Source organism: Spinacia oleracea, chromosome 6, assembly GCF_020520425.1.
Source record: "Spinacia oleracea cultivar Varoflay chromosome 6, BTI_SOV_V1, whole genome shotgun sequence".
In the NCBI taxonomy this organism is placed as follows: domain Eukaryota; kingdom Viridiplantae; phylum Streptophyta; class Magnoliopsida; order Caryophyllales; family Amaranthaceae; genus Spinacia; species Spinacia oleracea.
The window spans coordinates 10,648,363-10,711,089 of record NC_079492.1 but is presented as its reverse complement, the minus strand read 5'-3'; the positions used below and the strand labels follow the sequence as shown (position 1 = coordinate 10,711,089).

Here is a 62,727-nt window from a genome sequence, read left to right as displayed (position 1 = left end):
AATTTCTCTACGGCCAAATTCTCGACGCTGGAAGGTGGCGTCGAGAATTTTTTCCTCAACGCTTAAAAGCGTCGATAATTGGCAAAAAAAGCGGCGAGAAATGACGCGTTTTGTAGTAGTGTTTTAGAATCTTAAATAGTTGCTGGAAATTTAGTAAACATGATTAATAATTAAGTTTCTCCTTTGTGTTTATAGGAGTTGATTTCTAGTGAGTCGTGATTCACACAGTGGCCCCCGTACTTAGGTGTTACGTGCAAGATTAGGGTGACCACCCATCCATTGAGGACTTTGTGAAGTGTATTGAATGCGAATCATGTGAACTTATATGTTATTATGAATTCATATTTGATGATTGGGAATGAATATGTTGTTATGAATTCATGTTTGATATTGAGAACGAGCGTGTTATTATTATTATATCTATGTGAACGAGCATGTTATTAATTGAATTATGCTTTGTAGATTCTATTGAACTATCATGTTATGGACTTTTATAATCATTGAGTTATGTCAAGCATGTTGTTCAAATTGGTTTGCATGTATGAGTAGTGCGCATGCAAGTTAATTATTATTATTATGCTATAGTACAGGATGTCTAGCATAATTATTGAGCCAGTCGAATATTGCCAGTGAGCAATATATATTTTACCAAAGGGTAGAATATGTTAGAGAGTCTATGTGAATTGAATTAAGGACAATTCGTAGTAAGGGCACACCCCGCTTGTTAATAGGCAATGTCGGGTTATCTCAAACAGTGTTTTTGAGAAGGAACAATGGGAGTAATTTCACTTGAGTCTATGTTTGATCACAAGTCCTAAAGAAGTAAAATAATGAAGAGTCATTGTTGAATTGTTGAATTGTTTAATTGTTTGTATGTTGTGTCTTGTGTAGAGTCTTGAGTCGCCTTGAACATAACATACTAATTAACGTAAAGTGTAACCCAAAAGAGCTTCAAAACTCTTGGAACGTATATACCTTGAGTATGAACAATGGGGGGAGTCTTGCCGGAAAACTTGTACTCCTAGAATGATACAAGACGTTGTTTCATTCTTCTTTTATGCCGTTGTGCATTGGAATTCCTGTCGGTATGGCCCGACTGTCGGTAGTAGCCCGACTTATTTTGGTGTATGGTTGGCTCCCATCACCATTTTCTTTCCTTTTGAGGATACTTTACTTTACCCGTTCGAAGCTACTTTTTATTAATCTGTGAGTCAAGAGTCGTGTCAAGTGTCGAGTCTTGTCTCCATGTTTGTTTGTTTATTACATGGCTTTTGCATGTGGAGTATTTAATTTATCGAGTGAAGCACCTTAGGATAGAATGTTATTCTAGCTTGTTCTTACTCAGCTTTTGCTGACTTCGTGCTTCATGTCTTCTGGTCATGGCCTTTGCCTTAATGACCCTATGATGATCCATCAATTGCATTTGCGTTGTTGGGGAGTAGATTTTTAATAAGGCAGGTTTGTAGAGATAACTTGCGGGAGAAGTTATCATGGGATTCAAGTTGAGAGTTTTATTCTTCCGTATTTTATAAACTCTATTTTAATTACAGTCATGACTAATACTATCTACAGTTGATGGATTTTTAAATGACTTAATACTTTGGATTTGGGCCTCTACGGTTCCAACTTGTTTTAATGACTATTAATTATCTATTTAATATGTTTTGAAAGTTAGTTAATTCCGCTGCGTAATTCTGGTAAATAGCCTTAGCCGTTATCACGGCGATGGTAATATCTTGGTAATTCCTGTGTTTTAAGTCGGAAAATGTTTTATAAAAAGCAAGGAATTATTAGGGTGTTACACTAACTCTCACTAGTAGAAAAAACCTCAAGTGCTTGGGGTAAAATGTCAGTAAGTGATGGTGATTATGCCCCCATCACTTGAGGGTGAAGCACTTGGTAATATTTCAAGTGCTTGGGGTTGACCCCAAGCACTTAACATGTTAAGTGCTTCGGGTTCCAGAAACCCCAAGCACTTGACATGTTAAGTGCTTGGGGTTTACGAAAAACCCCAAGACTTAACTTGGGATTTATGGAAAACCCCAAACACTTGACATGTTAAGTGCTTGGGGTTTAAGGAAAGCCCCAAACACTTGACTTCTGAAGTGCTTGGGGTTTTCCAAAACACCTAAGCACTTGATATTAACAATATTTTTAAATAAAATTTGCTACTATCAAGTGCTTGGGGTATTAAAAAAATAATACCCAAGCACATAATATTCATTCTTTTTTTTTTCTTTTTTTGTAAATTTTTTCAAGCCCATACCACTTTAGCACAATATGTTGTAACTATAAAACATGTACCTACACCAAACAACCTCATTCAACCACAATGTATATATTGTACACCAATAAACAAGCCCTTAGCTCATCCATACACCATTCAATAACACTAGTGAAAAAAGAATCAAAATAAATATCAAAGAACGGGTTAAAACATATTGTATCTAAATTATTAATGGAAAAAGGTAGCTAACTAAAGTATTAGATTCATTATAATGCTAAAAACTCGAACAATCAAAGACATTCATTACTAATAAATCGTGCCAACTTGTCTCGAACACGTTTTATTTCATCAGTCGTGAAGGAACGCTCCCTTGGTTTGTTCATCAATTCCTATAATAAAATCCAACAAAAAAACACGTAACAAATTAGTAAGAGAAATGAATATTGTAAAATATAATATAAACATTATTTTAAAACAATAATTGAGTTATATGAACAATTTTGACTTAAATGGCCGTTTTCGGTTCCAACTCTTAACTAATGAATCTAAATATGTATTCTAAAACATTTACACGTTTAATATACTTAATATTAGGATGATAAGATCCATTCTCATCTACTTTGGTCTACTTATGCGCATTTAAGACTCGTTTGACAGTTATAGGACATATTTTGACTATAATTGTTCTTTTCGCTCCCAACTCTCAACTAATGAAGCTAAATACATATTCTAAGCCCTTTAAATATTAAATATACTTAATATTAGGGTGATTAGACTCATTCTCATCTACTTTGGTCAAGTTATGCAATTTAAGACTCGTTTGATCGTTATATTTCATATTTTGACTATAATTGTTATTTTCGCTCCCAACTCTCAACTAATGAAGCTAAATAGGTATTATAAGACATTTACATGTTCAAAATACTTAATATTAGGATTATAAGACTCATTCACAGCTATGTTGGTCAAGTTATGAAATTTATGGCTCGTTTGATCGTTATATGTCATATTTTGACTACAATGCTTGTTTTCGCTCCCAACTCTCAACTAATGAAGCTAAATAGGTATTCTAAGCCCTTTACATGTTCAATATACTTAATTTTAGGATTATAAGACTCGTTCTCATCTACTTTGGTCAAGTTATGCCCATTTATGGCTTGTTTGATCGTTATATGACATAATTTGACTATAATGGTTGTTTTCGCTCCCAACTCTCAACTAATGAAGCTAAATAGATGTTCTAAGCTCTTTACATGTTCAATATACTTAGTATTAGGTTTCTAAGACTCATTTACATCTACTTTGGTAAACGTATGCAAATTTTAGGCTCGTTTGACCGTTATAGGACATATTTTGACTATAATGGTCGCTTTCGGTCCCAACTTTTAACTAATGAACCTAAATAAGTATTTTGAACCTTTTACACGTTTAATGTACTTAGTACTAGGTTTCTAAGACTCATTCTCATCTACTTTGGTTAAGTTATGCACATTTAAGGTCCGTTTGACCGTTATAGGACATAATTTGCCTATTATGGTCATTTTCGGTCCAAACTCTAAACTAATGAAGTTAAATAGGTATTATAAGCCTTTTACATGTTTAATATACTTAGTATTAGGTTTCTAAGACTCATTAACATCTACTTTGGTCAATTTATGCAAATTTTAGGCTCGTTTGACCGTTATAGGACATATTTTTTACTATAATGGTCGTTTTCAGTCCCAACTCTTAACTAATGAACCTAAATAAATATTTTGAACCTTTTACATGTTTAATATACTTATTATTAGGTTGATAAGAATCATTATCATCTACTTTGGTCAAGTTATGCACATTTAAGGCACGCTTAACCGTTATAGGACATATTTTGATTATAATGATCGTTTTCGGTCCAAACTCTAAACTAATGAAATGAAATAGGTATTCTAAGCCCTTTACATGTTTAATATACTTAGTATTAGGTTTCTGAGACTCATTAACATCTACTTTGGTCAACTTATGCAAATTTTAGGCTCGTTTGACCGTTGTGGGACATATTTGACTATAATGGTCGTTTTCGGTCCCAACTTTTAACTAATGAACCTAAATAAGTATTTTGAACCTTTTTCACATTTAATATACTTATTATTAGGTTGCTAATATTTATTCTCGTATATTTTGATCAAGTTATGCACATTTAAGGCCCACCGTTATAGGACATATTTTGACTATAATGGTCGTTTTCGGTCCAAACTCTAAACTAATGAAGTTAAATAGGTATTCTAAGATCCTTACATGTTTGATATAGTTAGTATTAGGTTTCTAAGACTCATTAACATCTACTTTTGTCAACTTATGCAAATTTTAGGCTCGTTTGACCGTTATAGGACATATTTTAACTATAATGGTCGTTTTCGGTCCCAACTCTTAACTAATGAACCTAAATAAGTATTTTTAACCTTTTACACTTTTAATGTACTTAATAGTAGGATGATGAGACTCATTTTCAGCTACTTTGGTCAAGTTCTGCAATTCAATACTCGTTTGATAGTTATATGTCATATTTTGACTAAAATGGTCGTTTTCGGTTCCAACTCTAAACTAATGAACCTAAATAAGTATTATAAACATTTTACAAGTTTAATATACTTAGTTTTAGGTTGATAATACTCATTCTCATCTAGTGTGGTCAACTAATGCATATTCAAGGCTCGTTTGATCGTTATAGGACATATTTTGACTATAGTATATGGTTGTTTTCGCTCCCAACTCTCAACTAATGAAGCTAAATAGGTACTCTAAGACCTTTGCATGTTTAATATACTAAATATTATGATGATATAACTCATTCTCAGCGACTTTTGTGAAGTTATGCAATTTAAGGCTCGTTTGATCGTTATATGTCATATTTTAATTTGACTAAAATTGTCGTTTACGGTTCCAATTCTTAACTAATGAACTTAAATAAGTATTTTAAACCATTGAAACGTTTAATATACTTAGTATTAAGTTTCTAAGACTCATTCCTATCTACGTTGGTCAAGTTATGCACATTTCAGGCTCGTTTGACCGTTATAGGACATATTCTGACTATAATGGTTGTTTTCGCTCCCAACTCTCAACTAATGAAGCTAAATAGTTGTTCTAAACTCTTTACATGTTTAATATACTTATTATTAGGATTATAAGACTCATTCTCAACTACTTTGGTCAACTTATGCACATTAAAATACTCGTTTGATCGTTATGTGACATATTTTGACTATAATGGTCGTTTTCGCTCTCAACTCTTAACTAATGAACCTAAATAAGTATTTTAAATCCTTTATACGATTAACATACTTAGTACTAGGTTGATGAGACTCATTATCATCTACTTTGGTCAACTTATGCACATTTAAGGCTCGTTTGACCGTTATAGGACATATTCTGACTATAATGGTTGTTTTCGCTCCCAAATCTCAATTAATCAAGCTAAATAGGTATTCTAAACCCTTTGCATGTTTTACTTAATATTAGGATGATAAGACTCATTCTCAGCTACTTTAGTCAAGTTATGCAATTTAAGGCTCGTTTGATCATTATATGACATATTTTGACTATAATGGTCGTTTTCTCTCCCAACTCTTAACTAATGAACCTAAATACTCATTTTAAACCCTTTACACGTTTCATATACTTAATATTATGATGATAAGATTCGTTCTCAGTTACTTTGGTCAAGTGATATTATATGCAATTTAAGGTTTAACACAAGTGAAATAAATTAACACTAGTGAAAAAAAATTATTCATACACTATCAATAACACAAGTGAAAAAAAAAATCTAAACAAATATCGAACAACGGTTTGAAACATATTGTATCTAAATATTAATGGAAAAATGTAGCTAATATCAGTATTAGATTCATTACAATGCTAAGCACGCGATCAATGAATTTTGAATAACATGAATGAAGTTTACTAGAAATTGGAAAACGGGAGGAAAACCAAATTTATCACAAATGATGATGAAAAATAAAGGGACGGCATAGTTTGAGATTGGCAACAACTTTGGCCTGGACCGCCCGTTATTATCCATATAGAGAAACCATAGCGTAGTATTTTACTAGTTCCAAGGAGAATTTTTTTTAGATCATCGGCCATATTAGAGATGTGAGATGCAGCTACGTACATCCGTGACCAAGGGTTTGTATCATGGGGGTTTGGAATTAGATTTTGTGAGGGTGACTTCAGAATGAGATCAAGGGGTAAGGGAAAGAATTTGATACTCCCCGGTATCAGATTCTGGTGTCAGAAAAATTTAACCAAAAAAAAAAGATTGGAATGGAATGGAACCAATTATAAGTAACCCAACAAAACACCACCTAAAGGCATGCATCTAATCTTATTATGAATAATAGTATTTTCTAGAAAAATTCAGTCCTTTGCCGATCAAATGTGCAATCATTGCCTTTTTGGGTTTGGAGAAGGTGGGTTTGTTGAATCTTTCTTTGAGCTGATCCTTTCCTTTTCCTTTTTCATATTCCCACTGAAGGCACTCCCGGATTTGATGGTCTGGATCACCGCACTTGAAGCATCCTTGGTCGGATATGGAACCAATTGTTCTTCTTCCGGAGTTGCTTTCTTTTTTATTTCCCGGTCTGAGGTTTCTGTATAATCTTTTCATCCTTCTGACCAAAGTAGCAGCCTCTTCTTCATCCGGTTCTGAATCTTCCAGTTCCTCAGCCTTAAGAGCAAGACCTCGGTTCTTGGAATTCTCAGGAACAACTGATCCTAGATGTAGTTCATGTGTCATTAAGGATCCGGCCAGTTGCTCAATGTTGAATTTGGTGAAATCTTTGGTTTCAAACAATGTAGTGACCTTGGTTCTCCATCGATCATCTTGAGGCATGCTCCTTAGAATTTTCCTAACCTGTTCATCAGAGGGAATAATTCTTCCAAGGGAAACAAGTTCATTAGTAATGTTAGTGAAACGAGTAAACATTTCCTGAATTGTTTCTTGTGGATGCATTTCAAAACGTTCATATTTAGACATCAGTAAATCAATTTTAGAACGTTTGACCTCATTTGTTCCTTCATGTGTTACTTGAAGGAGATCCCAAATTTGCTTTGCGCTCTTGCACCCCATAACTCTATTGTGTTCATGAGGTCCAAGGCCGCAATGCAAAATCTTAACAGCCATAACATTGATTTCATATTTTTCAAAATCTTCTTTCACAAATTTAGAAATAGGTTTAGGAACTACCTTATTTTCAGCATTGGTTTTTGTTACCTCGAAGTTACCGACTTCTATGACTCGCCAAACTTGATAGTTCTCTGCCTTGATAAAGATCTCCATTCTGTTCTTCCAATAGGTATAGAATTTTCCGTTGAACATTGGAGGTCTTTGAGTTGAATAACCTTCTTCGAGTTTCTCGTGAGTGTTCATACTTTCCAGAAACTTTTTCTCAACAGGGTTTCCTGTATTTTTGTGAGATCCTGCTCTGATACCAATTGATATTCCAGTAGGAACACTGACAAGAGGGGGGGGGGTGAATTGTTTCGTTGAACTTAGGGTGTTCCTTTGCGGAATTTAGAAATTAAAGGAACAGCTAACAAATTAAGACGAAGAATGTGAAAACTGAGGAAACTTCTTGATCCTTATCAAGAAGCGAAAACCTCAAACTCTTTTATATATTGTAATCGCTCGAATACAACACACTCAATAACTCGAGTTCCACTTGAACACGAGTTCCTCACAGCAATCCCCGTTGATTACTGTGCTTGCTCCTTTCACACTCTCTCGCTGACTTGACTCTAAGTCACTTTAAGGATCACTCAACCCTTACACTCAAAACTCAAGGATCACTTGATCCTTAACCCCACAATTACAACTCGAATTATGAAAACTCTAGTATTTAATAAAGCTTATGTACAATAAAGGAACTTTAGGAACACGCTCTTTTGCAAACTGACTTTTATAAAAACTCTTAAGTTCTTTAGAAATATTGCACGTTGTCAGTTGTGATTTGAGAAATGAAAAACCTTTTCCTTTTATAGAAGAACTTTCTTGGTCAGTTTCCCATGTTCCCCTCAACGGCCACTAACAGTTACTGGGAGCAGTAACGTGCACGTTGATTGAGAGAAACAGGGAGACTTCTTCAAACCACTTTTAACACGTTCAATTTTAGAGAAAATAGTGGGAGTAGTTTTAGGAACAAGTAAAAACCTTTTCTTGGAAAACAAGGAATTCTAAATCAGAATCCAATGTTGATTTTCTCAAAATCGTTTTATTTATTTTCCAAAAGATTTTCCTTTATAAAACTTTATTTTATTTACAAAAACTATTTTCTCAAACATATTAAAACACACGTGTTCCTTTTGTTCCACACTATGCATAAACGTTATTAAAATACTTACATAAAATCTAAACATAAACTCATATGTTGTAGCTTCTATGTTGGCACCTTTTGAAGCTTCGCTTGAACGCTTCATGCATTGTTCCTTCTCCGGAACATTGATGATCCTTATAATATATGAGGAACACCTTAATAACTTGCTTAGGATCAGCCGTTGAGGATCAGCCTCCTTTAGGAACAGCCGTCTTTGGGAACAGCTGTCTTGGGAACAGCCATCTCGGGAACAGCCATCTCGGGAACAGCTGTCTTGGGAACAGCCATCTTGGGAACAGCAGTCTTGGGAACAGCCGTCTTGGGAACAGCCGTCTTGGGAACAGCCTTCATTGGGAACAACCTTCTTTGGGAACAACCTTCATTTGCAGACTTGATCGATTCGTTAGGAATTCCCTGCATTGCTTAGTGTTTGTTCCACATGCTTAGTTTGTCCTACTCAGGCACTCCCTAACTTAGCAATACAAAAACACACTTAACCAACGATTAGGAAGTTTGCGTTGTCATCATCAAAACTCATAATCAACAAACAGGATAATCCTTCTGTTTTGGAGAGTTTGGCTGGTGGGTGTTGTGATATTGTGGTAACCATCTAATGTAGCATAAAAATCCCAAACTTATAGAGGTAAGTAGGAAAAGTGCACTCTACATTACCATACAATAGTACAAATCTTCCTCACAATGGACCATACACAACACATTAAGAAAACATCTAAATAATACCAACAGACATACTTATAATAAAAAATTATCATATGAGTTCAACAGTAGCTCAATGGAAGTGTGGGGTCAAGCTCACTTTGGAAAATATGCAAGTAAAGACTTAAAACAAAGTTAAATTATCACAACCAATTAAGAGATCAACATGCTAGCAAACATCTACTCCGCCAGACCCTGTAAAAAAGTGTCTGAAAATATTATTGCAGTTAAGCTCTTCCGCAAATACATGATAGCAACATCTACTAATCTTTTTCTCTCACTCTCTCTATGAAATAACAAATCCCCAACTAAATACGCAATACCTAAAAGATAATTTGATATTGACTAGGCATGAAGATTCAAGATAATACGTAGTTTCATTCCGTAACTGAGCAAGAAGAACAACAGCTGGAACATCAAGGTATATTATAGACCTAACTTATCCAAATAACAATAAAACGTCTCTGCGTCAATTCATCAGCAATTCAGCATTGTGGGTTTATGTCAATTAGAATATATGTACTTGGGTTGTAAACTATTTAAGTATTCAATCAATACAATATTATAATCTGTCCCCCCTATAATTATATGATTCCTAATCCTCCCAAAGAAAAATGTTGGTATGTTCCAAGTCTGACATCCGATTGTCTGATGAGAAATCAGGTATTTACTGTTGCGATTTAATACGGTAAAAGAATAATGTTGCGACAATAATTTGATTGGAATATGATTAGAATAAACTTATCTCAATATCGTGATGAACGAGGTGACCGAATTAGAACGATTGTCGCGCCGTGGCCGAACCACTGCTCTAAAAGACAATTCCGCGCTACCTCCGATGCAGTAGAACACTTGCGGTTGCCCTCCAGGGTTAACACGACACCAAGGTTTGTGTGCACTCACAAGCCTCGGTTGGAGATCAGAATATTTGCCCAGAAAAACGAGAACAGTGTTTAGAATTTGAGAGAGAATTGTAGAGAATGCTTTCTGTAACTGTGTGTTAATGGAAAACAGAAGTGATGTATTTATAGGGAAGCTGCAACAGCCATAAACGGCTAGTAGTGGGGTAGTGGGAGGTTACCACATTTACTGGGTAATTAATGGGCAGTTAAAACGGCTATTAAGTGGAGTTAATGAGGCAGTTACGGGATTAGTGGGTTTGATTAATTCTTTCTGCCCGTTAGAATTAATTAAGCCCACCACTGACCAAAAGGAAAGACCCGGACCACAAACCCACCCCACGCCTGCGAACCACATTCGCCAGGTACCAAGGCCCATGGCCCACGGCCCGGCCCCCGCGCGCGTGTGTTGTGTGTCCACCCATGCCACTCACATGCTTTCATAAACAAATGATTCCCTCAAGCCCCCAAATATAAACATTTAGAAGTAGTTGGTGTTTTTCCCATGTGGGACTTTTCACATTCCCTTTTCCCCACTCATTTTTCTTTTGTATTCTCACTAGGATTTCCAACAATCCCCCACAGGTCCGAAGATGAGAAGAGAAAGAAAAAGATTTAAAGAATTGAATTTCTGGGCAAAACAAACAATTGAATAGGTGTCAATGTCTTGCGACTTGAATTAACACTTAGTGACATTCAAGCTAGAATCTCTTTCCTACCAAGTGACTTTCGTATTGAACTTAATAGGAGGTTAGAAACTCATTACTCAAAGCACACAATTGAACATGTATGATATTCTGAATCTTCGCCAATAAAAGTGACGCATTATACTGGTCATACGTCCATATCCTGGATGCTCATAGGTGCTCTAGAGAATAGCCCATGCAATTCTCATAGGAAGCGGCCTCACTTCCACACCTAAGTAGGTGAATCCCATCAAGTGTGAGCTACATCACACCACCAAAAATATGGATATGGGTTCATTAAGAGTCATGTGCTCAGCCTCGTTCCAATAGTAGCAAGCACATAACAAACATCTAGGGATGGGCACAAAAAAAAATTGTGCTTCCGAATTGTCATATAATGTCCCCCTTTGAACTCTATGAGTAGGAGTTCATTACTTTACAATTCATCCAATGGGCCTCAAGCCCAACCCTTCCGATGTTTCCAAAACTAGTTTTTAATAGGCCTTTTGTTAACGGATCCGCACAACTCATTTTAGATTTTACACAGTCTAAAGTTATAACTCCAATAGACAACATACCTTTGACGGCTTTATGCCTCAAACGAATGTGTCTTTCTTCCCATTGTAGGCAAGGTTGTTTGCAACAACGATTGCAACTGAAGGAGCTGGCTTCCCCCACATTGGAATATTTGCAAGCACATTCCTCAACCATAACCTGCCAACTTAATAACAATAAATTCATATTATATATTATTCATAGCAGTTAGTACAAGATTGCTTGCAAGATTTCCAATATACAGCTCCACCCGCTAGGGTGAAGACATAGCCACTGTTGGAGTCAACTTTATAATTCATAGATACCAAGTAAGCATCACATAATCCCTCCAACACTCCTGGAAATTAGGAGTAGTGCAAACTCCAATCCATGGTATCCATATAGTACCGAAGCAATCATTTTATAGCATCCACATTCTCATTATTTGGGCTATGGTTGTACCTGCTCAATCCACTCACAGATTAATCAATGTCAAGTGCAGTGTAGTTCATACGAAACATAACACTACCAACAATCTTAGCATATTCAAATTGACAAAGTAGATCACTTTTATCTTTAAGTGGATATTTGGATCAAAAGGAATCCTAACTTGATCGACATTAAATGAGAAAAACGTTTTAAGAAAAAATTTCAGCTTTGTGAGACAGACTAAGACAAATTTCATTTGGAGTCCTTATAAATTTTACTACCAAAGTCACATTTGCCTCATCCATGTGGTTTATCATTTTAAAATTCTAAATTTAGAACTTTCTTTGTGTCATCTATTCGATCCAAGTTAGTACCAAAAATAGCATGTCATCCACAAGAAGATAACCAAACAACAATGAGACTCTTGCTTAGAATAAACACAGAATAACCATTACCATTCATCGTCTTGTAATGCCATTATTTAGGAGCTTGCTTAAGTCCTTTAACGACTTAACCAATTTACATACCTTGTTTTCTTGACATATGAGATTCAATTAATACTACGAACTCAATTTCATAATGCATAGTGCAACATACTTCTGCTTTGTATTTTCTCAAAACATTAAACTACCACATAGAAAAAATTAAACTCACTAGTGATTTATGATTGTACCAACAAACGTTGTTTACTGCAAAACAACATAAATTCAAGATTAAATTATCGCCATATTAGACTTACAAGCACATTAGCATACTAATTTGAGAGTACTTTCTCATGAACTATCAACAATAATATACTAGAACCATAACAAGTCTATATTAGGTAATTGACGATTACAAAACATTTCTCTATATGATGTGAGAATAAGATTAAACGTACCTGTACAAATTCATTAGCCTTACCAGGCCACCAAGTATCATATTAATTAATCTCATTAACGGCGTACCTTCATCTTGGCTTAAGAGATTAGAACCTTGGTCTCACCTTAAAATTAAAGCTTGTGTGAACCGACAACGTATGATTGCCACATGCAAGACATGTTAGAACACTCAAAGCTAATCGTGTTAAACTACACACGTGCAATAAATTCTAAAAATTGTAAGCAAAGAAAAGGATAGTTTTAAGAAAAGTCTTATGCCACTACTTTGTTGCATGCAATGATCCTTTAATGACTTTATATGAGAAGCATAATGTGAAAAGGCCCAAATGTACCGTGTAACATTTAGAGGAGTCTTCCTACACAATACACTTAGTTATTTACCAAGGCAAGTCAACCTAACTTATTAATTAGTCAGTCTCACTCACCCCCCACATTGCATAACAACTCATCAAAATTAAATTATGCATAAAATAGGGCACATAATAAATGTGTTATGCAGTATTAGAGATTAAACAACAACAATTATATATAATATAATTGAGAAAGAATTTCCCTTTAGTAGAGCTTTATTGATCACCCCTTAAGTGTAGACGCATGGTCTACCCTCACTATTTACGTGAAGTTGCAAGCTAATTCAAATTCAATGTTGCTGCCCTTGAAAATCAATAGCGACCCACTACTACTTACTACTTAGAAACATAATATAGTATATAAGGTATATATTGGACAAGTTCAAGGTAGATAATATATTTTTTCCAGAGAAGTTAGCCCGACTAAGCCACACCATGATCAATCATAATACGCATACATCATACTATAACACGTGGTGGTCGTATTTTATACGAACCCACCAAAGATTTACGGAGTAGCAAATTATAGTCACATAGTTCAGTTACTGAAAATTTAGCTTGATAAAAAAAAACATACTTAAACTCCAAATTCATGAATCTAAAGAGTATAGTTACTATAAGACTTATGGACAACGTATAGGGGATCAACACAAAAACTTTAACTATATTACACATATCCATGGCCTCATATGTGCACTTCAATCTGACTTGCTGCAGATCGAGATTATTGCCAAAACAATTTCCACTTTTTGATGATAATAATTGGAATCCCAAAAGGAAATTGATCAAAGATCCAACAAAGAAGAGAAAAAAAAAACCCAATAACTAATTAAATTAGAATCATACCAACATATAGGAAACAGTATAAGTAGTTAACCGTCATCCCTTTTGCAAGGTTCCCATCATAATCTCAATTTCTATTGAGCCAAATTCCAGGTCCAAATTATTAATGTCCGTCAAAAATCAAAGAGAAATTCCTCTTTCTACTTGGCCTTAATAGATAGCAAACCGAAGAGAATTAAAAAATTGGCCTTAACGCACAAAGTTTTCTATTATGGCCAATTCAAACAAACTGAAATCTCTCTATTTTGGGATTGGCGAGAGAAATAAACAACCAGTAAAGATACAATAATCACTCACTATAAGTAAATCCATTACTATGTCAAAAAAAAAAAAAAAAAAACAAATCCATTAAACCACAACCTATTGATAAACAACAACTAAAACAATAATCCAAGCAATACATAGATTAACTATTTGTCCTATAATCTGAACATAGTACTTATATTTCACCAATTTCAGGAAATAAAACTGGTCGCTAGAGACTAAATAATAAAGGTGGAACTTGGTTACCTTAATTCCAGCGGCACAATAGAAAATAATTCCAATAGCTAACCTTGTTCTAAAATGTTATTAGTTCTTGACCCAGCCAAAACAGCCTCTGACCCGCAAATTTTGACGTTAATTTGATAGACGTTGTTTTACATTTTTCCACTTCATATTGGTTCCGCCGAAAATCGAACTGCTTCAGAATACGTAGGCTGCAAATTCTAACAAACTATCTAGGCCGTAAACTAAAATTGAGGAATTCGAATGAAATTCATGAAATCGGAACCAATTATGATGCAAGCAGGGAAACGGCAAAATATCTCCTAAGCCAATGGATATGCATGGAAGGAATTATTAGAATTGGAATAAGAATACTTTCCTGTACATGAAGTTAATAAAGGTATCCGATCAAATCCACATTAGCCGTTACGATTTCATTGCACTGACTCTTCACCCAATTTCTCAAATCCTTCATCCAATAAAATAATTAGTCAACCTAGATAACAAACCCCCAAAACTCAAGATATTAACGTGTGTAGCAACATAAAAAAAAAAAAAAAAAATTCCGCAACATTAAATCAATTTGTCTTTTAGATTGTTGCGATTTAATACGGTAAAAGAATAATGTTGCCACAATAATTTGATTGGAATATGATTAGAATAAACTTATCTCAATATCGTGATGAACGAGGTGACCGAATTAGAACGATTGTCGCGCCGTGGCCGAACCACTGCTCTAAAAGACAATTCCGCGCTACCTCCGATGCAGTAGAACACTTGCGGTTGCCCTCCAGGGTTAACACGACACCAAGGTTTGTGTGCACTCACAAGCCTCGGTTGGAGATCAGAATATTTGCCCAGAAAAACGAGAACAGTGTTTAGAATTTGAGAGAGAATTGTAGAGAATGCTTTCTGTAACTGTGTGTTAATGGAAAACAGAAGTGATGTATTTATAGGGAAGCTGCAACAGCCATAAACGGCTAGTAGTGGGGTAGTGGGAGGTTACCACATTTACTGGGTAATTAATGGGCAGTTAAAACGGCTATTAAGTGGAGTTAATGAGGCAGTTACGGGATTAGTGGGTTTGATTAATTCTTTCTGCCCGTTAGAATTAATTAAGCCCACCACTGACCAAAAGGAAAGACCCGGACCACAAACCCACCCCACGCCTGCGAACCACATTCGCCAGGTACCAAGGCCCATGGCCCACGGCCCGGCCCCCGCGCGCGTGTTGTGTGTCCACCCATGCCACTCACATGCTTTCATAAACAAATGATTCCCTCAAGGCCCCAAATATAAACATTTAGAAGTAGTTGGTGTTTTTCCCATGTGGGACTTTTCACATTCCCTTTTCCCCACTCATTTTTCTTTTGTATTCTCACTAGGATTTCCAACATTTACTATAATCCTCCTCAAATCTCAACATATGATTGTTGAGCCCCATATTGAGCAAATGAAAAAAGAACAGAGTTCCCATTCCGAACCGTAAACAACACAGATGAATCAGGTAGTGCCAACTAAAAATAAACACTAATGGTCTAAAATTTACACCAGAAAATTCAATTGTATTTAGCAAGGAATCTTTTTAAAATTCAGTTACAATCAAATTACTTGTACACCTAAAAATAAGGCTGGCACAAATCTGCAAATTTTGATATAATTAGTAAGGCAGATATCAACTGAATGCTACAACAAGAAGCCAAATTTCCAACTCACATGAACATCAACATCCATACCCTCAAAGATCTACATAATGTAAATATGATGTTACTTACATCTGAAAAACCAACTTTACAGAGCACACCCGCTTAGATCTTCTTAGATTTTCCAGCAGTTTCAAATTAACAAAATTAGTGATAAAATGTTAGGGTTTTAATTCGAAATAATTTGACAAATTAACAATTTGCACAAAAATATTCTCCAATTCGAGAAGAGAACGCGCATACCTAACCTCTTAGTGGTGTCCAGGCGGGAGGCGAGCTGGTGGCGGTGCACGCGAATCTTTTCCCAATAGAGGAGAGGAGGCGGATGCTGTGTGGCGGCTTTTAGCAGTAGTGAGTCGACAGTGAGAAGCGGGGGGGGGGAGAAGCGCAAGAGGAGGGTGGATATGGCAGCTACGAACGGTGGTGTTTTTAAGGTGGGTGGTATTGGGGAAGAAGAAGAAGTGAGAACCAGCAAGCGAGTCCACTGGTACACCAACTGTTCATCCTGTATTCCTATTACTTCTTTTCCATTATTTTGAAAGAAAAGTTTTACTCCTTCCGCGTAGAAATGATTGGTGTAATTCTCTTAATCAACCGTATTTTAATGATTGGTGTACTTTCTCTTTATGAAAATTTTCGCCCTTATTTTATTATATCTTTCTTATACCAAATATCTAATATTAATATTTTATCATTTATTTATTGTCTTTTATTTAAATACTTTAATACCCCCAATCTTTTATTACAATTGTTTATTCTGTATTTAGGCCCTGTTCTGTTCAACTTATTTCCACTTATTTCAGGAAAAATAAGTTCAGATAAGTTCAGGAAAAATAAGGGTTGACAAAGTACAATTTATAACTAAAATAAGTTTTGATAAATTCAGATAAGTTCAGATAAGTTCAGTTAAGTTCAGATAAGATAAATTCAGAAAAAATAAGTGAAAATCAGGTGAATAGAACGCAACCTTAACATAATTACATACTTCATCCATTCCATAAATATCGCATCACCTTGTTTTTTAAACTCTACACTAGACTTTTGTGCAAATTTTTTGTAATTTCTACCTAAGAAAAATTGTAGTCACGTGAGATTTTTTTGATTCGTATCGATATTTATTTTCTAAATATAAATTTTAATATAAATTTTACTTATACATAGTTCGAGATATTAAGAGTCAATTAAAATACATGTTGGAAAACGTAAAATTAAACATTGTGCAATATTTAAGAAATAGATAAAGTATTATTTTTATAAAATCAATTCACTTTCGTTAAACTCCGTATCGATCAAAATACAACAATCATTTCTATACAGTCGATCAAATTACACCAATCACTTTTATACGGAGGGAGTATATATATCTACGTACTTCCGTCATTTGATTCGAGTAACATATCCATCTTCCGTGATTAGGGATATTTGTTTTGTTCTTTTAAATATGTACTTGATTATATGCTTTTGGTGCACGATAATAATCACGTACATGTGTCCATAATCAAGCGTTGAATGTTCTTAAAACCATTCAATTTCTATGGCAGAAGAAAAGACAAGCATAACAGTAATCAACAACTGCGACTACACAGTGTGGCCTGCGATTTCAATCGGTCAGGCTAATCAAAATCTGAATGTGGTTTGCTCTCCTACAAGGGGAGACCAACATCATAAACATCCAATCCAAATGGGCGGGTATTATATGGGGAAGAACTCTTTGCTCATTTGATAAGAATAACAATTTCACTTGCCAAACTGGCGATTGCGATACCGGTACGGTCGAGTGCAAAGGTGCATCTATAACACATTGTTGACCCTAAAGTTTTGATGATGACAAAGCAAACTCCTGACAATTGGTTAAGTTATGTTGCATAACAGGTTCCGAGATCCTTAGAGGGATAATGCTAAGTTAAGGAGATCCTGAGTTGGATAAACTAAGCAACGTGGAATATAAGCAAGTAATTGATCCATGTCAGACACTACATTGAAGAAATAATCATTAAGCAAGGCGAGATCCTTAGGCGAGTTCCTAAGGCGAGATCCTCATATATTATGTGGATCCTCGACGTTCCAGAGAAGGAACAAATTGGGAAGTCTTCGAGTGAAGCTTCTAAAGGTGCAACATGAAGACTACAACATATGAGTTTATGTTTAGGATTTATGTAAGTATTTAATATTGTTTATACGTAATTTGGAACGAAAGGAACCTAAGTATTTTGGTACGTTTTAAATTGAAATATATTAACTGTAATTATAAAAGAGTTTTAAGTTGGAAAATCTTTGTTAATAAATAAAATGAATTTAATTAATAAATGTAAACATAGGATTCTGTTTTCATTCTCCTTGTTTCTCAAGCAAAAGATTTTCCATGATCCTTAAAACTCTCCCACGCATTTCTGTTTAAACGTGCAAGTAGTGTTTTGATTTGGTCTCCCTGTTTCTCTCCAACTATGCCCATGTTACTAAGCAGTAACAGTTAGTGGATAGTTGAGGAGAACATGGGTATCCAACCTTAGGTAAAACTCTTCTATAAAAGGAGAAGAGTTTTGGCTTTTCAAAATACAACTGATTTCTACAAAATCTATCTTAAAGAGCTTAAACGTTTTAAAAGAATCAGTTGGCAAAATAGAGTGTTCCTTGAGTTCCTTATTACTATAAGCTTTATTACGTACTAGAGTTTTATATCAAATTGTATTTTGGGTTTAAGGGTTGAGTGATCCTTAATTGACTTAGAGTTAAATCAAAGAGAAACAGAGCGACTTAGAGTTAAGTCAAAGAGAAAAGGAGCGACTTAGAGTTAAGTCTGAGAGAGAAAGAGGAGCACAGTAATCAAAGGGGATTGCTGTGGGGAACTCGTGTTCGAGAGGAACTCGAGTTAAAAAGTGTATTTGTAATAGAGTTATTGCATTAATACAAAAGAGTAGTGAGGTTCTTCTTGATTAGGGTCAAGAAGGTTCCTCCATTTTATATCTCTCTTCGCTCATTATTCTCAGTCTCTTTATTGTTTAAATTCCGCAAGAAACTTACCCAAGTTCCCAAGAAACAATTCACCCCCCCTCTTGTCAAGTGTTCCTACTGAACTATCAGTTGATATCAGAGCAGGATCTCACAAAAATACAGGAAACCCTGTTGAGAAAAAGTTCCTGGAAAGTATGAACGCTTACGAGAAACTCGAGGAAGGTTATTCCACTCAAAGACCTCCAATGTTCAACGGAAAATTCTACACCTACTGGAAGAACAGGATGGAGATCTACATCAAGGCAGAGAACTATCAAGTATGGCGAGTCATAGAAGTCGGTGATTTAGAGGTAACAATGACCAATGCTCAAAATGAGGTAGTTCCTAAACCCATGTCTGAATTTACTAAGGAAGATTTTGAGAAATTTGAAATCAACGCAATGGCTGTGAAAATCTTGCATTGCGGCCTTGGACCTCATGAACATAACAGAGTTATGGGGTGCAAGAGCGCAAAGCAAATCTGGGATCTCCTTCAAATAACTCATGAAGGAACTAATGAGGTCAAACGTTCAAAAATTGATTTATTAATGTCTAAGTATGAACGTTTTGAAATGCAACCAAGAGAAACAATACAGGAAATGTTTACTCGTTTCACTAATATCACTAATGAACTAGTTTCTCTTGGAAGAAATATTCCCTCTGATGAACAGGTTAGGAAGATCCTAAGGAGCATGCCACAGGATGATACATGGAGAACCAAGGTCACGGCATTGTTCGAAACAAAGGATTTCACCAAATTCAACATTGAACAATTGGCGGGATCCTTGATGACGCACGAATTACATCTAGGAGCAGCTGTTCCTGAGAATCCCAAGAACCGAGGCCTTGCTCTTAAGGCTGAGGAACAGGAGGACTCAGATCCTGATGAAGAAGAAGCTGCCATGTTGGTCAGAAGAATGAAAAGATTTTACAGGAACTCAAAACCTGGAAATCTTAGAGGAAGGAACTCAATGAGAAAACCAAGCGGTTCCAAGCCTGACCAAGGGTGTTTCAAGTGCGGAGAATCAGACCATCTAATCAAAGACTGCCCTCAGTGGGAAAATGAAAAAGGGAAATGCAAGGGAAAGGATCTGTCCAAGGAAAGATTCAACAAATCAACCTTTGCCAAACCCAACTTCAAGAAGGCTATGATCGCAGCTTGGGGAGATTCTACTGACTCAGAAGAAGATGAGGATCAACCAGATGAAGAAACAGCAAACCTCTGTCTTATGGCAAAGATTGATGGAACAACCCAAGATCCATCAAGAGAAGTAAGTTCCTCAACTCTTCAATCTCTGTCTAAAAATAAGTTAGTGGAATTATTGATAGAAACTCTAGACATTTTTAAAAAGCTTATCGTAATAAAGGCTCAAAGTGACAAGGCAATGGAACTTAGCAAAGAACACACAACCTACCTCGATAATGTTAAATCTGATGTACATGGTAGGTTCTTTCAGTTGCCTGACAGGAACACCTCTCTTAAAGACTCTTTTAAAAGAGTTGAAAATGTACATATTATGCTTGATGAAACTAATGAAGTTCAGGAACAGAAGGATTTCGAAAATGGTTTGATTCACTTCACAGATAACAATGAGGAAACTTCTCCAGCTAGACAACATAAAGAGACAGTTGAATCAGGAGTTCAAGAAATCAAAGTGAATCAGGGAGTTCCTACTCAAGAGGAACAAGATCTTAGAGTTCATGATCCAGAAGTTCCTGTTCCTGAGGATCACCCTATTATTCAACAGGAACAAGGAACTCGAGGATCTAAAGGAACTCAAGAAACAGAAGTAACTGAGGAAAGTTTGAATATTCTTGTGGCTCAATCTCAACCTAAGCCATGGAAACATCAGAGTTCCTCTCCAATGGATCTGATCGTCAGCGACATTGAAAGAGGAATTGTAACAAGATCTGAACTTAGGAACTTCTGTACTTTCCATGCGTTCCTCTCCATAATCAAGCCAAATAACCAGAAGGGGATAGAACTCAAATGGATGTACAGGATCAAGCTTGATAAATGTGGAACAATGGTCAGGAACAGAGCAAGGTTAGTTGTTAAAGGCTACAATCAACAGGAAGGTACTAATTTCGAAGAAACTTTTGTTCCTGTTGTTAGATTAGAAACTATAAAAACTTTAATTGTTTTAACAGCCTTTACAGAAATTAAGTTGTACCACATGGACGTCAAACGTGTCTCCATAAATGAATTTTTTAAAAAGGACGTCTGTGTGGAACAACCTCCCCATTATAAAAATCATGAATTTTCAAATCACATCTATAAGCCTGACAAAGCTCTCCATGGGTTAAAGCAAGTTACAAGATCGTGGTGCGAAATATTATCTAAAATCCTTCTGAAAAATGATTTTAAACGAAGCAGATATGACAAAACTTTATTCTTAAAATCAAAAGGAACCGACTCACTAGTTGTACAATTTTACGTTGATAATATACTGTTTGGTACAACTAATGAAAATTTGTGCAAGGAACATGCAAAGTAAACAAGCAGAAAGAAGCACGAGAAAATGAGATTGGACCTCGGGATGATCAAGCTGAGATAAGTAAGCAGGAAAGTTCCTCACAAGGTATTACTTTTATAGATTTATGCATAACTATTATATACCATTATAAATACATGTGCGTAAAGCATAACTGAAGTTTACCATTGTTAAGGAACAACTAAAAATTTAAAATTAAAATATGTATTTAATTAGTCAAGCAATATGAGATACGTAATTAAAACAGTTCCACTAAAATAGGAGGATCATGGATATATTCTTTTTGTTACAATTTTCTTCCATCTTTTATTTTTCCACAAATTATTTTTATTATTTTTATTTCTTTTTATATATCCATATTTTTATTTATTTTTTTCCATTAAATTTTATTTTTTCCAAAATTAAAAGCTAATGGATCACACCTATGGATCTCTCATACCCAAATCCACCACAAATTCAAAACTCATCAATTTCAAACACAAGAAACCCTAAAAATAAAAAATCCCCAAATTCAAACCCTAACAATGAAAAATCCCCAAATTTGAAACCAACACCACCACCGCCGGCGGCCAGACCCAGCAGGCCACGACCACCGGCCAAGTCGCACTCAGCCCAGCGACCGGACTCGACCCGACCAACCGACCGAGCCCAGCCGCGGAGCCCACCGTCGCGTCACCAGCAAAACTGACCAATCCCTCAAGGAAACGCGAGCCACCAGCGTCGGTGACCCACGTCCCTTCGCTGGTGGTGGCTGCTGATCCAGAATCGTCGCCCGCCCAAACTAACCCAGCGGTTCTCTGCCCCGAACCGTCACCAACCCGCGACTCATCTTCCCTCTTTACCTAGTTCGACGAAGCCGCAGAGAAGAAACACCACCTACCCGCGAAGAGAGCGGCGGTCGTGTAGTGGGATGCTTCCAAAAACCCGAAAAAAAAGGGCAATGCTCGTTCTCAGGGGGAACGTACAAAAAACCGGGTTTATTTGGTAAGGGATGCAAGTTTGGCTAAGGAGGTTTTCATTCTTATTAAGGATTTTATGGGTGATTGAGTTATATTAAAGGGATGACGTTGTTTTTTTTTTTTTTTTAAAAAAAAAAAAAAAAAAAAAAAAAAAGAGTAAATATGAAAGGGTTAACAACGTGGTTCCTAAGGTGAACAGTCCTCTGTTGTTTGTTGATATATCTTGTGATGATTAGGATAATGATGAGAAAGTGGAGGAATGAATGGACGCAGTAGAAATTGAGAAAGGATGTGGATTGATATGCAGTTGAAAAAGAAACAACTTACACTTGCTACATACCTAAGCCATCTTTCCTGATCCTATCCATTTGTGTTACATTATGCTTTTGATTTTTTTTTTTGTAACCTTTTACTTTAATTTTTATATTCTTTTTGGTATATCACCCTCTGTTGGGAAACATGCGATTTTTATTCTTTTATTTCTGTGGAACTCCTAAAAGATCGTATCTCTAAAAACTTGGCTTGTTAATTATTATGTTTTATATTCGAATTTAGTACGTTGGAACTTAACTTTGAGGCTAACTTAGTTTGCCAACCGTTGATCGGGGGGCGCTATAATCGGTATATATTAGTATTGTGTATTTCTACTTTTTGTTAATGCCAACAGGGGGAAATGAATGCAAACTTAACTTAAATTGATCACTTGAATCCGTCTCACTACTCTCTTCTCGATGTAAGTTTATAAAATTTTATTTCTCGTTTTTAATTTTATTTTCGTTTATTAAAATTAATTTTAATTTTCCTTAATTTCATTTAGGAAGGTTAGATTAATTTTTATAAAAATACTTTATTTAATTTATTGCTTTATAGTTACGCTAATTAATTATTGTTGCATTTAGTGAAAGTTTGCTTTTGTTGTCATCACCAAAAAGGGGGAATATTGTTGACCCTAAAGTTTTGATGATGACAAAGCAAACTCCTGACAATTGGTTAAGTTATGTTGCATAACAGGTTCCGAGATCCTTAGAGGGATAATTCTAAGTTAAGGAGATCCTGAGTTGGATAAACTAAGCAACGTGGAATATAAGCAAGTAATTGATCCATGTCAGACACTACATTGAAGAAATAATCATTAAGCAAGGCGAGATCCTTAGGCGAGTTCCTAAGGCGAGATCCTCATATATTATGTGGATCCTCGACGTTCCAGAGAAGGAACAAATTGGGAAGTCTTCGAGTGAAGCTTCTAAAGGTGCAACATGAAGACTACAACATATGAGTTTATGTTTAGGATTTATGTAAGTATTTAATTTGTTTATACGTAATTTGGAACGAAAGGAACCTAAGTATTTTGGTACGTTTTAAATTGAAATATATTAACTGTAATTATAAAAGAGTTTTAAGTTGGAAAATCTTTGTTAATAAATAAAATGAATTTAATTAATAAATGTAAACATAGGATTCTGTTTTCATTCTCCTTGTTTCTCAAGCAAAAGATTTTCCATGATCCTTAAAACTCTCCCACGCATTTCTGTTTAAACGTGCAAGTAGTGTTTTGATTTGGTCTCCCTGTTTCTCTCCAACTATGCCCATGTTACTGAGCAGTAACAGTTAGTGGGTAGTTGAGGAGAACATGGGTATCCAACCTTAGGTAAAACTCTTCTATAAAAGGAGAAGAGTTTTGGCTTTTCAAAATACAACTGATTTCTACAAAATCTATCTTAAAGAGCTTAAACGTTTTAAAAGAATCAGTTGGCAAAATAGAGTGTTCCTTGAGTTCCTTATTACTATAAGCTTTATTACGTACTAGAGTTTTATATCAAATTGTATTTTGGGTTTAAGGGTTGAGTGATCCTTAATTGACTTAGAGTTAAGTCAAAGAGAAACAGAGCGACTTAGAGTTAAGTCAAAGAGAAAAGGAGCGACTTAGAGTTAAGTCTGAGAGAGAAAGAGGAGCACAATAATCAAAGGGGATTGCTGTGGGGAACTCGTGTTCGAGAGGAACTCGAGTTAAAGAGTGTATTTGTAATAGAGTTATTGCATTAATACAAAAGAGTAGTGAGGTTCTTCTTGATTAGGGTCAAGAAGGTTCCTCCATTTTATATCTCTCTTCGCTCATTATTCTCAGTCTCTTTATTGTTTAAATTCCGCAAGAAACTTACCCAAGTTCCCAAGAAACAATTCACCCCCCCTCTTGTCAAGTGTTCCTATTAAACTATCACACATCCAGTGACAACAGCCGATTTCCGTATCGGTCAAATTGGGAACCAAGACATGTTCGATGTCAACATTAATTCCGGTTACAATCTTCCTATGATGGTGGGCCCACAAACGTTGACCGGAGAACCTCGTTGTGGTTACACTGGTTGTGTGTTCAACCTTAACAATGCAACATGCCCCTCAGATTTCAGTGTGATTAATAGGACTATGAGTATGATAATCGGGTGTAGAAACCCGTGTTATGTGTCTCAAGAATGTTGTAAAACTGAGATATTATGTCAGAATAGTGATTTCTCAAAATCAGCGAGGGTGTTTGAGAAGTCATGCCCGCGGGCGCATATCAATCCATTCGATGCGACAACCACGACGTTTAGTTGTCAGAGTTTTTCGACGTCTTATGATGTTACATTTTGCCCTTCACCTAACATGACCAGGTAAGTACATTTGGTTTTTGTTTTCTGGAAAAAAAAATACTCCATCCGTATTTATTTAAGATATACATTTGGTCGGACACGGGTATTAAGAAAAAGAATTGAATGAAATAAAGTTATAAAAACAAGTGGGGTTGGATAGATATTTTAAGAAGTAAACACGTGGAGACCATGTCATTTTAGGGATGGTGTGGGGATGGGGTGTAAATAGATTATTTAATTAGATGGTGGAGTTGATAAGTTACTAAAAATGGCAAGTGTATCTGATAGTTCAGTAGGAACACTTGACAAGAGGGGGGGTGAATTGTTTCTTGGGAACTTGGGTAAGTTTCTTGCGGAATTTAAACAATAAAGAAACTGAGAATAATGAGCGAAGAGAGATATAAAATGGAGGAACCTTCTTGACCCTAATCAAGAAGAACCTCACTACACTTTTGTATTAATGCAATAACTCTATTACAAATACACTCTCTAACTCGAGTTACTCTCGAACACGAGTTCCCCACAGCAATCCCCCTTGATTACTGTGCTCCTCTTTCTCTCTCTGACTTAACTCTAAGTCGCTCCTTTTCTCTTTGACTTAACTCTAAGTCGCTCTGTTTCTCTTTGACTTAACTCTAAGTCAATTAAGGATCACTCAATCCTTAAACCCAAAATACAATTTGATATAAAACTCTAGTACGTAATAAAGCTCAAAGTAATAAGGAACTCAAGGGACACTCTTTTGAAAACTGATTCTCTTTAAAACGTTTAAGCTCTTAAGATATATTTTGCAAAGATCAGTTGTATTTTGAAAAGCTAAAACTCTTCTCCTTTTATAGGAGAGTTTTACTTAGGGTTGGGTACCCATGTTCTCCTCAACTACCCACTAACAGTTACTGCTCAGTAACATGGGTATAGTTGGAGAGAAACAAGGGAGACCAAATCAAAACACTAAATGTACGTTGAACAGAAATACGTGGGGAGAGTTTTAAGGAACGTGGAAAACTTTTACTTGAGAAACAAGGAGAATAAATCAGAATCCTATGTTTCATTTATTAATTAAATACATTTTATTTATTAAAAAGATTTTCCAAGTTAAAACTCTTTTATAATTACAGTTAACATATTTCATTTAAAACGTACCAAAATACTATGTCCCTTTCATACCAAATTACTTATAAACTTTATTAAATACTTACATAAATCCTAAAACATAAACTCATATGTTGTAGTCTTCATGTTGCACCTTTAGAAACTTCACTCGAAGACTTCCCAATTTGTTCCTTCTCTGGAACGCCGAGGATCCACATAATATATGAGGATCTCGCCTTAGGAACTCGCCTAAGGATCTCGCCTTGCTTAATGATTATTTCTTCAATGTAGTGTCTGACATGGATCAATTACTTGCTTATATTCCACGTTGCTTAGTTTATCCAACTCAGGATCTCCTTAACTTAGCATTATCCCTCTAAGGATCTCGGAACCTATTATGCAACATAACTTAACCAATTGTCAGGAGTTTGCTTTGTCATCATCAAAACTTTAGGGTCAACAGTATCTCTTAAATAAATACAAAGGGAATATAAAAGTTGGTATTATAAAAATACATATCGAAACCAATCTATCTTACATGATAACGTTTTGATGTACATAATAGTGAAACTTACAATCATATTATTTATACTATGGACACATATTTCAAAGCGTAAAGAACTCCCAGGAACGGAGGTAATATATAACAAGAAAATTGGGGGAATTTTTTGTTTAGAAACATTTGTGATGCTTTAAATTAAAGATTTATATTCTTAAATACGATAAACCAGTTACATGTTGATTTAGTGGTGATTGAGGCTGAATTTGGTAGGGCAGACTGCGTATTTGATCCCCCCGCAATAACAATTGGGAGGGGATTGAAACCTATCCACGCAAAACTTGGGTTGAATCCGGATGAGCCCTAAGGCCGAACCGAGTGGTAACAACAAAAAAGCTTTTTGTTTCAGTTTGTTCCCTCCTCTAAGATCATTTGTTCGTCTGGTTCAGTTTGTTCTCAAGACCATTACAACCAACTCAACAGTCGTCAATGCCACCATTGACATCAGCATCACCATTTGCTCCATTGTCCGGTAAGTATTTTAGTACTTCTGTTTCCTAATAATAACAAATTTTTCAAATGACTAAAATTTCTTGCCTTTACAGGACAGAACAAAACATCTCTGATAAAAGTAGTAGTGGCAATCGTTGTGCCAGTATTTGCCTTGGTGTTGCTAATTGCAATGGGCACTTTTTACTTTCGCAGGAAAGCAAAGAAGTCATTCTCTCTAGACATTAGAAATGGTAAACATCGATCGATCCATATCTTTTTTAGTCCTCAACTAACATTGCTTGCTCTGTCTTGTTTTATAGGTTAGTAATTAATTATTGCATTCGTTTTAAAATGATCTTTACAGTTATTATTTGTACAAATTTAAAGAAAAAAAGATGAAAAGTATGTAAAAAAGTGGGTAAATACAATAAAATATGGATGATGTGTAAAAACGTGGGAGGGTGTAAGAAAAAAATGAACAAAACAAGAGAAATTGAGTGTGAAGGTGTATTGTGGATAAGAATGGTAAAATAGTAACTTTTCATGTCCAAAAGTAGTACTTCTTGTCTATTTTTTAGAACGAAAAGTGTAAACATCATTTAGAACAAAAGGTCTTGCGCGCACAAGGTGTACAATAAATTTATTGTACACCAAGATAACTTTTATGCAGTATTTTGTAACTTTAACCTATTTTTCTATAACTTTTATATTATAAAATTAAAAAGTTGATATATAAACATTTTAAAAGGTTAAATGATTAATTTATACATTATTAGTGATTTTGAAGAAATAATTTTTATTCAAATGAAAAAATTTATCATTAAAAAATAGATAACTTTTACATATATAAATGTAACTTTTAAGTATTTTAAGTCAACTTTTACTCCGGTGTACAATATTTATTGTACACCCGTTATAAATAAAAATTTGTGCATTTAGAAACGAAGTTAGTATGTTCTAATCTAAATTCTTGTATTATTTTGCTCTAGTCCTTGAGGATTTCACAACAGTCGAGTCTTTGATGTTCGATCTAGAAACACTTCAAGTTGCCACTAACTTCTTTTCGGAGGATCTGAAGCTTGGTGGAGGAGGATTTGGCAATGTCTATAAGGTAATCATTTAATTATGGAGTGACTCGAGTGAGAAATACGTGTAACAAGCCTCCAATAATAGTTTAAGTAAAACAACACAAAAGTTTTTGTTTCTTCATGTCTCAGGGAACCCTTCCGAATGGAAATGATATAGCAGTTAAAAGGCTATCTAGGATCTCTGAACAAGGTATAGAATCGTTTAAGAACGAGGCTATATTGATAGCCAAGCTTCAACACAAAAATCTGGTTAGACTTTTGGGATTTTGCTTAACAAGAGAGGAGAAACTTCTTGTGTACGAATATGTTCCTAACAAAAGCCTCAACTATTTTCTATTTGGTATGTTTATTTTGATATGCTCTTGAATATTGTACTTCCTCCGTTTCGGAAATATCGCACCATGGTTGACTTTTGCTACTTTAACTATTAGTTTGACTCTTAACGCTACAAGAATTTGTACCTTTAATGACAACCTAATTACGACAGGTCAGAATCCCGTCGCAAAAAGGCTTTTGCGACGGGGCTAACAACCAACCAAAGTCGGGAACAACCGCCGTAAATGTCTTTTACGACGGATTAACGACGGTCCCCTTTTATGATGGGTTCGCGACAGGAAATCCCGTCATTAATCAACGATTATTGGCCTTTCTTTGACGGGATTTTCCATCGTTAATGGTACAATTTCTTGTAGTGTAATATCTCAAATCGTGTGCAACTAAAAATTAAAAAAAAAAATATTTACAAAACATATATCGATACAAATGTAACAGGACCCCAGATGACTAAAATTTTCTTACGTACAAATCACAAAAAAAAGGCCAGAGTCGTAGTGTGAATAGTGTAAAAACAAATGGTGTGATATTTTCGGAACGGAGGAAGTATATTATTGATGTGTCATGTATATTTTCAAGTGTATGTCATTAGTGAAGGAATTATGTCCTTAGACATTTCCGGCAATTACTAAATACAAATAGGAATTAATTATGAAGATAATAAGTTAATTATTTTAGTAATCATATTTGCTTGCTAGAGAATAAATGTGATTAGTAGGACAATATTGATTGGACCTACAACTAAAATAATTTAATCCTATAAGGTCACACATATAAGCACTAATTGGAATGGGCCCAAAAGGCCCAATGGCAACCGGTCTATTAAGGGAAAGAATGTTGGGCTTTGGTTTTGTGTTAACCTAAAACTCTCACATTATAATAGTTATAATGTCAGGGATTTATAAATCACGTTCATTCAATATCTGACAAAAAGGAAAACACAAAAACCCTAATTCTATTTCTCTGAAACGTCGTTCTTCCCAAACAAAGCAAGAGATTGATCGTGATCGTTCTCTTCCGTACTAGCATACGTGGGATTCAATTGGTGCTTGTGGACTAAGTAGAGGAGCAACAAGTGGGGCTCTAAGATCTTTGAAGCTTGCATACGAACGGGAGAACACGCTACAAAGGTGATTATTCTTTCAACTTAATCTGATCTATATTATTGTAATGCATGTGATCCTGTGATAGATGTTAGGAAATTGTTTCCTGAAATTCCGCTTTATGCATCTATATGTTCCTACAGTGGTATCAGTTTTAGCCTCTTGCATAATATTTTATGATCATGATTGTATGCAACATTATTATTTTGATTCAATTAAGGGAAGATTTATTTATGGCTTGAATTTGCACAATTAATATATGATATTAATTGATTGGAATCATTAAATCGTGATTTAATTAATTTTTGCTCAAAATAAATTTATAAAATTCCGAAATTTTTATCACAGGGTCGAAATTAACAGTTAATATCACATAAAAATTTTTGGATTTTTTAAAACTAAATTCGTCAGATTTTAAATTATTTAATGGTTAATAAGATTAATCATGGAAATAATTTGTTAACAATTAAAGATTTGATTTTTAATTTGTTAAATAAATCTACTGATTATCCCCTAATTTTTATACAATAGCCGAAATTTTTTGGTAATTTTTTAACTAATTTTCGGAATTTTTGTATATTAATTATTGAATTTGGTTAATTTTTATGTTTAATTCGATTAATCATAAAATTTAAGGATAACAATTAAAATTTTTGATTTTATTTGTTAAGAAAATTCAATAGATCTGCCTGGTAATTTAATTCGAATTTTTCGGACAATAATTGTTATTTTCTTGAATTATTTGAATAAAATGAGATAATTATGCCTTAAATTTTGAATTCTTGTTAGATTTAATTTTAATAAAGAGTTTAAATTGAAATCTAACTTCTAACAACCCTAAAATTCAGTTTAAGGATTGTTAATTTATTCAAATTTTTTGCCATTATTTTCGGATAATTAAACCCTAATTAAATTGTTAATCTTTAACAAAAGTTGAATAAAGATTAATTTAATTTAGGTAATTGTTACCCAAATTAAAATAACAACCTCCATGGCTGGGTGGCCACCACCCGCGACGGTGGAGCCACGGTGGAGGATAATTAGGGCGGCGTTCCGGCGGAAAAAGGGAATTAAAAACTGGAAATAAGATCTCCTAATTTTTTGGAAAAGTTAGAAATTTTCTCAAATTAAAGATTGTTTTCCAAAAGGTTTTGGGAAATAGTCTGGGTTGAAGGTTTTGGAAATTTGGTGTTTTGGTTCGATTCTCATTTATTAATTGAAATTGATAAGAAGAGTTGGAAATGAACTTGGGTTTAGTTCTTCTAAATTAAAAATAATTTCCAAAATATATTTTGAGTAACTTGAAAATATTTTTTTTTGAAAAACATATTTTCAATGTTGAGCATAAATCCATAAATTTCCTTTCAAATGCAAATTTTTGATTAATAAGATTATTCTAGCCATATTTAAATAGTAATTGAATTAAAATAATAAAGTTTCCCAAATAACGTTAAACTTAAATTGTTTAAGTTTTTTAGTATTATTTTGGAAATGTTATTTGCTTATTAATAGTTAATAAGTAAATAATTTTTGTCTAATATATTTTAATATTATATGCGTGTATGGAATATTATGATATTTTGTTACAGGCAAGTGACTAGTATGGCCCAAAATAGGATAGAAAATACGATCTGCGTATCGTTTTGTATTCTTGTAAATTTTGAAATACGATATGCGCATCGTTCTGTATTGTTGTAATTTAATTTAAAAGTTTAAAGTAGATTATAAAGTTCGTATTATGAGTTCGATGAAGTAAGAAGGTTCAATAAAAAATTCAAGGATGGAGATCCAAGAAAGATGAACAGGAACCCAAGAAGATTTGAGCTTATTTTTTAGGGGCCATACTAGGATCACATTTATTTTTATGCATTTTATATTGCCTTAAAATGCTTATTGAGTTTATGTATGTGGTTATTTAAAGCAATGTGTTCACTTTTAATTAACCAACATAGTAAACTTAGGTCCCAAAATAATATTGAGTTTAAGTGCTTTTCCATACAACACCTATAAAGCCTTAGATCATGAGTAATAGGTTCTGCCAAAGCAGGGTGTTGCTTATAATTCCGGGGATAGTAGGGTAGGTTTTTGAAACTTACATGTTAATGTTTGGTTTAACTCAACAAAAATATCAAAAGACAAAGTTTTGGGTTTTGAAGCTAAGAGATAGGAAAATACAAAGAGTTGTTAACCTGTCTACCAAGAGTTATAATCAGTTATAATTAGTAAAATGTTTACTTACCTCGAATACTATAAATTAAAGTAGCAGGGCCAAAGTCCGTTTGATTGTAGTGGGAGGGGATCTTGGTTAATTCTTTATTCAATGGGGACTTCTAATTTTGAATAAAGGGTAGTAGTGAATTGAATTTGTTTAATTGCTACTTTTGATAAACATTATATTGAATCTTGCTTTACTTTTTATTGTAGTTATCATGTCTGGTGCAAACAACTCTACTTTTAACTTGCGCCCTCTAATTGAAAAAGACAAACTGAATGCTACCAACTTCCTACAATGGCAAATGGCTGTGAGAATTGTTCTCAGAGCGGAAGGAAAAGAAAGTGTTCTTGACAATCCTCTACCTGAACCCTTGCCAGAAAATGCTACTACAGCTCAAAAGCGAGCTAGACAAACTCTAGAGGATAACTCGTTGCAAGTAACATGCTTGATGCTTGCTTGCATGGAACCAGAGTATCAAAAACGTTTTGATGGTCTGGATGCCTACAGCATAATCCAGCAACTGAAAACTTTGTTTCAGAAAAATGCTAGATTGGAGAGATTTGAAGCAAACTGCAAACTTCTAGATTCCAAGTTGGAAGAGGGGAAGCCCGTTGGTCCGCATGTGTTCGATTTGATTGGACATTTTCAGACCATGGAGAAATTGGGTTTCCCTTATCCTAAGGACCTGGTGTTAGGTTATGATACATATGACACTACATAGATCATGCGGAAACAACCATTAACCCAGGACAACATATTATTTACACATAATCATATAGCATAATTTAGATGCATACTCTTTGTTGCGTGCCCTCCCTAGCTGCGCCCGAACCGAACAAGAACAAGTCTTTTAGGACTCCAAGTGTCGTCCCTCGTAGATAGTCCACAGCACGTCCGGATCCGCCTTAAGATTGACCAACTAGAATCGCCCTTAAGGTACTAGAAAATTTCGGCACTTTTGAGCAAGATGTGTGTTTGATTTTCTCTCAAAAAACTCACTTTTGAATACTTTGAAAACTTGTGTATAAATTATGACCCCTAGGCCTTTATTTATAGAGTTATGGAAAAGGAATCGTAATCCTAGTAGGATACGAATTAATCGAAATTAGAATCCTACATGAATTCTATTTAATTAATTTATCCAATTAGGAATAGAAACTTAATCATACACTGACTCTTGTAGATTCAGGAATCACGCATGAGCACAAACTCACACACACACGGCAGCCACAAGGGCTGCCCATGCGCGTGCGAGCAGCAGCCCGCGCAGCACGGCCCACGCAGCCGTGGCCCTTGGCGCGCGCTGGGCCTGCCTTGCGGTAGGCCTGGGCGCTGCCTTGGCTGGGCTTGTGGCGCGCATGCTTGCTGGGCGATGGCCCCGGCTTCGTGCTGGGCCTTCGTCCGGCAAGCCTCGTCCGATGCTAATTCGTACGATACGCTTCCGATTAAATTTCCATTTCCGGAATCTATTTCCGATACGAACAATATTTAATATTTCCGATTCCGGAATTAATTTCCGTTTCGAACAAATATTTAATATTTCCGTTTCCGGAATTATTTTCCGATTCCGGCAATATTTCCGATTCTGACAATATTTCCGTTTCCGGTAATATTTCCGATTCTGGTAATATTTCCATTTCCAACAATATTTTCCGATACGTACCACGTTTCCGTTTCCGGCAACATCTACGACTTGGATAATATTCATATTTCCGATACGATCCATATTTCCGTTTCCGGCAATATCATCGTTTCCGGAGTATTCATTTCTTGCCTGTGACGATCTTAGCTCCCACTGAAACCAAGATCCGTCGGTTCCGAATATTCATAGATGGAGTATTTAATGCCATTAAATACTTGATCCGTTTACGTACTATTTGTGTGACCCTACGGGTTCAGTCAAGAGTAAGCTGTGGATTAATATCATTAATTCCACTTGAACTGAAGCGGCCTCTAGCTAGGCATTCAGCTCACTTGATCTCACTGAATTATTAACTTGTTAATTAATACTGAACCGCATTTATTAGACTTAACATAGAATGCATACTTGGACCAAGGGCATTATTTCCTTCAGTCTCCCACTTGTCCTTAGGGACAAGTGTGCATTTCCTAATTCCTTTGTCGCTCGATGCTTGCTCTTGAACATAAGGTAAGAGTTGTCATCCTTATTATGTCCAGAGGTGTTCCTCGGTTTCAGAGTTCAACTGATCAAATAAACAGATAATCATAGCCTATGATTCATCCGAGCACGGCCATGCATTTCACAGTTTCTAGCTCTCCGAGTGGCCTTGTACAACTTTTAAGCATCTCATCCCGATTTATGGGAGGACAATCCCAATCTTGCGATCTTGAGATTAGACTTCGTTTGATAGGTGATTACCTGAGCGTTGCCTTTATAGCCTCCTTTTACGGTGCGACGGTTGGTCAACGTCAAAGCAACCAGTTCTCAAACAAGTAATCTCAAATCACTCAGGTATTGAGGATTTAGTGTCTAATAATTTAATGAAATTTACTTATGACAGACTTTCATCTCTTACAGTAAAGTTTCATAGGTCTTGTCCGATACTAGTCTTCCCAAAGTAAGTATCTATGCAAATGATTATGACATTGCCATGTCCACATAGTTCAAGAAACAGAACTACTAGTCATCTTGCATTCTAATCGTCTAACGTTTTCTATGCGTCCAATTTTACAGAAAACTCCGATTATGGACCATTTTCAACCTTTGACATTCAAGTTCACTTGATAGACATTTCTTAGTCACAGGACTGGTCCTGACAGTCTATCTTGAATATATCGTCAAATTTGAAGGGACTCATCATTTAATACTAAACCAAGATTAAATGGAATATGAAAATACATTTCATATATGATAAATGTTCAACCCCAATGTTTTACAACCATGGGCCTCAAACCCATCTTTAAAACAGTTCATGGAATTCAAAGCTATGCTTGATTTCCAGTGCTACAATGTGAGTGTTGTTTCTCACTTGTTGCATAGGTTTAGTTATCATGCTTTGCCAATCTTAATATCCTTTTCATCGAATGTTCTTCGAGATATGATGATAAGATCTTTTCGAGTTTGTTTATTATGTGATCTAGTCTTTCTTACTTCGATGGTGGTTTTATTCATTTTGCAATGAAGAACCATCAAGTTAGCAGACGTTTTTCTTGCTTCAAGAGTGGTTCTACGCATTTTTCAATGAAGAACCATCAAGCCAGCAGATAGGTGATCTACCCAAGTTCAGTGAAGAACTTTAAACAACCCTGTTTTATTGCTTCTTAGGCAATAATTACTTTTACTTCAACTGTATAGGTTGCTAGTGATGCTTTGTTTGGAATTACTTATCCAAGCAGTTCACAGATATGTGGAATACTCTCAACTATATCTTAGAACATAGAAATTACTATTTTTAATTTCCCACGCAACAACTCATGGTCTCCAATCCATGTTGCCATTTCAAAATACGATGCTCTATAGTTCGTCCTTATCAATGGTTAACTCCAAAGGGTCTTGCTTGATCCTTTGCCAGTGTTTATGCGTGTAGCATCAATATTTAGCATATCTTTATTTCCTTGAATCAAGAAGTAATCCTATGTACCTTTTCAGGTACCATAAGTTTTTCTTGATCTCAATCTAATTGGTCTTCACTTAGATCAATAGAGATTGGTATATGTTCGTCATGCCTAAAGTCATACGATACGTTTTTGGCGATCCTCATATTATATCATACATGATAAATTCTTTTGCAGAATAATTCCCAATTTGAATTCTATTCATGTAACTTTAGCTCATTCAATTTCAGTAGATACTGAATCCAGCTAAATTCTTTGACATATAATATAGGTGAAGAATCTCATTAGATTCTTTGATGTTAACTTAGTAAATGCTTATACATAGTTCAAACATCCTTTACTTAGATTTATTCACATGGGTCGAATATCTCCAATGGAGACTTTCGTGTTTGATTTAGTAAATGCCATTACTTAATCCAAAATAATATCATAAGATCTTTGTAAATAGATCTTAATACCCAGTATGTACTAAGTTTCGCCATGGTCCATCATTGATGAATAATTTCAAATCTAAGTCATTAGCATTTGAATGTTATTTCACAATAGAGAGATATGTGTGTAATACACATAGGACCAATTAAGTTTTAAGTACTCCCACTAAACTTCTTATATATCTATAAGAATTATGTATATTTTATGAAACTAAAATACTTATTAGCTTCACTAAAATACAGTTCTAATTCCCAATTGCTTGCTTAAATCTGGACTTAGATTTCATAAGCTAGCTTTCCTTTTCAAGCATTTATTTGGATCCACAAATCCTATGACATACCATGTACATAGTTTATTCCAACATTTGATTGAGGAATACGTTTTGTCATCCAATTGCCATATGTACCAATATGCAATCATTGCTTGAATTATAGACTTAAGCATTACGATTTTGCATGAGGTTTCAACACAATCCATGCCATGAATTTGCTTGTAACCTTTAGCAACTAATCTAGCTTTGTGTGTGAACACAATTCCATGTTTGATGGTTTTTATCCTTAAAACAAACTTGCAACCAATAGGTGTGAACCTATTCTTGCAAATCAACAAAATTTCAATTTTGTCATCAAAACATTGAGTATGTTTTATGGCCTCTAACCATTTAAAACATTTGAGTCTATATATGGCCTCTAACCATTTTAGGGAATCTAGGTTTCGTCATAGCTTTCTTTACAAGTCATAAACTCATTAATCTACATGATAATAGTTTGACTGCAAGTTGTAGGTTTCTTCACTATCGAATAGAAGAATCTCATAGTTTCATTGACTTGAACTCTATGCCTACTAGGGTATCAAACAATAGAATATCAATAGCCACTTGAAAGTCCTTTGAATATTCTGTTCTCCTTGAAGCACTTGTAAAGTCTTCTAAGAGATGTCTATTCTTTAAAGCCACTTCTAAAGTCCTTAAAGAATAAGTTCGGATTTTCTGAAGCACTTCGAAAAGCCTCCGGAATGTCCGTTTATGTTTGTTGTTCGCCTCGAAAACTTTCGAGGTCTATTTTCTCCCACTTGTCATTTTGGAAACGAATCTCCAAAAGGACATTATTTCGAGCAAACAAACATTATGTTCTCAAAAATTCGTGGTAGAAACAATACCCTTGTGTCTCATTTGAATAAATCACAATGAAAACATATATCTATACTTGGGCCTTAGTTTGTTGAATAACAAACACTAAGCTCCCACTGAGTTTAGGAACTCTTTAGATATATTATGAAAAGATATTCTGAAATTACTTTTCAATAGCTTTGACGAATTTGGTTTAGTTTGGTGGTAGTTGAGCATTTTGTTTTAGAATTTATAGGAAAAGTCTTTATGATTCATCATTGATCGAATCAAGTACTAATTGACTTCGATCATTCCAACGTAGATATGCCATATCTTATGGACCTAGATTGTGAACACACAATCATTGATGATCATATTTGGTCTCAAGTAATCATCAACATGATCTAGCCTAGATCTTTATGATTTCTTGCCAAGTGGATTTTATACTTCTGAATCTTTGAACTAGCCAAACAGATTCAACTTATATCACATTTGAGTAAATAAACCTATATTCACTCAAATCCATGTGAAATAATAAAGTCATAAAACCTTTCTTTAGCTTTGAACTCTATCGTCTAGGCGTTCTAACAATAGTTCATATTCTTTGTTACTTTCAACAAGTAAGACTAGCTTGTCTTAAGTTGATCTAGAAATCAACCAACTTTCAAAAGTCCATCAAAATAGAGCTTTTGAATGTTAACTTGTTGATATGGTCTAAGCAACAATGCCAAAGATTTAGTGGAACTCAAATCAAGGGGTTGATTTGAACCTAGTAAAGTTCTTTAAAGAGTTGTTTGTTTTAATCAAGCATATTGACTCAACCTGTAATTGACCATTTCATTCAAATAAACAAACAAACATTGTTTTTGTTTTTCTTGAATGTGAGTCTTTCTGTGTTTGAAGCAGAAATTTAGGTATGCTGATTATGGAACAAAATAGCCATTAAGTTCCAGCCTTGAAAGGACTTAAAACAAACTAGATGACCCTACAACTAATGTAGCATTGCCATGCTTTATTTCCCACTTGTAGGTCATTAGTGTATCCTAGCTTCCATTGTTTGAGTTATTACCGAAGTAAGAACCTCAAGCGGTATATGATACCAAGGAAGTTTGATTGCTAGGTCACTTCTCTTTAAACATAAACTTATAGGTAGAAACGGAATCGTAAATTCCTTTCATTTGTTCCTTTGTTTTCCTATTTCTTGTACCCTTTCTTATAGTCTTAAGAATTGAATTCTTTAGTGTTGACTTTTATACTTTGTTAGACATGTCCAATGTCACCCCAACAAGGTTCTTTACCATTTATGTTGAATATTTTGTTTCAACTAGATGATCTTACCAGAAGCTTCTAAAGTTCTCTAAGCATCGATCTATTCGAATGTCTAGGGACTAGACTCATTCGAGAATTAAATGGAAAAAGATATTAGGTTGTTAACCATTGGTAAAGCTGAGCGTGTTAAACTCAATGCTTCATGATCTCAAAACTACAGTGTATTTTGAATTCACAAGCACCAATTGGTTTGCCATTCGATTTTGATATTCGAAAACAACCATAAAAGTCGCTATAAGAAACGTACATTTTAAATTGCTCACTTTCTCTCTTTTCCGTGAATCGTTCTTGGATTCACTACCAATCGAGGAAATTTACTGTTACCTTTCTAAAAGGATTTATTGCAGTGTAAGATATTTAATTATAAACAATAATTAAAACATACATTGAAGCATGCAAAGTCTAAACATTTATCATGAATAATAACTTGAAATTAAAGCAACCATGCAATTCAAACAAGTTATTAGCATTTTATTCGATTTTATTGTTCCGGCAGGTGTGAATAAAATGATTCCAAGATCCTAAAATCATTGAAGAACTAAGCACAGTTTGTCGACTTAATCCTAAAACATCTTAGGTAAGCAAAAACCTTTTGCTAATAGTCTAGAAACTATTCTTGGTTGATAGGTACGTCTAAGAACTTATTAGGTAAACCTATCGAATTTGCCACGACATAAAAGGACTCCTTACTTATATCGTTGAGTTTCACCAAAACTAACGTGTACTCACAATTATTTGTGTACCTTGCCCCTTTAGGACCAATAAGTAACACCTCGCTGAGCGAAAACTATTACTAGATTGATGTAAAGGATATCCAAGCAAGTGTATATTTTGGCATGGCACCTTTTAACTCAATTTTTAAGTTTGGAACTTAAGGCTCTTACTATGTTGGTTAGATTTTAAGTGAACTAAAATCCTTAATCATGCAACATAATCAAGCTTTTGATCTCATGCATTTTAAGACATATTTAAAACAATAAATAACTTAAAACATGCATAAGATATTTGTGATCTAGTATGGCCCGACTTCATCTTGAAGCTTTGACTTCAAAGTCCGTCTTGAAAATCTCCGTGGGAGGCACCATTTTCTTCAAATAGGATAAGCTATAACTAATTACAACTATTTGATGGTTCGCAGACCATATTTGAATTGAAAAATAACTTTGGTACTTTAGACCAATTACATCCAAATTAATGGTACGCAGACCATATTTTCTATCCTATTTGGGCCATACTAGTCACTTCATAACCTGCAAAACAGTACATATACAATATATACCATTCACCCATTCATTATCATGAATGGCCCACATAGCTGGTTAGTAAAACACATTATGCATCACGTAAACATTTGCAGCAATTAATCAAGGGCACCAATAATCTACCAATTATCCAGTCCTTATTAATTCTAATCGAGTTGTTTTAACCTTAAGGATTTGTAGACCTAATCAAGAGTTTATGACTAAAAAGCGCTCCCACTCAAACCAATAAATTCATATGCTTTACTAATTTTAAACATAAAATTGTATTTCTAGTCTAACCGGAAACATACAAATTTAATTAAAATTTTAAGCTCATATAAATTTATAATTGAATCCAAAAATTTAATTTAATTTCAGTCGCATTTAAATTAATTCATGATTTTAATTTTAGTAAAATAATTAGAATAAATTCCATTTATTATAATTATAATATTCAAAATTAAAATCCAAGAAATTAATTCAAATTATTAATTTTAAAATTAATTAAAATTACGTGAACTGAAATTTTCAAATTAAACATTCAAAACGATCTAATCGTAACGCAAACACCCTACGCGTTGCACGCCCATGGGCCGCACGCACACAGCCATTGCTGGCCATGTGCGCGCAGCCCATGCGCTCGTCGCATAGCTGCTGCTGTCCTATCGCAAGCCTCCGCACAGCGCCCCATCGCACGCGAGCTATCGCTCGCAGTGCGCGCGCGCGAGATCGCTCGCTGGGCGCGCTGGCTCGCTCGCTGAGCGCGCGAGCCATCGCTCGCTGGGGCGCGACATCGCTCGCTGGGCGAGCGACATCGCGCGCTGCGCGCGCGAGCCATCGCTCGCTGGGGCGCGACATCGCTCGCTGGGCGAGCGACATCGCGCGCTGCGCGCGCGAGCCATCGCTCGCTGCGCGCGCGAGCCATCGCTCGCTGCGCGCGCGAGCCATCGCTCGCTGGGGCGCGACATCGCTCGCTGGGCGAGCGACATCGCGCGCTGCGCGCGCGAGCAGTGCTGGGCGCAGCGCTCGTGGCACGCGAGCTTGCGCTCGCTGCGCGCGAGGCTGCGCGCACTTGTGCGAGGCAGCGCGCGTTGTGGCGCAGCTCGCTTGCTGCCCACACGCGACTGCCTTGGCTCGCCCTTCGCCCATGCCCATTCGTTCATTGCTCGTGGCACACGACACAAGGCAGGCCTGCTGCCTTGTGCTCGTGCACTACGCCCTTGCTCATTGCATTCGTGCCGCACGGGCGACGAGCTCCCTTGCTCGTCGTCGCATGCCCGCATTATACAACACCCCTTAAGGGTAACACGAAGCGTCCATTGCTTCGTGCGTGCAAGTTATTTGAACGAATCGCATAAAAATTTAAAATTTATATTTAAAATTAATGACAAATTAATAAATATTATTAATTTCATAATTTTAGGGCGAAAAATCGAAAATTTATTATCCAATTGATTTCCGATTGATATGGATTCAAGTCTAGGTCATAAAAATTTAAAATTTATCGTAAATTTACAACTTTTATGGTGGTTTTTAATCATAGGTTTCTAATTAAATTACAATTAATTATGAAAATCAAATTAATTCTAAATTATTCTAATTTTCAACAAATTAATCATAATTATAAATTAGATTGCATAATTAACAAGACTAGGCATTCAAACTTGTTAAACATATGCAGTAGGTCAATCAAAAATTCAAGATTTATCAACAAGAATCGCAAATATTTAATTTAACATCTTAAATTTACGAAATTTTGCATTCGAAAAACTAAAACCTTCGAAAAGTCATAGTTAGGCTTCGAATTTGAGAATTCTGGGTTCGGCAGAAAAATACTATTTTTGTCAAAATTTTAGAATGCCTTTTACATGCGGAATTGACACAAAAATCACTCAATTCGGATGAGTAACGAAGAAACTGCCGAAAAACTGCGTACATATAATTAAATAAACGCAATTTGCAATTAATTAACAATTACGAAAATTAATCACCCCTTTTAATTCTTGCAAATTTGTAATATTTAACCATGTTCATGCAATTTAGATTATGAAAATAATAAAGGGCTCGTGATACCACTGTTAGGTTATGATACATATGACACTACATACATCATGCGGAAACAACCATTAACCCAGGACAACATATTATTTACACATAATCATATAGCATAATTTAGATGCATACTCTTTGTTGCGTGCCCTCCCTAGCTGCGCCCGAACCGAACAAGAACAAGTCTTTTAGGACTCCAAGTGTCGTCCCTCCGTAGATAGTCCACAGCACGTCCGGATCCGCCTTAAGATTGACCAACTAGAATCGCCCTTAAGGTACTAGAAAATTTCGGCACTTTTGAGCAAGATGTGTGTTTGATTTTCTCTCAAAAAACTCACTTTTGAATACTTTGAAAACTTGTGTATAAATTATGACCCCTAGGCCTTTATTTATAGAGTTATGGAAAAGGAATCGTAATCCTAGTAGGATACGAATTAATCGAAATTAGAATCCTACATGAATTCTATTTAATTAATTTATCCAATTAGGAATAGAAACTTAATCATACACTGACTCTTGTAGATTCAGGAATCACGCATGAGCACAAACTCACACACACACGGCAGCCACAAGGGCTGCCCATGCGCGTGCGAGCAGCAGCCCGCACAGCACGGCCCACGCAGCCGTGGCCCTTGGCGCGCGCTGGGCCTGCCTTGCGGTAGGCCTGGGCGCTGCCTTGGCTGGGCTTGTGGCGCGCATGCTTGCTGGGCGATGGCCCCGGCTTCGTGCTGGGCCTTCGTCCGGCAAGCCTCGTCCGATGCTAATTCGTACGATACGCTTCCGATTAAATTTCCATTTCCGGAATCTATTTCCGATACGAACAATATTTAATATTTCCGATTCCGGAATTAATTTCCGTTTCGAACAAATATTTAATATTTCCGTTTCCGGAATTATTTTCCGATTCCGGCAATATTTCCGATTCTGACAATATTTCCGTTTCCGGTAATATTTCCGATTCTGGTAATATTTCCATTTCCAACAATATTTTCCGATACGTACCACGTTTCCGTTTCCGGCAACATCTACGACTTGGATAATATTCACATTTCCGATACGATCCATATTTCCGTTTCCGGCAATATCATCGTTTCCGGAGTATTCATTTCTTGCCTGTGACGATCTTAGCTCCCACTGAAACCAAGATCCGTCGGTTCCGAATATTCATAGATGGAGTATTTAATGCCATTAAATACTTGATCCGTTTACGTACTATTTGTGTGACCCTACGGGTTCAGTCAAGAGTAAGCTGTGGATTAATATCATTAATTCCACTTGAACTGAAGCGGCCTCTAGCTAGGCATTCAGCTCACTTGATCTCACTGAATTATTAACTTGTTAATTAATACTGAACCGCATTTATTAGACTTAACATAGAATGCATACTTGGACCAAGGGCATTATTTCCTTCACCTGGCAACTGACATAGTCATCAGATCCTTGCCTGAAGATTTTCATAACTTTAAGTTGAACTTCTACATGCAAGGAGGGGAGGCTACCCTGCAAGAGTTGCATGGTTCACTAATTCAGGCTGAGAGAAACTTACCAAGTAAACCTAAACATAAGGATGTTCTAATGGTTAGTAAAGGTAAGCAGTTCAAGAAGAAAGGGGCTCCCATGAAGAAGAACAAGGGCAAGGTAGTTGCCAATGAGAACTCTTCAACCAAGCCAAAGGCCACTCCCAAGGCTAAGGTAGCTGCTCAACATGAGTGCTACCACTGCCACAAGATTGGTCATTGGAAGAGGAACTGCCCTAAATATCTGGAGGATAAGAAGACTGGTGCTTTAACTTCAGGTATCTATGTCATAGAAGTTAATTTAGCTACAACTGCTTCTTGGGTATTTGATACCGCTTGTGGATCTCACATTATTGGTAATGTGCAGGGACTAAAAAGAAGTAGGAGCTTGAGCAAAGGCGAAGTGGATCTCCGAGTAGGCAATGGAGCAAGAGTTGCTGCTTTAGCTGTAGGAGATTATAGTTTACGCTTGCCTTCTGGTTTAATATTAGAACTTTATAATTGTTATTACGTTCCAGTTATTACCAAGAACATAATTTCTATTCCGATTTTGGATTCGGAAGGTTTTTCATTTCAAATTATGAATAATTGTTGTTCAGCATATTTGAATGGTATGTTCTATGTCTCTGCTAAATTATCAAATGGTTTGTATGTACTAGACTTACAAAACCATATCTATCACATAGAAAACAAGAAACACAAACCAAATGATTTGAACCCTACTTACCTATGGCATTGTCGATTAGGCCACATAAGCTCAAAGCGCATAGAGAAACTTCATAAGGATGGAATTCTCAAATCATTTGATTTTGAATCATTTGAAGTATGTGAGTTTTGCTTAATGGGGAAAATGACAAAGTCTCCTTTCACAGGCTCAAGTGAAAGGGCCAATGATCTTTTAGCCCTCATACATACTGATGTTTGCAGACCTATGAGTACTTTGGCTAGGGGAGGGTACGGGTATTTCATTACTTTTACTGATGATGTGAGCAGATTTGGATATGTTTACCTCATGCGACATAAGTCGGAATCCTTTGAAAAGTTCAAGGAATTCCAAAATGAAGTACAAAACTGTTAGGTTATGATACATATGACATTTACATAGATCATGCGGAAAAACCATTAACCCAGGAAACATATTATTTACACATAATCATATAGCATAGTTAGATGCATACTCTTTGTTGCGTGCCTTCCCTAGCTGCGCCCGAACCGAACAAGAACAAGTCTTTTAGGACTCCAAGTGTCGTCCCTCCGTAGAAAGTCCACAGCACGTCCGGATCCGCCTTAAGATTGACCAACTAGAATCGCCCTTAAGGTACTCAGAAAATTCGGCACTTTTGGGGCAAGATGTGTGTTTGATTTTCTCTCAAAAACTCACTTTTGAATACTTAAAAACTTGTGTATAAATTATGACCCCTAGGCCTTTATTTATAGAGTTATGGAAAAGGAATCGCAATCCTAGTAGGATGCGAATTAATTGGAATTAGAATTCTACACGAATTCTACTTAATCAATTTATCCAATAGGAATAGACATTTAATCATACACTGACTCTTGCAGATTCAGGAATCTTGCATGAGCTCAAACTCACACACACACGGCAGCCACAAGGGCTGCCCATGCGCGTGCGAGCAGCAGCCCGCGCAGCACGGCCCACGCATGCGCGGCCTTGTGCGCGCTGGGCTGTGGCGTGCGTGCTTGCTGGGCGATGGCCTGGCTTCGTGCTGGGCCTTCGTCCGGCAGGCCTCGTCCGATGCTAATTCGTACGATACGCTTCCGATTAAATTTCCATTTCCGGAATCTATTTCCGATATGAACAATATTCAATATTTCCGATTCCGGAATTAATTTCCGTTTCGAACAAATATTTAATATTTCCGTTTCCGGAATTATTTTCCGATTCCGGTAATATTTCCGGTTCTGACAATATTTCCGTTTCCGGCAATATTTCCGATTCTGGTAATATTTCCATTTCCAATAATATTTTCCGATACGTACCATGTTTCCGTTTCCGGTAACATCTACGACTTGGATAATATTCATATTTCCGATACGATCCATATTTCCGTTTCCGGCAATATCATCGTTTCCGGAGTATTCATTTCTTGCCTGTGACGATCTTAGCTCCCACTGAAACCAAGATCCGTCGGTTCCGAATATTCATAGATAGAGTATTTAATGCCATTAAATACTTGATCCGTTTACGTACTATTTGTGTGACCCTACGGGTTCAGTCAAGAGTAAGCTGTGGATTAATATCATTAATTCCACTTGAACTGAAGCGGCCTCTAGCTAGGCATTCAGCTCACTTGATCTCACTGAATTATTAACTTGTTAATTAATACTGAACCGCATTTATTAGACTTAACATAGAATGCATACTTGGACCAAGGGCATTATTTCCTTCAGTCTCCCACTTGTCCTTAGGGACAAGTGTGCATTTCCTAATTCCTTTGTCGCTCGATGCTTGCTCTTGAACATAAGGTAAGAGTTGTCATCCTTATTATGTCCAGAGGTGTTCCTCGGTTTCAGAGTTCAACTGATCAAATAAACAGATAATCATAGCCTATGATTCATCCGAGCACGGCCATGCATTTCACAGTTTCTAGCTCTCCGAGTGGCCTTGTACAACTTTTAAGCATCTCATCCCGATTTATGGGAGGACAATCCCAATCTTGCGATCTTGAGATTAGACTTCGTTTGATAGGTGATTACCTGAGCGTTGCCTTTATAGCCTCCTTTTACGGTGCGACGGTTGGTCAACGTCAAAGCAACCAGTTCTCAAACAAGTAATCTCAAATCACTCAGGTATTGAGGATTTAGTGTCTAATAATTTAATGAATTTTACTTATGACAGACTTTCATCTCTTACAGTAAAGTTTCATAGGTCTTGTCCGATACTAGTCTTCCCAAAGTAAGTATCTATGCAAATGATTATGACATTGCCATGTCCACATAGTTCAAGAAACAGAACTACTAGTCATCTTGCATTCTAATCGTCTAACGTTTTCTATGCGTCCAATTTTACAGAAAACTCCAATTAGGGACCATTTTCAACCTTTGACATTCAAGTTCACTTGATAGACATTTCTTAGTCACAGGACTGGTCCTGACAGTCTATCTTGAATATATCGTCAAGTTGAAGGGACTCATCATTTAATAAACCACAAATTAAATGGAAAAATGAATTTCTTTCATTTATTGTGAATGATTAACCAATAATGTTTTACAAAGATTTAAACTCTAAAACTTTAAAACATTAAACAGAGACATCAAAGCCATTCTCCAATATGCTTGATTCCCATAGCTGCAGTGTGCGAGTTGTGCTTCGCTTGCGGCAGAGGTTTAGTTAATGGATCTGATATGTTGTCATCAGTTCCAATTTTGCTTATCTCGACTTCTTTTCTTTCAACGAACTCTCGTAGAAGGTGAAATCTACGAAGTACATGCTTGACTCTCTGGTGGTGTCTAGGCTCTTTTGCCTGTGCAATAGCTCCGTTATTATCACAATACAGGGCTATTGGTCCTTTAATGGAGGGGACTACACCAAGTTCTCCTATGAACTTCCTTAGCCATATAGCTTCCTTTGCTGCTTCATGTGCAGCAATGTACTCCGCTTCAGTTGTAGAATCCGCAATGGTGCTTTGCTTAGCACTTTTCCAGCTTACTGCTCCTCCGTTGAGGCAGAAGACAAACCCAGACTGTGATCTGAAATCATCTTTGTCGGTTTGGAAACTTGCGTCCGTATAGCCTTTAACAATTAATTCATCATCTCCACCATAGACCAGGAAGTCATCTTTGTGCCTTTTCAGGTACTTCAGAATATTCTTGGCAGCAGTCCAATGCGCCTCTCCTGGGTCTGACTGGTATCTGCTCGTAGCACTGAGTGCGTACGCAACATCCGGGCGTGTACATATCATAGCATACATTATTGAACCAATCAATGATGCATATGGAATCCCATTCATTCGTCTACGCTCATCAAGTGTTTTTGGGCACTGAGTCTTGCTTAGAGTCATTCCATGAGACATGGGTAGGTAGCCTCGCTTGGAGTCCGCCATCTTGAACCTATCAAGCACCTTATTGATATAAGTGCTTTGACTAAGTCCAATCATCTTTTTAGATCTATCTCTGTAAATCTTGATGCCCAATATGTACTGTGCTTCTCCTAGATCCTTCATCGAAAAACATTTCCCAAGCCAAATCTTGACAGAGTTCAACATAGGAATGTCATTTCCGATAAGCAATATGTCGTCGACATATAATACTAGGAAAGCAATTTTGCTCCCACTGACCTTCTTGTATACACAAGATTCGTCCGCGTTCTTGATGAAACCAAAGTCACTGACTGCTTCATCAAAACGTATATTCCAGCTCCTGGATGCCTGCTTCAATCCGTAGATTGACTTCTTTAGCTTGCATACCTTTTTAGCATTCTTTGGATCCTCAAAACCTTCAGGCTGTGTCATAAACACAGTTTCTGTTAAAACGCCGTTTAAGAAAGCAGTTTTGACATCCATCTGCCATATTTCGTAATCGTAATATGCAGCGATTGCTAACATTATTCGAATAGACTTTAGCATTGCAACTGGTGAAAAGGTTTCATCGTAATCCACACCGTGGACTTGCCTGTAACCTTTTGCAACCAATCTAGCTTTGAAAACTTCAAGTTTCCCATCCTTGTCCTTTTTCAGTTTGAAAACCCATTTGCTTCCAATGGCTTGGTAGCCATCTGGCAAATCGACCAAATCCCATACTTGGTTTTCAGACATGGAGTCTAATTCAGATTGCATGGCTTCTTGCCATTGCTTGGAGCTAGGGCTCGTCATAGCTTGCTTGTAAGTCGCAGGTTCATCACTTTCAAGTAATAGAACGTCATAGCTCTCGTTCGTCAAAATACCTAAGTACCTTTCCGGTTGAGATCTATATCTTTGCGATCTACGCGGGGTAACATTTCTAGATTGACCATGATTCTCACCAGATTCTTCTAAAGGTCTCTGAGTTTCATCCTGAATGTCATCTTGAGCATTCTCTAGAGTTTGTTGTTCGACTCGAATTTCTTCGAGGTCTACTTTTCTCCCACTTGTCATTTTGGAAATATGATCCTTCTCCAAAAAGACACCATCTCGAGCAACAAACACTTTGTTCTCAGATGTATTGTAGAAGTAATACCCCTTTGTTTCCTTTGGATAGCCCACAAGGATACATTTGTCAGATTTTGGATGAAGTTTGTCTGTTTGACGTAAACTTCACATCCCCAAATCTTAAGAAAAGACACATTTGGAGGCTTTCCAAACCATAATTCGTATGGAGTCTTTTCGACAGCTTTAGACGGAGCTCTATTTATAGTGAGTGCAGCTGTATTTAGTGCATGTCCCCAAAATTCTAATGGAAGTTCGGCCTGACCCATCATTGACCTGACCATGTCTAGCAAGGTTCTGTTCCTCCGTTCTGACACACCGTTCCATTGTGGTGTTCCAGGAGGAGTCAATTCTGATAGAATTCCACATTCTTTCAGATGGTCATCAAATTCATAGCTCAGATATTCACCGCCTCTATCAGACCGCAGTGCCTTAATCTTCTTGCCTAATTGATTCTCTACTTCACTCTGAAATTCCTTGAATTTGTCAAAGGATTCAGACTTATGCTTCATTAGGTAGACATAACCATACCTACTGAAGTCATCAGTGAAAGTGATAAAGTAGCTGAAACCACCTCTAGCATTTGTACTCATTGGTCCACATACATCTGTATGGATTAAACCCAATAGTTCATTTGCTCTTTCTCCAACTTTAGAGAAAGGTTGCTTTGTCATTTTGCCAAGTAAACATGATTCGCATTTACCATAATCCTCTAAGTCAAATGGTTCTAGAATTCCTTCCCTTTGAAGTCTTTCTAAGCGTTTCAAGTTTATATGGCCTAATCGACAATGCCACAGATAGGTGAGATCTGAATCATCCTTTTTGGCCTTTTTGGTATTTATGTTATATACTTGTTTGTCGTGATCTAATAAATAAAGTCCATTGACTAATCTAGCAGATCCATAAAACATCTCTTTAAAATAAAACGAACAACTATTGTCTTTTATTATAAAGGAAAATCCCTTAGCATCTAAGCAAGAAACTGAAATGATGTTTTTAGTAAGACTTGGAACATGGAAACATTCTTCCAGTTCCAAAACTAGCCCGGAGGGCAACGACAAATAGTAAGTTCCTACGGCTAATGCAGCAATCCGTGCTCCATTTCCCACTCGTAGGTCGACTTCACCCTTGCTTAACTTTCTACTTCTTCTTAGTCCCTGTGGATTGGAACATAAGTGTGAGCCACAACCAGTATCTAATACCCAAGAAGTTGAATTAGCAAGTATACAGTCTATAACGAAAATACCTGAAGATGGAACGACTGTTCCGTTCTTCTGATCTTCCTTTAGCTTCAAGCAATCTCTCTTCCAATGCCCCTTCTTCTTGCAGTAGAAGCATTCGGATTCAGAAGTGGGTTGACTGACCTTTCTCTTTGCAGATTTGGCGCCAGTTTGCTTAGTTGGGCTGGCCTTGTTGCCACCTTTCTTAGCATTCCTCTTCTTTCCAGATTTCTTGAACTTGCCCCCACGCACCATAAGCACATCTTGCTTATCACTTTTGAGCGTCTTTTCAGCGGTCTTCAGCATACCGTGAAGCTCAGTGAGCGTTTTGTCCAGACTATTCATACTGTAGTTCAGTTTGAACTGATCATACCCGCTATGAAGAGAATGGAGGATGGTGTCTATAGCCATTTCCTGAGAAAATTGCTGATCCAGCCGACTCATATTCTCAATGAGTCCAATCATTTTGAGAACATGTGGACTTACGGGCTCGCCTTTCTTAAGCTTGGTCTCAAGAATTTGCCTATGAGTCTCGAATCTTTCGACTCGAGCCAGATCTTGGAACATGTTCTTCAACTCACTGATGATTGTGAAAGCATCTGAGTTGATGAACGTTTTCTGCAGATCCGCACTCATAGTGGCGAGCATTAGACATTTCACATCCTTGTTGGCATCAATCCAACGATTGAGGGCTGCCTGAGTGATCCCGTCGCCTGGAGCTTCGGGCATCGCCTCATCTAGGACATACTCCTTTTCTTCCTGCATAAGAACTATTTGCAAGTTCCTTTGCCAGTCAAGGAAGTTTTTCCCGTTCAACTTCTCCTTTTCGAGAATTGATCGAATGTTGAATGAATTGTTGTTTGCCATATTAAAAACTACAATTGAAAAGAATAAACAAATAAATAACCATTCACAGTTTCTCTTAATAAACTTAAATTCTAGCATTCATGCATAATTCAATGTTTATTAAGCATTTTATTCAAGTTATGTGTTCCGGCAGGTGTGAATAAAATGATTCCAAGATCCTAAAATCATTGAAGAACTAAGCACAGTTTGTTGACTTAATCCTAGAACATCTTAGGTAAGCAAAAGCCTTTTGCTAATAGTCTAGAAACTATTCTTGGTTGATAGGTACGTCTAAGAACTTATTAGGTAAACCTATCGAATTTGCCACGACATAAAAGGACTCCTTACTTATATCGTTGAGTTTCACCAAAACTAACATGTACTCACAATTATTTGTGTACCTTGCCCCTTTAGGACCAATAAGTAACACCTCGCTGAGCGAAAACTATTACTAGATTGATGTAAAGGATATCCAAGCAAGTGTATATTTTGGCATGGCACCTTTTAACTCAATTTTTAAGTTTGGAACTTAAGGCTCTTACTATGTTGGTTAGATTTTAAGTGAACTAAAATCCTTAATCATGCAACATAATCAAGCTTTTGATCTCATGCATTTTAAGACATATTTAAAGCAATAAATAACTTAAAACATGCATAAGATATTTGTGATCTAGTATGGCCCGACTTCATCTTGAAGCTTTGACTTCAAAGTCCGTCTTGAAAATCTCCGTGGGAGGCACCATTTTCTTCAAATAGGATAAGTTATAACTAATTACAACTATTTGATGGTACGCAGACCATATTTGAATTGAAAAACAACTTTGGTACTTTAGACCAATTACATTCAAATTAATGGTACGCAGACCATATTTTCTATCCTATTTGGGCCATACTAGTCACTTCATAACCTGCAAAACAGTACATATACAATATATACCATTCACCCATTCATTATCATGAATGGCCCACATAGCTGGTTAGTTAAACACATTATGCATCACGTAAACATTTGCAGCAATTAATCAAGGGCACCAATAATCTACCAATTATTCAGTCCTTATTAATTCTAATCGAGTTGTTTTAACCTTAAGGATTTGTAGACCTAATCAAGAGTTTATGAATAAAAAGTGCTCCCACTCAAACCAATAAATTCATATGCTTTACTAATTTTAAACATAAAATTGTATTTCTAGTCTAACCGGAAACATACAAATTAAAATTTAAAGCTCATATAAATTTATAATTGAATCCAAAATTTAATTTAATTTCAGTCGCATTTAAATTAATTAATGATTTTAATTTTAGTAAAATAATTAGAATAAATTCCATTTATTATAATTATAATATTCAAAATTAAAATCCAAGAAATTAATTCAAATTATTAATTTTAAAATTAATTAAAATTACGTGAACTGAAATTTTCAAATTAAACATTCAAAACGATCTAATCGAAACGCAAACACCCTACGCGTTGCACGCCCATGGGCCGTACGCACACAGCCATTGCTGGCCATGTGCGCGCAGCCCATGCGCTCGTTGCATAGCTGCTGCTGTCCCATACGCAAGCCTCCGCACAGCGCCCACCGCACGCGAGCTATCGCTCGCAGCGCGCGCGCGTTACCGCGCTCGCTGGTGCGCGAGATCGCTCGCTGGTGCGCGCGAGCCATCGCTCGCTGGGGCGCTGCATCGCTCGCTGCGCGCGCGCGAGCCATCGCTCGCTGGTGCGCGCGAGCCATCGCTCGCTGGTGCGCGCGAGCCATCGCTCGCTGGCGCGCGAGATCGCTCGCTGGTGCGCGCGAGTGATGCTGTGCGCAGCGCTCGTGGCACGCGAGCTTGCGCTCGCTGCGCACGAGGCTGCGCGCTGTTATGCGAGGCAGCGCGCGCTGTGGCGCAGCTCGCTTGCTGCCCACACGCGACTGCCTTGGCTCGCCCCTCGCCCATGCCCATCCGTTCATTGCTCGTGGCACACGACACAAGGCAGGGCTGCTGCCTTGCGCTCGTGCACTACGCCCTTGCTCATTGCATTCGTGCCGCACGGGCGACGAGCTCCCTTGCTCGTCGTCGCATGCCCGCATTATACAACACCCCTTAAGGGTAACACGAAGCGTCCATTGCTTCGTGCGTGCAAGTTATTTGAACGAATCGCATAAAAATTTAAAATTTATATTTAAAATTAATGACAAATTAATAAATATTATTAATTTCATAATTTTAGGGCGAAAAATCGAAAATTTATTATCCAATTGATTTCCGATTGATATGGATTCAAGTCTAGGTCATAAAAATTTAAAATTTATCGTAAATTTACAATTTTTATGGTGGTTATTAATCATAGGTTTCTAATTAAATTATAATTAATTATGAAAATCAAATTAATTCTAAATTATTCTAATTTTCAACAAATTAATCATAATTACAAATTAGATTGCATAATTAACAAGACTAGGCATTCAAACTTGTTAAACATATGCAGTAGGTCAATCAAAAATTCAAGATTTATCAACAGGAATCGCAAATATTTAATTTAACATCTTAAATTTACGAAATTTTGCATCCGAAAAACTAAAACCTTCGAAAAGTCATAGTTAGGCTTCGAATTTGAGAATTCTGGGTTCGGCAGAAAAATACTATTTTTGTCAAAATTTTAGAATGCCTTTTACATGCGGAATTGACACAAAAATCACTCAATTCGGATGAGTAACGAAGAAACTGCCGAAAAACTGCGTACATATATTTAAATAAACGCAATTTGCAATTAATTAACAATTACGAAAATTAATCACCCCTTTTAATTCTTGCAAATTTGTAATATTTAACCATGTTCATGCAATTTAGATTATGAAAATAATAAGGGGCTCGTGATACCACTGTTAGGTTATGATACATATGACATTTACATAGATCATGCGGAAAAACCATTAACCCAGGAAACATATTATTTACACATAATCATATAGCATAGTTAGATGCATACTCTTTGTTGCGTGCCTTCCCTAGCTGCGCCCGAACCGAACAAGAACAAGTCTTTTAGGACTCCAAGTGTCGTCCCTCCGTAGAAAGTCCACAGCACGTCCGGATCCGCCTTAAGATTGACCAACTAGAATCGCCCTTAAGGTACTCAGAAAATTCGGCACTTTTGGGGCAAGATGTGTGTTTGATTTTCTCTCAAAAACTCACTTTTGAATACTTAAAAACTTGTGTATAAATTATGACCCCTAGGCCTTTATTTATAGAGTTATGGAAAAGGAATCGCAATCCTAGTAGGATGCGAATTAATTGGAATTAGAATTCTACACGAATTCTACTTAATCAATTTATCCAATAGGAATAGACATTTAATCATACACTGACTCTTGCAGATTCAGGAATCTTGCATGAGCTCAAACTCACACACACACGGCAGCCACAAGGGCTGCCCATGCGCGTGCGAGCAGCAGCCCGCGCAGCACGGCCCACGCATGCGCGGCCTTGTGCGCGCTGGGCTGTGGCGTGCGTGCTTGCTGGGCGATGGCCTGGCTTCGTGCTGGGCCTTCGTCCGGCAGGCCTCGTCCGATGCTAATTCGTACGATACGCTTCCGATTAAATTTCCATTTCCGGAATCTATTTCCGATATGAACAATATTCAATATTTCCGATTCCGGAATTAATTTCCGTTTCGAACAAATATTTAATATTTCCGTTTCCGGAATTATTTTCCGATTCCGGTAATATTTCCGGTTCTGACAATATTTCCGTTTCCGGCAATATTTCCGATTCTGGTAATATTTCCATTTCCAATAATATTTTCCGATACGTACCATGTTTCCGTTTCCGGTAACATCTACGACTTGGATAATATTCATATTTCCGATACGATCCATATTTCCGTTTCCGGCAATATCATCGTTTCCGGAGTATTCATTTCTTGCCTGTGACGATCTTAGCTCCCACTGAAACCAAGATCCGTCGGTTCCGAATATTCATAGATAGAGTATTTAATGCCATTAAATACTTGATCCGTTTACGTACTATTTGTGTGACCCTACGGGTTCAGTCAAGAGTAAGCTGTGGATTAATATCATTAATTCCACTTGAACTGAAGCGGCCTCTAGCTAGGCATTCAGCTCACTTGATCTCACTGAATTATTAACTTGTTAATTAATACTGAACCGCATTTATTAGACTTAACATAGAATGCATACTTGGACCAAGGGCATTATTTCCTTCAAAAACCAACTTGGAAAGAAAATTAAAGCATTGCGATCCGATCGTGGTGGTGAATATTTATCTCAAGAGTTTGGTGATCATTTGAAAGATTGTGGAATACTTTCGCAATTGACTCCACCAGGGACACCACAGTTGAATGGGGTTTCCGAAAGAAGGAATCGAACTTTATTAGATATGGTTCGGTCCATGATGAGTCTTGCTAACCTTCCTGCCTCATTTTGGGGATTTGCGCTTGAAACAGCGGCATTCACACTCAACAGAGCTCCGTCCAAAGCAGTAGAAAAGACGCCATATGAGATGTGGACTGGAAAAGTTCCAAAATTGTCTTTTCTAAGGACATGGGGTTGTGAAGTTTATGTAAAACGTTTACTTTCTGATAAGCTTTCACCCAAGTCCGATAAGTGTCTTTTTGTGGGTTACCCAAAACAGACTAAGGGATACTACTTCTACAACCAAAGCGAAAACAAAGTGTTTGTTGCTCGCGATGGTGTCTTTCTGGAAAAGGAGTTTATTTCCAGAAAAACAAGTGGGAGTAATGTATATCTCGAAGAAATTCGAGATGAGCAACAAATGGATGAGGTTCACACCTCGTCAGAGACGACCCAGCATGAAAATGCTCAGGAGGCGGTGCATTCCATTCATGCGCCTTCTACCGTCCCACTTGGAGATAATCCATGCGAAGTCCCTCAACCTAATGAGGTGGAAACTTCTCCTGTTGTTCCCCAACGTAGGTCTAGTAGGACTGTCATTCCGTCAAAGAGATATATTGATTTCTGATACTGGGAGTTACTGGGAGCAGTAACGTGCACGTTGATTGAGAGAAACAGGGAGACTTCTTCAAACCACTTTTAACACGTTCAATTTTAGAGAAAATAGTGGGAGTAGTTTTAGGAATAAGTAAAAACCTTTTCTTGGAAAACAAGGAATTCTAAATCAGAATCCAATGTTGATTTTCTCAAAATCGTTTTATTTATTTTCCAAAAGATTTTCCTTTATAAAACTTTATTTTATTTACAAAAACTATTTTCTCAAACATATTAAAACACACGTGTTCCTTTTGTTCCATATTATGCATAAACGTTATTAAAATACTTACATAAAATCTAAACATAAACTCATATGTTGTAGCTTCTATGTTGGCACCTTTTGAAGCATCACCTGAATGCTTCATGCATTGTTCCTTCTCTGGAACTTTGATGATCTTCATACTATATGAGGAGCACCCTTAATAACTTGCTTTAGGATCAGTCGTTGAGGATCAGCCTGCTTTAGGAGCAACCGTCTTTGGGAACAACCGTCTTAGGAACAGCCGCCGTGGGAACAGCCGTCTTGGGAACAGCCGTCGCGGGAACAGCCGTCTTGGGAACAGCCGTCGCGGGAACAGCCGTCTTGGGAACAGCCGTCGTGGGAACAGCCGTCTTAGGAACAGCTGTTCCCGCTGTCTTGGGAACAGCTGTTCCCGCTGTCTCGGGAACAGCTGTCTTGGGAACAACCTTCTTATGCAGACTTGATCGATTCTTTAGGAATTCCATGCATTGCTTAGTGTTTGTTCCACATGCTTAGTTTGTCCTACTCATGCACTCCCTAACTTAGCATTACAAAAACACACTTAAACAATGATTAGGAAGTTTGCGTTGTCATCATCAAAACTCAGAATCAACAATTTCCTTTTGACTGAAAGTTCTGAAATAGAGATTTTAGAACATGAGGAACTTACTAGCTACACAAATGCTTTGACGAGTCAAGACTCCGAGAAATGGCTTGAAGCCATGAGATCCGAAATGGATTCGATGTTTGAAAATCAAGTATGGGACTTGGTTGCTTTGCCTGATGGGGTTAAACCCATAGGTTGCAAATGGATTTTCAAACTGAAAAAGGACAAAGATGGAAATATTGATGTCTTTAAGGCAAGACTAGTGGCAAAAGGTTTTAGACAAATTCATGGTATTGACTATGATGAAACCTTCTCACCAGTAGCCATGCTGAAATCCATTAGGATAATTCTTGCGATTGCCGCCTTTCATGACTATGAGATCTGGCAGATGGACGTCAAAACCGCTTTCTTGAATGGGTTCTTGAAAGAGGATGTGTACATGACACAACCACAAGGTTTTGAAGATCCAAACAGTCTAAGAAAAGTTTGCAAGCTTAAGAAGTCCATTTATGGGCTTAAGCAAGCATCCCGGAGTTGGAACCTCAGATTTGATGAGGCAGTCAAATCTTTTGGCTTCCTCAGAAATGAAGAGGAATCTTGTATATACAAGAAGTTGAGTGGGAGTAGTATTGCTTTCCTAGTCTTGTATGTGGATGACATACTTCTCATAGGAAACGACAAGACCATGCTTGAGTCAGTCAAGGAATGGCTTAAAAGTTGTTTTTCCATGAAAGACCTAGGAGAAGCTGAATACATCTTGGGAATAAGGATCCATAGAGATAGATCCAAAAGGCTGATTGGACTTAGCCAAGAGACTTATATTGATAAGGTTCTTGCAAGGTTCGAGCTGGAAAACTCCAAAAGAGGTTTCATTCCCATGCAACATGGCATTTCACTTGGCAAGACTCAGTGTCCTTCGACACCTGATGAGGTCAAGCGCATGAGTAATGTTCCTTATGCCTCTGCAGTAGGGTCCATTATGTATGCCATGGTATGCACTCGACCGGATGTTGCATATGCTTTGAGTATGTGCAGCAGATACCAGTCAAACCCAGGAGAGGCGCACTGGATGGCAGCAAAGAATATCCTTAAGTACTTAAGAAGGACTAAGGATGATTTCTTGGTCTATGGTGGAGATAATGAGTTGGTTGCCACTGGATACACCGATGCAAGCTTCCAAAGTGACAAAGATGATTTTCGATCACAATCTGGTTTCATATTTTGTCTCAATGGAGGGGCTGTGAGCTGGAAGAGTTCTAAGCAGAGTACCATCGCAGATTCTACAACAGAGGCTGAGTATATTGCAGCAAGTGATGCAGCAAAAGAAGCTGTTTGGATCAAAAAGTTCATTAGTGAACTTGGTGTAGTTCCTAGCATTGAAAATGGCATTGAGTTGTATTGTGACAACAATCACTAGTAGAAAAAACCCCTGTTGCAGCCCCCTTGTTGCAGCGTACATGTATTAATACGCTTCAACAACTAGTTGGTCAACGCGGGTCAAACCATTTAAATGGTTGTTGCAGCGTACAATTTAATTGTTCCCTGCAAAAGTGTTTGTTGCAGCGTACATTTTAAAAGCCCCCTGCAATAGCCCGTTTTATTGCAGCGTACATTTAAAAGCCCCCTGCAATAACCCGGATAAAAAAATTCGCTGCAATATTATACTACGGAGTAATTCAGAACAAATTAAGCATCTCAAAACTTCAGCTCTCGCGCGCGCTCAACTCCCTTCTTCTTCCCCATAGCTTTCCCTGCGTCGCCCCCCTCAAAAAAAAAACCATTCCTGCGTCATCAATCTAGCTTCCTCGTCGAGTCGTCGGTGGTTCTGGCCTCCTCGCCAGTCGCCGGTGGGTCTCTTTTCTCGCCTCCTCTGCAGATGCCGTTTTGTTCAATTCATTTTTTTGAGTTCTGTGCTTCGTTTTAGGTTTTGTTCAATTTGTTTGTTCAATTCGTTTTAGGGTTTGTTCTATTCTTTTGTTCAATTCGTTTTTACGGTTCAATTCGTTTGTTCAATTCGTTTTTAGGGTTTGTTCAATTCGTTTTTTAGGGTTTATTCATAGATAAAGATGGGGCGGTGTTGGAATTAGAGAATGGTGGTGGTGGTGGTGGCGGTCGTGGTGGGGTGGAGCAGGGGAGGTGGGTTGACTGTTGTTAATTGCATTGTACGTACTATTGAAATGTGATTTTTCATGTTATAATTCTTTACCTTCATTTTTTATGGTCTTGTTGTATTTTCATCCTATCATTTCCAGAAGCTGTATTGATCATAAATCTCTGAAGCAAAGTGGTGACCTTTTCTCTGAGTTGTTCATTTGACGTTCACTTATTGTTGGATGTACCAAGAACACAATTGATGCTATTTTCTTACAAATTATGGGTGTTTGGAAATATTAACTCATTATGAAATGATGAAAGTAGAATATTTAGGCTTTTGCTTTGTATTATTTAAGTAGACCTTATGACCTAATTATCTTCCTTTCAGGCCACAGATTACTACGGAAAAGCTGTGCAGTTGAATTGGAATAGTCCCCAGGTTTTTTTCTTTTTGTATTTGGCTATTTTATCTTTTTACTACAATTCTTTAGATTTCTGTTCATTTTTGTCATTGTAACAATCTCATTGTTCCTTTCCAGGCGCTTAACAACTGGGGACTTGCACTGCAGGTAATATTTCTCATCTATACAGTGAGAAATGCAGAAAGGAAAGGCTGAGATGCATTTTTTTTACACTAGAAAGTTAGTGGCAGTACAATGCTCTCAGACTTTGGCTTTACCATTCCCTGTTTTGTGATACAGGAACTCAGTGCGATAGTCCCTGCTAAGGAAAAGCATAACATTGTTAAGACGGCAATTAGTAAGGTGCAAACATATTACTTGATAAACCCAAGATAACTAAATGATTTTAGGTGTGGGTTACATACGAAATTATGAATATTATTGAATCTTCACTATTATTTGATTCTCTGTAATATACCTTGATGCAGTTCCGTGCAGCAATTCAGTTGCAGTTTGACTTTCATAGGGCTATTTACAACCTCGGAACTGTTTTGGTTAGTCCTCAATTATTCTTTTCTGTTTTAGCAATGCTTGTCCAGTGCTTTCTTCTTTCTTTTATTATTATCATCTGGATATTGTGTTGTATTGAAGGGTTACACGGTCACTGAGATCGGATGATAAGGTGAGTTATGTATATTTTGGTTTTGCAGTATGGCTTAGCCGAGGACTTGCTAAGAATCGGGGGATCAGTCAGCCATAATGATATTTCGCCCAATGACTTGTATAGTCAGTGCGCTGTCTATATTGCAGCTGCTCACGCATTGAAGCCAAATTACTCGGTAAGCTCTCTGCAATTCTGGTTTCTCATCTTCACCCTCCCTGCCTCTTCAGCGGTCCTCACGAAACATTGATGCGGGTAGGCTTGTATACACCTCAACCTTCCTAAATCTGCTTTGGTAGAATTCTTGGTGGGTGTTTTTTTGTCTCTTGAAATTGGACCTATTGGGCTCTTGCGCTTTGTATTTTTCATCCTGATACAACTTTCAAGCTCAGAATATTATTGGAGAAATGCAAGGAAAAATTATAACGCAAAATCATTATGCTAGGCCAATGTATTCCTATTGCAAACAGTTGCATCATATCTGTTTTCTCTGACGAGGTTTCTTGTTGAGTTGTAATTTTGACAGTTTTTTTGGTTTTGCTTTTAAACTTGTAGGTCTACCGCAGTGCACTGAGGCTAGTCCGTTCTATGGTAAGAGTGCTTTACATAAAATCAACAGAAAGTGTACATAGTTCTAGTTACATTTCAGCATTTTACGTGACTGTAAAAACCACATTCTACTTTCCATTTAGTTATCCTCAATGCTAGTTTGACCCTCTCCCCACCCCTCAATAGGTAATCCCTTTACGGCTTTACCCGAATCAAATTATCAAGTACTTTGTGTATGTTTAAGGACACTCCCAGAGCTTTGATCAACTTTCACCTTTCATGAATGTCAAGTGAAAACATATCAAGGAATATAGTAGAGACGTTCCTTAAAATTCTGTTTCCGAAGCTTGACCTTTTAGGGACAGAAATTATGGTTCAATTGATATTTGTTTGATTTAGTTCTCTACTCTAGTTACTCTAGTTGCTTCTGGAGATAATCCAGTGTTTCAAGGAAGAGGGCGGGGAGGGGGGGAGGGGGGGGGGGGGGGAAAGAGGAAATGTTCTTGCAGACAAAACATGCACCTTTATGCATTTTCATATATAGTGGTTTGTGTTGCTCCCTGACGTTAACACAAGGCTTCTCCTTTTGCAGTGTGTTAAGTCATGATTTGTTCTAAATCTCTCTTATCTATTTTTCAGCTTCCTTTGCCCTATCTTAAAGTGGGATATCTGACGGCTCCACCTCCAGGAAATCCAATAGGCCCCCATAGTGATTGGAAGCGGACACAATTTGTCCTTAACCATGAGGGTCTTTATCAGGTAATTTCACTATCTCCTGGCTTGGGAAGGAAAGTGAATATTTAATCAGACACTCCAGGATGTTAGACAGGCAATATTTAATCAGACACTTCAGGTGTTGTGCTTTCCATGGCTCAGTTGCATTGCGTTTAGAGCATTGTTTAGCTAAATAATCCTATTTTTCTAAACATCTTTCCATGTGATATCTTTTCATATAGTAACAAATACATTTCTTTGATGAAAACTATATGGGAAGTTCTACATCCTGACCTCTTCGTTTGGGAAATTCTACATGGTGGAAACTAAAAAGTTTCATTTTCTTGGTAATGGCTTAATACACTAAGTGTCGTTATCAACTAAAGTTATGGCTAACCCACCACTAATTTACCATATTTCTGACCCTAAATATAATTACTAACCTACCCTCTAGTTAATACACCTCACTCCAAGTCTCCCACCACCACCCACCATCCAAACCAACCTAACCACCCCACGCCACCACCTGACCCCACCGACCAGTCCAACCCCATCGCGCTACCTGACCCCACCACCGCACCCACCACTCTACCACCCAATCTCACCACTTCTTCTCTCCATCTTCACCAACAAGGCAACAACCACACGCAGCCCACGTCTCCGCTGGCAAGCCAGTTTAGCTATCAACGAGCTATTCCCCAGCCAATCTGTTCAGCGAACCAGCCAACCAATTCAAATGCAAACTTGGCAACATCAAAAGAATCGAGATGTCTTTTTCTTCTTCTTCTCATGGATCTGACAAAGCTGACTCGGAGAAATCGGCTTGGCCTCTCCAGCAACAGCTTCCCCAGTCCAACCTCGTTTATATTCAACAATTTAACTTCTATAAATAGATCGTTTTTGCAGAACAATAATTTTTTTGGGTCCCTTTAATTTATTTATTTTCCACCATGTAAAATTTTCCAAACCAGTAGACCACCATGTAGAATTTCCCAAATTATATTGATTGTTGTTTGTCTTTGTTTTCCAACGTCTTGCAGTGAAGTTAGCAATGCCTCTCTTTCTCCCTTTCTCTATCTTGACTTGAGAAACTTGCAAGGATACTGTATTGTACTCGTTTCATCCTTGGGGTTGATTTAGCATCTGAAAGTTACTTTAGTTGGAATTTTCACCTATGGATACTTGCGATGGAGAGCTATCAAGTTCTTGTTATATGGTAGTTTCTTTAATTGGTTTTCTAAAATTTATGGGGACCTATCTATTGCTGTGTGTAACTAAGATAGATATCTCTTGAGATTTTCTCAATTATATGTGGAGACATGACATTCATCTTGACTCAGGCAGTTGGATAATGGTATAGATTATGGAGATATGTTGAGATATTTGACCATTGTGCAATCTGATGGATGGTTGAAAGTAATGTTTCTTACTGAACCACCCCTTTCTAATGCAGATTGTATCCGAACAAAAGACATCACGGCAGAGTCTTTCTAGCAAGCAAGTAGATGGGCCAAATATAAAAAATAGAGCCGTCAAAGTTGACATCCCTGACATTGTTTCAGTGTCAGCATCTGCTGATCTTACTTTACCACCTGGGGCTGGACTCTTCATTGACACAATACACGGACCTGTATACTTGGTTAGCAACTTCTTTTACCTTTTATATCTGCATTTTCCATACATCTCAATGATTCTTTTTCCTCAATGTCTTTTTATTTTTTTATTTTGACATAGGGTTAAATTTACTGAAATGAAAAAGTTTTACAAACTAAACAAAAAATTAAGGTCCTTATAGACCATTACATATATTACGAAACAAACTAAATGCATAAGCTTAACATTCACAAGGGTAGCCGGCTCTTTCCATAGCGGTCCTTGATTGTTTCTCAATTTGTTATGACGATAACTGGAAATTTGGCCTTATAACGCTGCTGTTCTCTCACTGGACATCTTAGGTAGCTGACTCGTGGGAATCTTTGGA

At 36.9% G+C, this 62,727-nt stretch overlaps 1 protein-coding gene and 1 long non-coding RNA gene across 2 annotated transcripts in view; one reads left to right on the top strand and one right to left on the bottom strand.

Annotated features, from left to right (window-relative positions):
* Positions 1–2,319: 2,319 nt before the first annotated feature.
* On the bottom strand, positions 2,320–16,358 carry LOC130464099 (uncharacterized). Its single transcript, XR_008924402.1, has 2 exons — positions 11,461–16,358; positions 2,320–2,616 (listed from the first exon to the last, which is right to left on the bottom strand). It is a non-coding gene; the product is annotated as an uncharacterized lncRNA (long non-coding RNA).
* A 42,059-nt stretch (positions 16,359–58,417) lies between these two features.
* LOC130462912 (protein HLB1-like) overlaps positions 58,418–62,727 on the top strand; it is a 5,616-nt gene continuing 1,306 nt past the window's right edge. The window contains exons 1-10 of the mRNA XM_056831896.1: positions 58,418–58,489; positions 58,810–58,860; positions 58,961–58,990; positions 59,123–59,185; positions 59,311–59,376; positions 59,533–59,661; positions 60,039–60,074; positions 60,672–60,791; positions 62,200–62,385; positions 62,702–62,727. The exon at positions 62,702–62,727 is cut by the window's right edge and continues 47 nt beyond it. Of these exons, the coding sequence (XP_056687874.1) occupies positions 58,418–58,489; positions 58,810–58,860; positions 58,961–58,990; positions 59,123–59,185; positions 59,311–59,376; positions 59,533–59,661; positions 60,039–60,074; positions 60,672–60,791; positions 62,200–62,385; positions 62,702–62,727 (779 nt within the window). The remainder of the gene's footprint in view (positions 58,490–58,809; positions 58,861–58,960; positions 58,991–59,122; positions 59,186–59,310; positions 59,377–59,532; positions 59,662–60,038; positions 60,075–60,671; positions 60,792–62,199; positions 62,386–62,701) is intronic.